General features: G+C 46.7%; 1 protein-coding gene and 1 long non-coding RNA gene across 2 annotated transcripts; both read left to right on the forward strand.

Annotated features, from left to right (window-relative positions):
* The first annotated feature begins 46,770 nt into the window (after positions 1-46,770).
* Positions 46,771-50,426, forward strand: LOC119342096. The gene is made up of 2 exons (XR_005165380.1): positions 46,771-47,516; positions 50,117-50,426. It is a non-coding gene; the product is annotated as an uncharacterized LOC119342096 (long non-coding RNA).
* Positions 50,427-68,614: 18,188 nt separating this feature from the next.
* LOC119340350 (peptidyl-prolyl cis-trans isomerase FKBP13, chloroplastic-like) lies at positions 68,615-69,878 on the forward strand. Its single transcript, XM_037612259.1, has 3 exons — positions 68,615-68,995; positions 69,130-69,283; positions 69,372-69,878. The coding sequence occupies exons 1-3, from the start codon at positions 68,687-68,689 to the stop codon at positions 69,518-69,520; spliced, it is 612 nt and encodes a 203-aa protein (XP_037468156.1). The 5' UTR covers positions 68,615-68,686; the 3' UTR covers positions 69,521-69,878.
* Positions 69,879-70,823: the final 945 nt, after the last annotated feature.

The raw sequence follows: 70,823 nt of genomic DNA on the forward strand, positions 1-70,823 counted from the left end.
ATCTAAATGAATACTAGAAAGTTCAAGGGTTTACATATATCAATGCAAAACAATCTAAGAATTTCAATATTGCCTTCATGCATGTTCCGTGGCAAGAAAAATACACATTTATCTTTTTTCATTTCAAATGTTGATGAACTTTATCATCATCAATTATTCTTGAGGCTTATGCACATTTGGATGGCAATAGTTTAGTCCTTACTCAGTTGTGTATAATGTTTATAGTTTCACAAACATTTTCACAATGTTACTATAATTCAATGGTTCTAGTAGTACTATGTGAATGAAAATAGTATTCATATTATATATATTTAACTGGAGTCCATTGCTATAATTTTCATCCCTAAATTGATGATCTCTAATGCATAATTTGAAGTTGATACTATTGAAAACATCGATAGGAGCTCCAACCCCCCATCTCCATGCAACATGTCATCTTTGGACCCCCCAAGGCTAGGCGGACCTACCATATGGGTTGTTCTACTCCATTATTGTCCTGTCAGGTGCAATCGTGACCACCTTGCATTCATAGCCATTCAACTCGATCAAATCTACCTTAGACATGCCCTTTGCACCTACTCCCTCCATTCAAGAACGTACTGCATATGGATTTTTTTGGTAAGTCAAACCTCACAAATATCCACAAAGTTTGCGAAGAAAAACATTTTAAGTCTAGAATGCCAAACATATATCATTAGATTCATCATAAGATATAGTTTCATATTTTATATTTTTGGTATTATAGATATAAATAGTTTTCTCTATAAATTTGGTCAAAGTTTGACTTTTGAAAAAAAAATCTCTATTCACTACATTATGGAAAGGAGGGTGTGTTATTAGTAGGAAGTGTGACCGGTCATGCTCAGCCGACTCAAACAATGGAAACATATCGGAGGTCATTGATCTCGCTTATCCTAATAGTCATTTATGTTTCTTGGGCCCTCCAAGTATTTTAGACAAAATGGTTATTGTAAAATGTATTTATGGTCATGCTACCATCTCCACTAACAGATCCCTAGTCACTATGGATGTTCTCACTCGCACAATGGTTGTAGATCCACCTTGACAATTGTTTCATCTCTACAATAGAACCTTCATATCTCGATAAGCATTGCAGGGTTCGTATCTATTTGTCAGCAGCCCACACTACATGTACGCTTTGTGATTTGGGAGCACCTATTCGCCGCACTATTATTTTCCAAACTCACATTTGATCAAATGGTGGCCTTCAAAGGCTGGGTCATTACGGGGATACATCAAAAGTTGTATGACATGCATTTGGTATAATTAAAGTGTAAAATTGGTCATTGTACCGATAGGACAAGCATGACAAAGTGTATTGCCACATAACACTAACCATGCCTTGTCACACAAGCTAACAACAATTTCCTCTATACAGAAATCTTATACGTTGTGCATGTTGAACTGAGGTGCTAGTTGTATGATGTGGAACCTTCAGAAAAATCAGGGAAAAAATATGACCATTGAAAAGCACAATCTGCATAATGCATTTACCACCGAGCCCATGAGCGTGCTCATGATGAGGAGTTTCTTCCATCTACCACTAGACACATGATAATTTTCGAGAAATTGAGGGGGCACGAATTGGGTGCATTGGGTGTAGCCATAAGTATTCCATACTAGATTCCGAGCTCATGTTGGATTTGATGTTAGGAGACTTCTACTTAGTACAAGTGTACAAATTAGTTGGGACGCGGTTCTCCCGATAGGAGAAGATAATATGCCCATATGAGCATCTCAAATATAATTGGCAATTTGGTCTATTTTGAGACACCGAATATTGAAGAGATAATTTTCTCTCAGCGTGATCACTAAGCATCAATTGAAATTCCTTAAAAGGATGACACAACATGGTTGCTCCACCGACGGATATAGCAGAATCTGTTTTGAGCCAATGACATCAACATTTTGGTGAAATCAGGTTGTCCGTAAGGTGCGGACAATGTTGAGGACGTACAGTCCATGCCATCGAGCATTTTGATCCGCATGCACACACACACAAAAGGCAAATCGGCAGAAAGAACTAAAAAATGAGGTAGGTTGTTAATGCAAGCCTACACAATAAGCAGAAGTACAATCAGATCAATGAGAATGTCAATGTATTTCAAGAAACTAGTATGTAAGAGCAACATGTTGCACGACTATCTTTTCCTGTGCTCCATGCAAGTGGCAGCGGCGGCTATAGATCTAATCGCTTCCAGCTCCGTCGACCAGCCCACGGATTCTCTGCCCTTTTTCTTGCCACCACGGCGGTCGATGGTGGAAGGGGAAACCTGATGGTGCTTTTCTGGGCTCCGATTCTCCTCAAGTTCGTATATTAGAATGTATTTGATGGAGCTCGGACGTAGATTTCTGCCGCGTCCTTGGGGTGACAAAGGAAGGATTTCTCACCGATGTTCGCGATGGAGACAAATGGCGTCAAATGCTTCTGATTGATTCAAGGAATCAATGGCGGTGACTGCAGTCCTAGCATGTTGGTCCTTAAGGGCACGTGCACAAAGACTTCCTAGTTGTCATTGATAAGATTACTAGATCACTGAAGGCGCGCGTTGCTGCGCCCGTCCCTTTTTACAATGGAAAGGTAGGTTTTATAAATGTCTGAAAGCATGATTACTAGCCAGATCCAAGCCATGGATCTTCTGGTGGACGGCTCACACCGATGTGATATTTACTTCCAAACATACCCACGCTTATTGTAGATCTTTGAAGCTTTTATTTTTCACCTTTTTTCACTTTCAGTTGGACCATTTAAGCTCGAATCCTCTTGTGAAGAGGGGCATCATAGTTCTAATCGGGTTGTGCCCTTAAGCCGCCGTGTTCCGGCAGGACAAACCCTAGCCTGTTCTTTCCTAGATCTGGAATGAAACCCGCTCAAATTCGCCCCTGAAACCGAGTGTTTTTCTCTGAAGATGATCGACGGTAGTGACTAGATCCTATCAACTTCACAAGGGAAGTATAGACTTTGCAAGTACGGAACATCATCCACAAGCTTTTAAAATGTGTATTGAATTCTCAGTTATAAATGGTAGATTCCGTATAATCTCATTGTTGGAATTGCTGCCTCGGAAAATGTACTCTGTGTGTCTTAGGATTTTGGATTTAAATCAGAAGAAGCATAAGACACATCATCTTGACTGCAATAAGTTTGGCTAATTTTCGCGTAGAAGGTGGGGTCCCTCCTTTTGATCCAGCCAACATTGCTCAATGTTTTCTAATGTCTTGCCTGATACCCCCTCCGTCCGAAAATACTTGTCATCAAAATGGATAAAATGAGATGTATCTAGAATTAAAATACGTCTAGGTACATCCTCTTTTACCTATTTTGATGACAAGTATTTCTGGACGGAGAGAGTATGTGTTTTTTAATTAGGTTACTTGAATCTTGTTTGCCCTGGTAGTTTGGAGTAATTCTCTCTTGGTTATGAGGAGCCTTGGCGAAGGTTCCTGGTACTTTTGGAGAAATAGAGGAAGCAAGTGTCAAATAGGAGGGGAATACATTTTTTTTCGATTTCGTCGACATAACTGGCTATTGGAAACGACATGTTAAAATTTCAAATGAAGTATTTCTTCTGCCAAATAAGCCACCTTAACCGAAAAAAGCTTTCGCTCCGCTTTATATATAAAGCACCGAACCACAAATACCACGATACAAACTCGCGGCACCACTGCACACTACACACACCCAAAGTAAGATACAAAGATGCCGAGCACCGTCACATCATCCCAACGACTACCAAGCCACTACATATATGCAACGACGAACGCTTGGAGCCACCGAAGACCTCCAATCCTCCGTGGAGAGGTGAGACGAAAACGACGGAACAAGGACTCCAAGATGGTGTATCCAAGAAGGGAACGACCACTGATAGCCGCCACCATCCGATCCCAAAGATCGGGTTTTCACCCGGAGCAACTCGAAGGAGAAAGGCCACTGCGACGGAGCCTACATGAAGGATACGGTGTCCACGGACGCCGACGTCGTCGGCCAATACAAGATTGGGCAAGTGATGTACCCCAACACGCCCACACCTCTGATGCAACCTAGCTCCGCCACCCACCAGTGACCACCCACCCGCGTGGCCATGGTCGCTCGCCCGCACTCGAGGCCAAGTTCCGCGCGCGAACGCCATCCCTCATGCCGCCAGGGCGGCCGCCCTGCATCCAGACACCCCAAAGACCGACCAAAGAGAACGACTTTGGGCCAAAGGACACACCCGGCCAAAGAGATCGCAGCATACGTCCCGCCTCAAACAATGTTGGAGCTGCGTGAGCCCACACACGGTCGGGGTGTTGGGGAACGTAGCAGAAATTCAAAATTTTCTACGCATCACCAAGATCAATCTATGGAGATACTAGCAACGAGAGAGAGGGGAGTGCATCTTCATATCCTTGAAGATCGCGATGCGGAAGCGTTACAAGAACGCGGATGGGGGAGTCGTACTCGCGGCGATTCAGATCGTGGTTGATTTCGATCTAAGCGCCGAACAACGGCGCCTCCACGTTCAACACACGTACAACCCGGGGATGTCTCCTCCTTCTTGATCCAGCAAGGAGAGAAGAGAAGTTGAGGGAGAGCTCCGGCAGCACGACGGCGTGGTGGTGGAGCTTGCAGTTCTCCGGTAGGGCTTCGCTAAGCACTACTACTACGGAGGAGGTGTTGGGGAGGGAGAGGGCTGCGCCAGGGGCAAGGGTGAAGCTCCCATGCGCCTCCCCACTATATATAGGGGTGGAGGGGGCTGGTTTCTTGCCCTCCAAGTCCATTGGAGCATTGTCAAAGGTGGGAGGAAAGAAATCCCATCATTTCCTTCCCCACCGATTATTATCCCTCCTTTTTTAGGGATCTTGATCTTATCCCTTTGGGATATGATCTTATTCCTTCTAAGGGGGGATCTTGGTGCGCCTTGACCAGGGATGTGGGGCCTTGCCCCCACTACCCACGTTCATGTGGGTCCCCCCATGCAGGTGGGCCCCACTCCGGAACCTTCTAGAACCTTTCCGGTACAATACCGAAAAATCCCGAACATTTTCCGGTGGCCAAAATAGGACTTCCCATATATAAATCTGTACCTCCGGACCATTTCGGAACTCCTCGTGATGTCTGGGATCTCATCTGGGACTCCGAACAACATTCGATAACTGCACACTAATTCCCATAACAACTCTAGCGTCACCGAACCTTAAGTGTGTAGACCCTACGGGTTCGGGAATCATGCAGACATGACCGAGACAGCTCTCTGGCCAATAACCAACAGCGGGATCTGGATACCCATGTTGACTCCCACATGTTCCACGATGATCTCATCGGATGAACCACGATGTCAAGGATTCAAGCAATCCCGTATACAATTCCCTTTGTCAATCGGTACGTTACTTGCCCGAGATTCGATCGCCGGTATCCCAATACCTCGTTCAATCTCGTTACCGGCAAGTCACTTTACTCGTTCCGTAATGCATGATCCCGTGACTAACTACTTAGTCACATCGAGCTCATTATGATGATGCATTACTGAGTGGGCCCAGAGATACCTCTCCATCATCGGAGTGACAAATCCCAGTCTCGATTCGTGCCAACCCAACAGACACTTTCGGAGATACCCGTAGTGCACCTTTATAGCCACCCAGTTACGTTGTGATGTTTGGCACACCCAAAGCATTCCTACGGTATCCGGGAGTTGCACAATCTCATGGTCTAAGGAAAAGATACTTGACATTTAGAAAAGCTTTAGCATACGAACTACACGATCTTGTGCTAGGCTTAGGATTGGGTCTTGTCCATCACATCATTCTCCTAATGATGTGATCCCGCTATCAATGACATCCAATGTCCATGGCCAGGAAACCATGACCATCTGTTGATCAACGAGCTAGTCAACTAGAGGCTCACTAGGGACATGTTATGGTCTATGTATTCACACATGTATTGCGGTTTCCGGTCAATACAATTATAGCATGAATAATAGACAATTATCATGAACAAGGAAATACAATAATAACCATTTTATTATTGTCTCTAGGGCATATTTCCAACAGTCTCCCACTTGCACTAGAGTCAATAATCTAGTTCACATCACTATGTGATTGTAATGAATCGACACCCATGGGGTTTGATCATATCTCGCTTGTGAGAGAGGTTATTAGTCAACGGATCTGAACCTTTCAGATCCGTGTGTGCTTTGCAAATCTCTATGTCATCTCCTAGATGCAGCTACCACACTCTATTTGGAGCTATTCCAAATAACTGTTCTACTATACGAATCCGGTTTACTACTCAGAATAATCCGGATTAGTGTCAAAGTTTGCATCGGCGTAACCCTTTACGACGAACTCTTTTACCACCTCCATAATCGAGGAAATTCCTTAGTCCACTAGTTACTAAGGACAAGTTTGACCGTTGTCCTGTGATCCATTCCTGGATCACTCTTGTACCCCTTGACTGACTCATGGCAAGGCACACTTCCGGTGCGGTACACAGCATAGCATACTATAGAGCCTACGTCTGAAGCATAGGGGACGACCTTCGTCCTTTCTCTCTCTTCTGCCGTGGTCATGTCTTGAGTCTTACTCAATACTCACACCATATAACACAGCCAATAACTCCTTCTTTGCTGATCTATTTTGAACTCCTTCAAAATCTTGTCACGGTATATATTCATTTGAAAGTACTATTAAGCATTTTGATCTATCCTTATAGATCTTGATGCTCAATGTTCAAGTAGCTTAATCCAGGTTTTTCATTAAAAACACTTTTCAAATAACCCTATATGCTTTCCAGAAATTCTACATCATTTCCGATCAACAACATATACTCATCAGAAATGCTATAGTGCTCCCACTCACTTCTTTGGAAATACAAGTTTCTCATAAACTTTGTATGAACCCAAAATCTTTGATCATCTCATCAAAGCGTATATTCCAACTCCGAGATGCTTACTCCAGTCCTTGGAAGGATTGCTGGAGCTTTGCACACTTGTTAGCATCTATCAGGATTGACAAAACCTTATGGTTGTATCACATACAACCTTTCCTCAAGAATATCGTCGAGGAAACAATGTTTTGACATCCTATCTGCAAGATTTCATAAATCATGCAGTAATTGCTAATATAATTCCAACAGACTCTTAGCATCGCTACGAGTGAGAAAGTCTCATCGTAGTCAACTCCTTGAACTTGTCGGAAAACATCTTAACGACAAGTCGAGCTTTCTTAATGGTGATACTTACCATCATTGGCCGTCTTCCTTTTAAAATCCACCTGTACCCAACAGCCTTTACGACCATCAAGTAGTTCTTCCAAAGTCTATACTTTGTTTTCATACATGGATCCTCTCTCGGATTTTATAGCCTCGAGCCATTCGTCGGAATTCGGGCCCACCATCGCTTCTTCATAGCTCATAGGTTCATTGTTGTCTAGCAAGATGACCTCCAAGACAGGATTACCGTACCATTCTGAAGTAGTACGCATCCTTGTCGACCTACGAGGTTTAGCAGTGACTTGATCCGAAGTTTCATGATCACTATCATAAGCTTCTACTTCAATTAGTGTAGGTGCCACAGGAACAACTTCCTTTTTCCTGCTACACACTAGTTGAAGTGATGGTTCAATAACCTTATCAACTCTCTAACATCCTCCCACTCAATTCTTTTGAGAGAAACTTTTCCTCGAGAAAAGACCCATTTCTAGAAACAATTAATTTTGCTTCCGGATCTGAATTAGGTGGTATACCCAACTGTTTTGGATGTCCTACGAAGATGCATTTATTCGCTTGGGGTTCGAGCTTATCAACATGAAACTTTTTCACATAAGCATCGCAGCCCCAAACTTTCAAGAAACGACAGCTTAGGTTCCTCTAAACCATAATTCACACGGTGTCATCTCAACGGAATTATGTGGTGCCTTATTTAAAGTGAATGCGGTTGTCTCTAATGCGTAACCCATGAACGATAGTGGTAATTCGATAAGAGACATCATGGTATGCCCCATATCCAATAGGGTGCATCTATGATGCTCGGACACACCATCACACTATGGTGTTCCAGGCGGTATTAGTTGTGAAACAATTTCCACAATGTCTTAATTTTGTACCAAACACGTAACTCAGATATTCATCTCTATGATCATATCATAGACATTTTATCCTCTTATCACGACGATCTTCAACTTCACTCTGAAATTACTTGAACCTTTCAATAATTCAGACTTGTGTTTTATCAAGTAAATACACTTAGCATCTACTCAAATCATCTGTGAAGTAAGAACATAATGATATCCACTGCGTGCCTCGGCACTCATTGGACAGCACACATCAAAATGTATTACTTCCAACAAGTTGCTATGTTGTTCCATCTTACTGAAAACGAGGCTTTTCAGTCATCTTGCCCATGTGGTATGATTTGCATATCTCAAGTGATTCAAAATCAAGTGAGTCCAAACGATCTATCTGCATGAAGTTTCTTCATGCGTATACAACAATAGACATGGTTCGCATGTCTCAAACTTTTCAAAAACGAGTGAGTCCAAAGATCCATCAACATGGAGCTTCTTCATGCGTTTTACACCAATATGACTTACATGGCAGTGCCACAAGTAAGTGGTATTATCATTACTTTCTTATATCTTTTGGCATGAAAGTATGTATCACTACGATCGAGATTCAATAAACCATTCTTTTTAGGTGCAAGACCATTGAAGGTATTATTCAAATAAACAGAGTAACCATTATTCTCCTTAAATGAATAACCGTATTGCGATAGACATAATCCAATCATGTCTATGCTCAACGCAAACACCAAATAACAATTATTTAGGTTTAACACCAATCTCGATGGTAGAGGGAGCGTGCGATGCTTGATCACATCAACCTTGGAAACACTTCTAACACATATCGTCAGTAAAGGAAAAAGAATTGCCGACGGTGGCTCTCGGCAAAATATTTTCACGGCTTTTAGGAGAAGTGACGTGGCCCTCCCCTATTGGCTGAGTTTACCGGGAGTCACACTCGGCAAACATAGCGTTTGCCGACAGAGGCGCTCGGCAAAGTTGGCTCTCTTTGCCGAGAGTGGCGCTAGGCAAAGATGGCCCTCGGCCTGTCGGCCTGGCCCCACGTGTCAGGAGCTGACATGTGTTAGCCACCTACTGGTTGTCTTTGCTGAGCGTGGCTCTCGGCAAAGATGGCCCTCGGCCTGCTCCCCCTGGTCCCACGTGTCAGGAGCTGACACGTGTGAGCCACCTATTGGCTGTCTTTGCCGAATGTGGCTCTCGGCAAAGATAGCCCTCGGCCTGCTCCGCCTGGTCCCACGTGTCAGGAGCTGACACGTGTCAGCCATCTACTGGTTGTCTTTGCCGAGCGTGGCGCTCGACAAAGATGGCCCTTGGCCTGCTCCCCCTGGTCCCACGTGTCAGGAGCTGACACGTGGCAGCCACCTACTGGCTGTCTTTGTCGAGCGTGGCACTCGGCGAAGATGGCCCTCGGCCTGCTCCCCTTGGGCCCACATGTCAGGAATCGCCGTCACCGTCTGCTATCCGTTAGCTACTTTATTTTGCCGAGTGATACTGTTTGACTCTCGGCAAAGTCTTCGGCAAAGTCTTTGCCGAGTGCCCGTGTTCTGCCTCTCGGCGAACTCCTGTTTGCCGAAGAGGTGTACGCCGGGTGGCTTTTGCTAAGGGTGACACTCGGCAAAGGCTTTGCCGGCGGTTTTCGGCCCTTTGCCGAGTGTCCATGGCACTCGGCGTACCACAGGATTCCCGTAGTGAGAGGGACGCCTACGAGGGGTGCATGAACGACTACGCACCGGCGGACAGCTCCATTGACCGCAGCGCTGACGAGACGCTCCCCAGCTGCCGCTTCACGGGCCTCGCCGACGAGTACACGCGTGTGATAACCAGTGTGGAGAAGTGTAGGGACCGGCTGTTGTCGCCGACTCTGTACCCCATGGTGTTGGCCGACCGGAACAAAGCAGTGCTAGCGAACATGCTTGGCAAACTGCTAGGCATATGAGTGTGTGATGCATGGTAAACACCAGGGAGCAAACAATAAATACCGGCATTGAGTACACCGCTACATAGTGTTACATGCATGATCAGTGGCGGTGCCAGGATTTTAATCATGCGTAGTCAACTCAATCTTGTGTAGTCAAGATATATGTACTTCTACAAATTTTGTATTATTTTTTGCATGATTCGTGCTTATATATGATACTTTTTCCACAAAGCTATGTAGTCATTTGACTACACAGTCTATACACTGGCTTTGCCACTGTGCATGATGTATTGTCAGGGGTGGATTTAGGATTTCGTGCCAAGTTAGGCTAATCTGTTGAGTTATTAAGCTTCTATGAATTACAGGCTCCTGATGTGTCATGGTGTTAGAAGTCGGTTGTTGGCTCGATTATAACGGTTTGCTTCGCTGGTTTACTGTGTCTGAGACTACAACCCAGTTTTCATGTGCACGGATCATATTGGAACATTTCTCGAGTCCGAGAATGATTGTGTTAAGCGCCAACTGGCTACTATACGACCAAAGTTGTAATCTACTCCCATTTTGTAATTTATTTGCGCGCTGACCCGCATGCACGCGAGCATGGTGAGCGCGATCGATCATGCGAGATGCACGCCGTTGGCCTCGCCCTCACCCCATGTTCCCGGGAGCACTCGAAAGCACATGCTCGTACCTGGTGGCCTTGGGGTCGGGCCGGGCCGGCCGGGAGGAACAAGATAGCAGGACTTGACCACATTTTTAGTCCTCTATCAAAAAGTAAAGCACTTCTAAGCTGGAGATTTCTTAAGAGAAATAGCAAATGAATTGGAGATGCAACGATCGTAGAGTACAACTTGCGGCCATGATATTTCTTTTCGCAGTCTATATATCTGTGCTAGATAGATTAATTAGGAGCGTTGGATAGTCAGGAGAGCATGCAGAGTAGTCCAAGTAAATAAACAATTTGATAACGAGGTGCTCGTTTGATGATTGCATATGACGGACATTCATAAAGAACACACAAATATAGTTGGAAAATCTCTCCCATTTTTTAAAAGAGACACGGTGGAGGGCGACAGGGAGGACATGGAGGGCGACAGGAAGGGCGACGCGGGGCGCCGTCCGGCGATCGCTGGGCCTGTGCTTTCGGGGGCGGTGGTTCGTCCACGGGTTGGCGGCCGGTTTTGGGCGCTAGCCGGATCCGATGAGGACGAGGCGGACGGAGACGGCGACGATCCGGCGGCTTCTCCGCCAACGCCGACCTCTTCAGATCTTTTTTGTGATTTTTTCAATTCGGGTTATGATGAGGATGAGGTGGCCTCAACGGTGGACAGGATTTTGCCGGTGGACGATCCGGCGAGGGTTCGGCTACACGCGGGCAAGAGGAAGGAGATGGTGCGGTGCGTCGTGCACCGGAGAACGGCGGCGACGACTGTCAGGCCATGGAAGGGACCGCTTCTGAAGGTTAGTCTTCCAAACCTCACCCTATTCGATTTGATCCGGCCGGATTCGTGGAGTAAAGTTCAGAGGAAGAAGAAGCCGATCCGTTCTGGTGGTGAATCCCGGCGGCCGGCGGCGGTCATGGCGTTGTCGCCGGCGAGGCGCCCGATCGGGATCGCGCAGGTGCGGGAGATGCGTTTGAATGCTCTCCTGGGCCGCGGGCACGGTGTGCCTGGAGTTGGGCCGGCTCTGAGTGAGCCGGGCCTGGTCCTGTGTGGGCCTGTGTTAACTGGGTATGAGGCCCAGTATGACCAGGTTCGTTCGTCTGGTTCGTTGTCTACACCCCCATGCACGATCGTTTGTCCTTCAGAGGGTTTTCGATCGCAACGATCTAGGGTTCGTCGAGCTACGCGCCGATTGAGCTTCTCAGACCGTGGTGCAGGGCGTGCTAGGCGGATTCCTCCTCTCCGCGGCATGGCTGGTCGTGGTCAGCCCCCTGCCAAGTCCGGCGCCCCGGGCGGAGCGGGACGTGGTGGGCAGCAGCCGCCGGCGGGAGGCGAGCGTGGCGGGGATGCATTGCCGCAGGGCCCGGGTCGTGGCGGCGCTGGTCTGCCGCTCGGGGCTGGCCGCGGTGGTGCTACCCCGGCCACGAGTGCTGGGTCTGGCCGGGCGACTCAGGAGTCCGGTGGCACTAGACCGCCGCAGCATGGTGGTTCGCACGGGTCCGGCGCGGTTGGCCGCGGGTCGCTGCCTGCGGGCACCAGGCCTCCTACATCGGCTGGGGGAAGGGATGGCCCTCGGCCACCGGTGCCGACCCCTGTGGCAGTTGCAGGCCGCGGGACCCCGGCTCTTAGGCCGCCCCCTCCGGCCTCTGGTGGCCAGCTCCGACCCGTGGAGTTGCAGACCGGGTCCAGGCCGCCGCTTTTCGTGGCCCGGCAGATGCAGAGTTCGACGGCACCGGTGTTGGAGCAGGCTCAGTTGCAGCAGGTTCCGGCTAGGGGGGGAGTTTCGTCGGTGCCTCGTGGTCGGTGGGGTGATGATGGGCTTAACGCCTATGGAGATGGACAGCACCGGGGCTCCTCGTCCACAGGTGGTGGGCAGGGGTATGCCTGGCAGAGTGATGGCTCGACCTAGAGGCCTTTCTTGGGGCCAACGGGCGGCTTCGTCGAAGGGGCGTCTGGACCGGCTAATCGTAACCGCGGTGGTTTCCGTGGTAACCGTGGTGGACGAGGTGGCCGAGGTGGCCGCTTTCGTCCAAGACAGCATCCTGTTGTCGTTGACCAAACGGCGGCTGGCGAGGCTTCTGAGGAGACTGGATTGTCTTGCCAGGCTATGGAGGTGGTGACGGCACTGGCGGACGCGGTTGTTCCTGGTAATGGTGAGGTCGAGGTAAGGTCGATGGAGGGCTCTGACAGGGCTGAGCTGGACAAGGCGACCAAGTATGCGCGCAAGAAGGAAAGAATGTTATGCTACCGATGTGGCAATAAGGGCCACTTCATTGCTGAGTGTGTGGCAGTTTTATGCGATACGTGTGGTAAGCCGGCCCATGAGTCTGGGGAATGTCCGCTTTTGAGAGAGCAGTTACCGAATCTTATGATGTACGGCGTGTACTGTCCGGAGCTCACGTTTTTTGAGTCTCCAACCGAGAGGGAGGTTCCTGATGAGGTGCGCAGTATGACAATTGGGGTTGTTAAAGTGACTAAAGGTGAAGTCTCTGAGACCCAGATTGTGCAGCGGCTCCGGGAGCTCGCCCCAGGAGACTTCCGCTGGGAGCTTGTCAGTCTAGAGCCAAACGTGTTCAGGGTTGAGTTCCCGACGGTGGAGGATTTACAGAGGTTGCTGAGCTTTAGGATGTGTAAGGTGCCAGGTACTGAGGGCATTCTTGAGTTCCACGAGTGGATGCTGATTGAGCCTCAGGGCAAACCTCTTACCCAGGCTTGGTTGTGTTTTTTGGGAGCTCCTTCCAAGCCTTTGCAGGATGCGAGGGTCGTTGCTAGTCTGGGTATCTTGGTGGGTAAGCCCGAGCGAGTGGACATGGCCTTCACTAGAGCTCATGGGGTTGCTCGCTTACTGGTCAGTATTTTGGACATTGAGTTTGTGCCTAATATGGTTAAGTGGGCTTATCGAGGCCAGGTTTATAACCTTCAGATATAGTTTGAGGATGACAGCCTGTTTGTTGAGGCACCTGCTGCCACGGATGTTGATATGCACGAGGGCGATGATAGCATGGGAGGCACAGAGAATCCGGTCGCTGATCCTGGACGCGAGATGGTCGAGGGACCAGGGTTAGTTGCTCTGACGATAGGAGGTGGGATGACGCCTCCCTCTTCTGTGCCGTCGACCACTCTGAGATCTGGATCCATTGAGCCTGCTACTGCGCCTCCGAGACTATGGAGCGAGCGGGTGGAGTCTCTGGAGGTCTGTGAGCTCTCTTTACCTGCGTTGGACTTTGAGGGCCCGGGCGTGGAGTATTCTGGTGCGGAGGGGGGTCCGGAGATAGTGGTCTCGCCTCCCTCGGATAATGTTGAGACGTCTGAGCTGCAGGTGGTGGTTCCGAGCTTGGCTGGGGGTTCGAGGCAGGTGGCCTCGGCGCCCCCTTATCTTCTTGCTCCGATCGGGACTTCCGGGACGGAGGAGGTACCTTCGGGAGGGGGGTCGGGGCAGGTGGCCTCGGCGCCCTCCTCACCTACCACTGGGCTGATACTGCAGGTGGCAGGTCCGGTCGTTGGAGGGGGCTTGGGGCAGGTGGCCTCGAGGCCCTCTTCGCCTTCTGCGCCTAGAGGGATCACCCCACCCTTGGCGAGGGTGGGATCTCCTGGCCTGCGGTTTGGGGTGGATGGGGAGCGGGGGCAGGTGGCCCTTGGTTCCCCATCATTTGTCTCGGCGCCATCTCCTTGTCATGGAGACCAGCTGAGTGCTCGGAGGGTGACATGCGGTCACTCCCCGGGCATCTTCACGCGGGAGGAGGTTATTCAGTTCGGCGGGATTCCGGACCAGGTGTCTGAGGGTCGACGGTTGAGCAGTCATCTTCAGGGCCGTCCGGAGGTGGACGACATGCAGCAGCGCTGCGCCGAGAGGGCGGCCAAGCTTCGTGACGTCCAGGTCACTACTGGTATGTCGGTGAATACTTCGAATTCTATCTTGCATTTTTCGAATGATGAGATTGTTGATAATGCAAACCAATTAGGAATTTCACTAGGTAGTAATGAGGGTGAAGTTTCTAATTCCATCAATGATTTGCTTGATCTGGAAGCCGATAGGGCTCTAGAATTGATTCATAACTTAGCCGCCGTAAAACCCATGAATCATTCCGAGATTGATGCTTTGGGAGTCCGGGTGCTTGATGACTTTTGTGCTGATCTCGCGCCTCCCCTTCAGGAGCCAGAGGAGGAGGATGAGAATGTCGAGATGGTTGTAGTTAGCCACCCAGAAACGGGGAGAGAGGATCAGGGGGGGGGGGCACGAGGACCAGCCCTAAGCACAAATGGAAGCGCAAGATATACCCGATGTTCGCGGTACGTAGGAGTGCTAGGATCCGCACGACTAAAAAATTCCATGATGAGATATGAAAGGAATCTTTTGGAATAGCAGAGGTCTTAAGGACTTGGCTAAAAGGAGGTTCCTTGCAGAAGCATCCATTGAGCATAGATTGGACTTTATTGCGTTATCGGAAACTGGTAGGGCCAATTTCTCACCACAATTTCTCAACACTTTATCGGGGGGTATTGATTATGACTGGCATTGTCTGCCACCGAGAGGAAGATCGGGAGGGATCTTACTTGGTGTTAGATGCGACTCTCTCGAAGTTAGAAGTGTGAGCATGGGTGATTTTGTTGTTAAGTTCAGGGTGCGGTCCAAGGTTGATGGATTTGACTGGGCTCTGGTGGCGGTGCATGGTGCTACGCAGGCAGAATTCAAACCTGACTTTTTGGTCGACCTTGTCAGATTTTGCGGGTCAGAGCAACTCCCCATTCTGGTTGGGGGAGACTTTAATATTATTCAGAGACGTGATGAGAAGAACAATGATAATTTCGATGGGAGATGGTCGTTCATGTTCAACACTATTATTGAAAGCTTGGATTTGAGAGAGATTGAGCTTTTAGGTAGGAAGTTCACATGGGCTAACGCTTTGCCAAATCCAACGTTTGAGAAGTTGGATCGGGTACTTGCTAGTGTCGATTGGGAACATAAGTTTCCCTTTGTAACAGTTCAGGCTCTCTCTCGCGGGATTTCTGATCACACGCCTCTTCTGCTCGACTCTGGTGGGGCTACTTACTCGGGCAATAAGAATTTGTTCTCGTTCGAGCTTGCGTGGTTCGAGAGAGAAGGTTTCCTGGATCTCGTAGCCAGAGAGTGGGCTAAGGATGCAGGCGGTAGGAATGTGCTTGAGCGCTGGCAGAATAAGATCAGGCATTTGAGAAGTTTCCTACGTGGGTGGGCTAAACATCTTAGTGGGGTTTATAAGGCTGAAAAGGAACGGCTCCTTGCCCTGATTCAAGCATTAGACATAAAGGCAGAATCCACGGTTCTGCCAGCCACCGAGCTTCATACCAAGCTTGACGCTGAGATGAGGTTGAAAGAGCTTCTTCGTGAGGAAGAATTAAAGTGGGCGCTGCGAGCCAAGGTTCGCCGAGTGGTCCAGGGGGACGCGAACACTCAATTCTTCCACTTGATTGCCAATGGTAAACATAGGAAGAAGAGAATCTTCCAGCTAGAACAAGATGAGGGTACAATTATCGGTCAGGATAACCTGAAACTTTACATTACTGAGTATTACAAACGATTGTTTGGACCACCAGAGGACAACTGTGTGTCGTTGGATGAGTCTAGGATCCAAGATGTACCTCAACTTTCTGCTGTGGAGAACGATATCTTAACCACCCCTTTCTCAGAAAAGGAGGTTTTCGAGGCCGTTTCCAAGATGGAAAGTAATAAGGCACCTGGGCTGGATGGTTTCCCGGCTGAGTTCTATAAGAAGTGCTGGCGTATTATTAAAGGGGACCTATTGCCGATGTTCCATGATTTGTTCTCGGGACATTTGCAGCTTTTCCAACTTAATTTTGGAACAATAACCCTTCTCCCTAAGAAAACAGAGGCCGTGAGAATTGAGCAATTTCGGCCTATCTGTCTTCTGAATGTCAGTTTCAAAATTTTCACCAAGGTTGGGACAATTAGGCTCACTCAGATTGCGCATGCTGTGGTGCAACCTTCTCAAACGGCTTTCATGCCGGACAGGAACATCCTGGAAGGGGTTGTGGTCCTTCATGAAACGCTCCATGAGATTCACATGAAAAAAATGGATGGAGTTATTTTCAAAGTGGATTTCGAGAAGGCATATGATAAAGTCAAATGGCCGTTCCTTCAACAAGCTTTGCGCATGAAGGGCTTTGATGAAGCTTGGCGGTGCTAGGTGGAGGCATTCATGCAAAAAGGGAGCGTTGGAATTAAAGTGAATGACGACATAGGTCACTATTTCCAAACACACAAGGGTCTGAGGCAGGGTGATCCTATGTCTCCAATTTTGTTCAATATTGTGGTTGATATGTTAGCGATACTGATTGGGAGGGCAAAGGAGGCTGGTCAGGTGGGTGGCTTGGTGCCTCATCTGGTAGATGGTGGTTTGTCCATTCTGCAATATGCTGATGATACAATCATTTTTATGGAACACGACTTGGCAAAAGCGAGAAACATGAAGTTAGTGTTATGCTTATTTGAACAATTGTCGGGGCTGAAAATTAATTTCCATAAAAGCGAGCTGTTCTGCTTTGGTAGAGCCAAAGATGAACAAGAGGCTTATAGACAATTGTTTGGTTGTGAAGTAGGGGCTTTACCTTTCACGTATCTCGGTATTCCCATTCACCATCGTAAGCTAACAAATAGCGAGTGGAAGTGTATCGAGGATCGGTTCGAGAAGAAACTGAGTTGCTGGAAAGGAAAACTCATGTCTTATGGAGGCCGGTTGATTCTTATTAACTCGGTGCTCACGAGTTTACCTATGTTCCTCTTATCCTTCTTTGAGGTCCCAATTGGAGTTAGGAAAAGACTGGACTTCTATCGATCCCGATTCTTTTGGCAAAGTGACGAGCTTAAGAGAAAATACAGACTGACCAAATGGGATATTATCTGTCGACCAAAGGACCAGGGGGGCCTTGGTATTGAAAATCTTGAAGTTAAGAACAGATGCCTGCTTAGTAAGTGGCTGTTTAAGTTATTGTAACGCCCCGGATACAACTTTCCATATTCGTAACTCCAACTCTTGCCTTTTCCGGAGATGCGATATGTTATTCCCTCCGTGGTTGGGTTTTCGTTTTTTGTTTTGCATTTTGTTCATGTCTTGCTTTTCATCCCATGTCATCAGTTGCATTGCATCGGTACTCGTTGCCGTCATTGTTTTCATAAAACTTGCATTCACATGTTTTTTTTCATAAAACTCGTTACTGTTCGTAGTTGCCGATTCTCTCTTTGTCTCTATTGATCAATTGTCAGACCGCTTGTCTTCGTTGACCGTTCTGAGACCAACCACCCACTTGCACACGATCGCTTTGTTCCTCTGCACAGCGCATAGACCCCCTCTTGTCCGCATCCGAAATCCCCCGAACCCAGCCCGCTCAGTCATCACCGTTGCATTCGGATCATCCTTGAACGTCCGTAAGATATCTTCGTTTTATTTATTGGACTTCCTAACCTATTTTCCCGGAGCCGTTCGATCGTGATCGGATGACCCAAAAACTCCCCTCTTTCCCTATATATATAGACCCCTAGTCTATTTGGACTAAACCCTAAAATCTAGGAGGTTTGTCCTCCCGCGCCGCCACCCACCTACCTCTCTTCCTTGGGATTGCTCCCGATCCAAAAATCCACCGGGCCAACCACCTCCTCCCCTCGATCCTCCCAGATCCATCTCTCCAACCAGCGCCTCCTCTGGATCCCCTCGTTCACCAACAGAGCAGCGCCCGAACCCCGCGCCCGTCCTCGCGACCAGCTGCGTCGCCGCCGACCACCAGCCCCAGACCCGTGCTCGACAGCCCTGCTCCTTTTTCCCCTCCTGCTTCCGTTTTCTCTCTCTCACGCTGCTCTCTCTCTCTCTCTCTCTGTTGTCTTTGCAGCGCCACCATGGATGGCCTCCCGTAGCTCCCGCTCGTTGCGCCGGCGTGGTTCCCGGCTGATCTGCGCCGAAGAGCCTCGGACCCGTCCAGCCCCTTCATCCCTCGACGCCTAGTCCCTCTTTTCGCACGCGCCAAGGCCAGCGAGCAGCCGCCCGCGTTCCGCGCCCGAAGCCCACCTCCTCTCCCCTCGATTCCGAATGGGTCGTGAAGCTACCTGAGGCGCCGAGCAGGAGCGCTCGGCCTCATCCCCTCGCGCCGCCTCGCTGCTCCAGTGCCGCAGGTCGTCGCCATCGTGCCTCCTCCTCCCATCCTTCTCCTGCTCGTCTTCCCCTCTGTCCCTCATCCCTTTCGTTTTCTCTCTGTCTAGGAGCACCAACTGCCGCCACCATCGCCTGAGATGGGCTCCTGACGCCCAGATTCGCTCGCCTCCACTGCCTCGGCGCCATCCCTGTCGCCGGAGGATGCAACCCCACCGCCTCGAAATCCTCTGCTTCGACCGTGGTCGAACAAGACGACCAGCGCTGCCCCCCTCGTTGACTTGGTCGAGCGCCAGCGTGGACGAGTGCCGCGTCGCCCGCAGGAGCCCTTTGCTGCTTTGCCTACGCCGTGGGCCGCCAGATCCCCCGACCTGTCTCCACCTCTCCACCAAACCCGGGCCGAAGCCCACTGGGTGAGGCCACACCCCAGCGCCCCTCCTCTATTTTTTTCCTCCTGTTGGGCCAGCTTGATTTAGCCCGTTGCATATTTTTTTTCCTGCGAACGAATTTGCTAATAAATCAGAGAACTGCAGTTTTTCAGATTACCCCTCCATGTTCATGCATTTAATATCTCACAAACCGTGCATCGGATTAAAATATTTCAAACATGTAAAATGCTTAGAATTTTGTGTAGATTAATAATATCCCACTTTCATCCATGTTTGAAATGTTTAAAATGTTGTTTGTTTAAATTTGTATAAATGCCATGTTAAAATGATTTATTTCGCAACTAATTAACCGTAGCTCCGATTTTAATAAACTTTATATGTAAATGGGGTGGAAAAATGCCTAGTTTAACATGGTGCACTTTATTTTCCTGTTTAACAACAATAAAATATGATTTAGGGCAGAACAGTACCAAACTCAAAATATGCACATGGGGATTTTCCGGAACTGTTGGTTGTTGTTTCCGACCTCATTTAAACTTGCCTAAATAGTTAGTTTACTTTTGCTTCACCTCTTGCCATGTTTAACAACATTTAATATTGTTGGGTATATAAACCGGAGAGAACTAAATAAATGAATGTGGTGTTTTGTCAATATGCAACTCGTTGCATATTGATCTCCACTTAACTTGTAGTACTGCTTGTTGCACTTTACCATGCCATGCCTCATTAAACCGGACATGCATCATACTTGATTGTGCATCATGCCATGTTTATGCTTGTGCATTTACCATGTTGTTTGTTTCTTTCCGGTGTTGCTTCTTAGTTCCGGTAATGTTGCGATTGTGAGGATTCGTTCGACTGCTCCCGTTCGTCTTCGTCATGGACTCGTTCTGCTTCCTTGCGGGATTTCAGGCAAGATGACCGCTACCCTGGATCTCACTACTATCATTGCTATGCTAGTTGCCTCGTTCTATCGCTTTGCTGTGCTACCTATCTTTTGCTCATCAAGCCTCCCAAATTGCCATGAACCTCTAACCTTTGACACCCTTTCTAGCAAACCGTTGTTCGGCTATGTTACCGCTTTTGCTCAGCCCCTCTTATAGCGTTGTTAGTTGCAGGTGAAGTTGAAGATTGCTCCATGGTGGACAGGATTATGTTGGGATATCACAATATCTCTTATATTATTAATGCATCTATATACTTGGTAAAGGGTGGAAGACTCGGCCTTATGCCTGGTGTTTTGTTCCACTCTTGCCGCCCTAGTTTCTGTCATACCGGTGTTATGTTCCCGAATTTTGCGTTCCTTACGCGGTTGGGTGATTTATGGGACCCCCTTGACAGTTCGCTTTGAATAAAACTCCTCCAGCAAGGCCCAACATTGGTTTTACCATTTGCCTCACCACCACCTACTTTTCCCTTGGGAGTCGCCCTTTCGAGGGTCATCTTTATTTTAGCCCCCCCCGGGCCAATGCTTGTCTAAGTGTTGGTCCAAACCGAGCGATGTTCGGCGCCCCCTGGGCAATCAGGGTCTATGCCAACCCGACGTCTGGCTCATCCGGTGTGCCCTGAGAACGAGATATGTGCAGCTCCTATCGGGATTTGTCGACACAACGGGAGGCTTTGCTGGTCTTGTTTTACCATTGTCGAAATGTCTTGTAAACCGGGATTCCGAGTCTGATCGGGTCTTCCTGGGAGAAGGTATATCCTTCGTTGATCGCGAGAGCTTATCATGGGCTAAGTTGGGACACCCCTGCAGGGTATAAACTTTCAAAAGCCGTGCCTGCGGTTATAGGCATATGGGAATTTGTTAATGTCCGGTTGTAGATAACTTGACACCAGATACGGATTAAAACGCATCAACCGCGTGTGTAGCCGTGATGGTCTCTTTTCGGCGGAGTCCGGGAAGTGAACACGGTTTCTGGGCTATGATTTACGTAAGTAGGAGTTCAGGATCACTTCTTGATCATTGCTAGCTTCACGACCGTTCCGCTTGCTCTCTTCTCGCTCTTATTTGCGTATGTTAGCCACCATATATGCTTAGTCGCTGCTGCAACCTCACCACTTTACCCCTTCCTTTCCCTTTAAGCTTTGCTAGTCTTGATACCCATGGTAATGGGATTGCTGAGTCCTCATGGCTCACAGATTACTACAACAACAGTTGCAGGTACAGGTTATGCGATGATCATGACGCGAGAGCGATGCTTGCTTGCGTTGAGTCCTTCTTCTGCTTCTTCGATCAGGGATAGGTTCCAGGTCGGCAGCCTGGCCTAGCAGGGTGGATGTTGTTTGAGCTTCTGTTTGTGTTTAATCCGTAGTCGGATGATGCTCTTATGTATTGTGATGTTGTATTCATGTGGCATTGTATGCCTTATGTATGTATCCCCATCTATTATGTAATGTTGATGTAATGATATCCACCTTGCAAAAGCGTTTCAATATGCGGGTCTATCCTTGGTGGGACCTTTGAGTCCCTTTTGGATAGGGTCGCATATTGGGCGTGACAGTTATCTTCTGAGACAGAGGCAACGTGGGCGCAGATTTTATATAGTAAATATCTGCATTCGAAGACCCTATCCCAGGTCACTCTGCGACCAACTGATTCGCCGTTCTGGAAGGGGCTAATGAGAATCAAAACTACCTTCTTTAACAGAACGAGGTGTATTGTCGGTAATGGCAGCAACACTCGATTCTGGGTGGATACGTGGCTTGGTGACACGCCTTTGGCGACCCAGTATCCGTCTCTTTATCGTATTGTTCAGCGTCGTGAGGCTCTTGTTGCCACGGTTATGCAGTCCATTCCACTCAACATTCAGTTTAGGAGGGTGCTCGTGGGTGATCGATGGGAAGCATGGCTTCACCTAGTCCGTAGAATGATGGAGGTTCAGTTAACTCCTCAGCCCGATAAGTTGTGTTGGAAGCTTACTAGATCTGGGGAGTTCACGGTTAAATCGATGTATATTGATATCATTAACACTAGTGTGATTCCTAGTTCCAAAGCTGTTTGGAAAGTTAAAGTCCCCTTGAATATTAAAGTGTTTACGTGGTTTGTGCATAAACAAGTAATCTTAACAAAGGACAATTTAGTTAAGCGCATCTGGACAGGTTCTACTAGGTGTAGTTTCTGTGATCGGGACGAGACTATCAAGCATCTCTTTTTTGACTGTCCGTTGGCACGAGGGTTTTGGCGCTCTGTGCAAATTGCCTTTAACATTACTCCTCCCACTTCGGTCAACACGTTATTCGGGGCGTGGCTTGCTGGGATAGAGTCCGAAACAGCTAGACACATTCGTGTAGGAGTATGTGCGTTGTTATGGGCAATTTGGAATTGCAGAAATGATTTGGCATTTAACAGAACAACAACTATTCATTTTTTGCAAGTTCTATTCCGGGCTACAGCGTTGATCCGTATGTGGTCCTTACTCACTCAGACAGAGGCCAGGGAGCATTTGGTTACTGGATCTGTCAGGTGGGAGATGGTAGCGCGGGATATCTTCAACCGGTTTGGATGGCGGTCATGTAATAGGATAGGAAATTAGTTTACCTATCTTCTATTTTGCCTGCCGGTTGTGGCTTATTGGGCTGTTTATTTTGGCTTTGAGGCTCTATGTGAGCTAGCCTTTGCGGTTGTTTGCAGACTTTGAGACCTTGTTGAACCTTTTTTACTATCTAATAAATGTGGCAGTATGCATCGTGCTGATGCAGAGGCCGGGGAGTCCCCCATTTTCGAAAAAAAACCCACAAATATAGTTGACAATCATAACGACCAAATTTGCTAAAGACCACCCAGAGATTGACAAAAATGAAGCTACATGTCCTTCCTAATCGAAATAAAAAATCGCACCTATATCTTATAAGAATGATACTAACAAATCTCGATGTACGGCATCTTTAACTTCCATCTTGTCTCTGTAATGGTACTGGCGATGGCTCTGCAAAACGGACATAAACACAAGTTAAATTACAATACATAAATACGTGCTTGTTCATGCAGCCATGAAATGGATCTAGCACCCACAAAAAATATGATTCAGTTTATCCAGAAACAAACCAGTTACCGATATTGAGCCGATTATGGAGCAGCTTTAGGGGTAGGTGCGGCCCTCATCGGTGGCACATCTGCTCTCCGATCCATGAAAAAAGATTCACATGGTTCATAATTGGAGATGGGCACAACATATATCTTAAAAACCGAGCACAATAATACACTGAACAATTTGTACACAACAAGAGCAATAACTAACCGTAGCAGGGTACAAAGTCACTCGGACTGGTGTTACAGGCAGGCAGATGAGAGACCAAAGAATTGGCCTCCATCCGTAGGTGCCGACATGAGTTTGTCGAGGTCGCCATCATTGAACACGTGGCAAAGGCAGATGGGAAAGTTTTGGAAGAGTGACAGGGCGCCGTCACAACACTTGCCTTGGCGTGGAGGCTTGGGCGCGCTGTTGTTAGTGAGGAAATCCTTGCATGGCATCAGCCCCATCAGCGATGGTAGGCACTCCTTGGGGTGTGGCTTGAAAGGGGACGGCGACGGTGGCGCGGTAGGCGTTGGCGGACAGAATATCAGTGGTAAACACAATATGGGGGGTAGGATCGGAAGGCAAGGAATCATACACCATGCCAATGGTTTTGCTACCGCATCGCTATTGGCGCAGGGAGCAGGGGCCTTGGCAGGGACGGAGGCCGACGAGGGCCGCAGCGTGGCGGCGGTCAGGACGATGGCGAGGAACAAGGCGAGATGCTGGGACTTGAATGGCGTCATGGAACTAGTTTATGCTTGCCAGATGTGAATGGTACTGCGAACATTCGGTTGGGTATCAACTTATATATAGGAGGCACAAGCAACATGACACTAGTAGGAGAAAGCCTACTAGTAGCGCTTGAAATACCTATAGCAGTAGCGCTACAACTAAGTTTTAGCAGTAGCGCTGCCTGGACCAGCGCTAACGGTAAGTATGGTTAGCAGTAGCGCTGCCCAGACCAGTGCTACTACTAACTGTCTGTAGCGCTGTGCCAAAGCAAGCGCTGCTGCTAATCCAGTGCTGCCTCTAGATGCCTACCAACGCTACTGCTAATATTTCTGCTTTCACAGATTTATTTCCCCTCTACGTATTTGTGATGTATTTGTGCATGCTCTATACAATAGTTTCATCAGATCATAATAAACATACACTATTCTCATCATATCATACACATACAGTAGTATCCTGTGAGGATCGCATGAAGGGAGACTTTTTGCATTCTGCCTTAGGACGTTCCGCCTCCGGCAAATCAGGCAACATCAAGTCATCATCTCCACGCTCATAGCCTGAGTCATAGTCCCAAGCCATCAATCCTCCATCATCATAGACGGTATTGATATAGTTGAGAGGGTCATCGTCATCCTCCTCCATGATCATCAGCATTTGCTTCTTCGACGGGGTTGACGTCATCTAGCACTAATGGAGTCTCTCCCTGGCGTCGTCCACTATCACCTGCCATGACGAGTGCATGAAATTTGGTAGGTGGGGTGGTGTTCATACCTTCTTGAGAAGCTGTCCTTGGTGTGATATTGGGCGCCTCGACACGAAGAAGAGTCTTTCTCTTAGGCAAGAACCAGCTCTTGCATGCGCCAATCCGTTTAGGGGTCTCCTCCTCACTGACTGGTACCGGAGGAGGCAAATCCTGGAAGCCCTCTAAGACACTGGCCACGTTAACCTTGAAGACGCCATGGGGCATCTCTCAGTTGTGGAACATGTGGTCCTTCAGCTTCACGATCGTTTCCTTTCCCACGGCCACCTTCTGGCCGTTGATGTCGTACAGTAGGGTGCACGGGGTATCGTAGGCCTACGAAGACATGTCTGCGATGTCAAACATCCGAAAGGCAACTGAAATAGAAGACTATAGACATGCTGGTGAAAAGGGTATGGCGCATAATTACCGTGAGGGCGTCGAGCTCAGCCATAGACGGAGCCCCACCGAGCATGCCAGAGACGGAGGTCGGGCTGCTATGAACATGAGCGGGACCTTTTGCAGTTGCTTCAGCAGGTGTTGTTGGTGTGATGTTCACCAAATTGCTCCCGACGTAGCTGCGAAGGGGAAAGTCTGTTGGCCCTTTATCTAGATTGCTCTTCGACCAATCGATAATTGCCGGAATCAATCTGATAATAATTGAAGATTGGAAGTGAGCCGTGACGCCAGCCACCCTTCATTGACAGCTGCATTGAATACCCCGAGCAACTCTTCTTTGGTCTCAGATATGGTCTTATTGACCGCAATCTCGCCCTTCTCATTGATGGTCTGTTGAGTAAGCAAGCACCCCTTCCTTCTTTCCTCTGGCTGCTCGTGGTAGCACGTCTTCCCCGAGGCGCCATCTCCGACGCCGTGCACACGTTCATAGTATGGCGGTTTGTCCTCTGGGACCTTTTTCAGTATGTTCAGGGCCCGGTTGAAAGGGGTGTCCCACTTGGGCCTGACTGATTGATAATCCACAAGTGTAGGGGATTGCAACAGCTTTCGAGGGTAGAGTATTCAACCCAAATTTATTGATTCGACACAAGGGGAGCCAAAGAATATTCTCAATATTAGCAGTTGAGTTGTCTATTCAACCACACCTGGATAACTTAGTATCTACAGCAAAGTATTTAGTAGCAAAGTAGTATGATAGTAATGGTAACAACGGCAAAAGTAAAGATAGCAGTTTTGTAGTGATTGTAACAGTAACAATGGAAAAGTAAATAAGCGAAGCACAATATGTAAAAAGCTCGTATGCATTGGATCAGTGATGGATAATTATGTCGGATGCGATTCCTCATGTAATAGATATAACATAGGGTGACACAGAACTAGCTCCAGTTCATCAATGTAATGTAGGCATGTATTCCGAATATAGTCATACGTGCTTATGGAAAAGAACTTGCATGACATCTTTTGTCCTACCCTCCCGTGGCAGCGGGGTCCTAGTGGAAACTAAGGGATATTAAGGCCTCCTTTTAATAGAGAACCGGAACAAAGCATTAACACATAGTGAATACATGAAATCCTCAAACTACGGTCATCACCGAGAAGTATCCCGATTATTGTCACTTCGGGGTTGTCGGATCATAACACATAATAGGTGACTATAGACTTGCAAGATAGGATCAAGAACTCACATATATTCATGAAAACATACAGGTTCAGATCTGAAATCATGGCACTCGGGCACTAGTGACAAGCATTAATCATAGCAAAGTCATAGCAACATCAATCTCAGATCATAGTGGATACTAGGGATCAAACCCTAACAAACTAACTTGATTACATGGTAAATCTTATCCATCTCATCACCGTCTAGCAAGCCTACGATGGAATTGCTCACGCACGGCGGTCAGCATCATGAAATTGGTGATGGAGGATGGTTGACGATGACGACGGTGACGAATCCCCCTCTCCGGAGCCCCGAACGGACTCTAGATAAAACCTCCCGAGAGAGATTAGGGCTTGGCGGCGGCTCCGTATTGTAAAACGCGATGAAACTTTCTCTCTGATTTTTTTCTCCGCAAAACGGAATATATAGCATTGGAGTTGAGGTCGGTGGAGCATCAGGGGGCCCACGAGACAGGGGGCGCGCCCAGGGGGGAGGGCACGCCCCCACCATCGTGGACAGGGTGTGGGCCCCCTGGCCTTGATTCTTTCGCCGGTATTTTTTATATTTTCTAAAAGTTATGTCCGTGGATTTTCAGGTCATTCCGAGAACTTTTGTTTTCTGCACAATAAACAACACCATGGCAGTTCTGCTGAAAACAGCGTCAGTCCTGGTTAGTTTCATTCAAATCATGCAAGTTAGAGTCCAAAACAAGGGAAAAGTGTTTGGAAAAGTAGATACGTTGGAGACGTATCAACTCCCCCAAGCTTAAACCTTTGCTTGTCCTCAAGCAATTCAGTTGATAAACTAAAAGTGATAAAGAAAAACTTTTACAAACTCTATTTGCTCTTGTTGTTATAAATATGTAAAGCCAGCATTCATGTTTTCAGCAAAGATTATGAATTAACCATACTCACAATAACACTTAGGTCTCACATTTACTCATTCAATGGCATAATCAACTAGCGAGCAATAATAATAAAACTCGGATGACAACTCTTTCTCAAAACAATCATAATATGATATAACAAGATGGTATCTCACTAGCCCTTTCTGAGACCGCAAAACATAAATGCAGAGCACCTTTAAAGATCAAGGACTGACTAAACATTGTAATTCATGGTAAAAGAGATCCAGTCAAGTCATACCCAATATAAACTAATAGTAATGAATGCAAATGACAGTGTGCTCTCCAGCGGGTGCTTTTTAATAAGAAGGTGATGACTCAACATAGAAGTAAATAGATAGGCCCTTCGCAGAGGGAAGCAGGGATTTGTAGAGGTGCCAGAGCTCGATCTTAAAATAGAGATGAATACGGCATACTTTCACTGTCAATGCAACAACTATGAGATGGCGATATCTTCCATGCTACATACATTATAGGCGGTCCCAAACAGAATGGTAAAAGTTTATACTCCCCCACCACCAACAAGAATCAATCCATGGCTTGCTCAAAACAACAAGTGCCTCCAACTAACAACAACCCTGGGGCAGTTTCATTTAATTACATTGATTTGCTTTGATCTTTTGATCGTGGGACTGGGCATCCCGGTTACCGGCCATTTTCTCGTCAATGAGGAGCAGAGTCCACTCCTCTTGAGAATAACCCACCTAGCATGGAAGATACAGACAACCCTAGTTGAAACATGAGCTGCTCGAGCATACAAAACAGAATTTCATTTGAAGGTTTGGAGTTTGGCACATACAAGTTTACTTGGAACGACAGGTAGATACCGCATATAGAAAGGTATGATGGACTCATATGGGATAACTTTGGGGTTCATGGAGTTTGGATGCACAAGCAGTATTCCCGCTTAGTACAGGTGAAGTCTAGCAAAAGACTGGGAAGCGACCAACTGAGAGAGCGACAACATTCATGAACATGCATTAAAATTAATTTACACCAAGTACGAGCATGAGTAGGATATAATCCACCATGAACATAAATATCGTGAAGGCTAAGTTGATTTGTTTTCAACTACATGCGTGAACATGTGCCAAGTCGAGTCACTCAATTCATTCAAAGGAGGATACCATCCCATCATACCACATCATAATCATTTTAATAGCATGTTGGCACGCAAGGTAAACCATTATAACTCATAGCAAATTAAGCATGGCACAAGCAACTATAATCTCTCAATGTCATTGCAAATATGTTTACTTCATAATAGGCTGAATCAGGAACGATGAACTCATCATATTTACAAAAACAAAAGAGGTCGAGTTCATACCAGCTTTTTTATCTCAATCAGTCCATCATATATCGTCATTATTACCTTTCACTTGCACGACAGAACGGTGTGTATAATAATAATAGTGCACGTGTATTGGACTAAGCTAGAATCTGCAAGAATTCAATTCAAGAGAGAAGACAAAGTAATAGGCTCTAAATTAAATCAACAACCATGCATATGAGAGACACTAGACATTTTCAATATGGTCTTCTACTCTCGACCCCAAAGAAAAGAAAAGAAATAAAACTATTTACACGAAAAGCTCCCAACAAGTAAAAGAAGAATGAGAAATCTTCTTGGGTTTTCATTTTAATTACTACTACAGGCATGGAAAGTAAACTAACTAATTTTTTTGATTTTTCTTAAGATTTATCAAACACACAAGAAGAAAGCTAGAAAAAGAAAATTAAACTAGCATGGATAATACAATGAAAAAGTATGAGCACCGACGACTAGAATAAGTGTGTGAACATGAAAGTAAAGTTGGTGAGAAATACGTACTCCCCCAAGCTTAGGCTTTTGGCCTAAGTTGGTCTAATGCCAAGGATAGCCTGGCTGATATCCGAAGTTATAACTGGGGTCGTACTGAGATGCAGCAGCAAATGCATCCTGAGCCGCGGCATGTTGGCGAGCCGCCTCAGCTCTCCCCTCGTTCAGCTGCCTCCTCCCTAGTAACAACATATCTTTGTTTTGCCTGGTAATCAAAAAGGGAAGGAGAAGGGAGAGTAACATGGACAGAGCTACGTCTGTCAAAGATTAGTCGATATTGGAAGAATTGTTCATTCTTCAAAAGAAAATGACGTTTGACCATCGCGTCATAATCTAAATAAGCAGGAAGCAACTCCATATCCTCCTCTTGTGGGGCTATACCAAGATAATTAGCAACACGGGTCGCATAAATCCCTCCAAATAAATATCCAGATATACCATTATTATGCAACCTACATGCAACTATTGCCCCCAAGTTGTAATCTTTATTACCTAACACAACACTCTTGAGGACACAAAGATCAGGGACACACATGTGACATGCTTCATCTTTACCGTTAATGCACCTACCAATGAAGAGAGCAAAATAATATATAGCAGGAAAATGAATACTCCCTATAGTAGCTTGTGCTATATCCCTAGATTCTCCCACGGTAATGCTAGCAAGAAAGTCTTTATATTCATATCCGTGGGGTTCGTGAACATTGCCCCACTGCGGGAGTTTACAAGCAGTTGTAAAATCTTCTAAGTCCATGGTATAAGATTTATCATAAATATCAAACAGGACACTCTAAGAATTACGCGAAGATGTATATTTAAACCTTCTCACAAATGAATCAGTCAATTGGTAGTACTGAGGACACTTATCTTGTACGAAGGCCTCAAGATCAGCATTACGCACATATGCGCGAAATTCATCCTTGATGCCTGCATTGACCATAAACTCGTCTGATGGCCACTCACAAGCTCGCACTTCAGCATCCCTTGGTGGTTCATCGTCTTGCTCATGCATAGCACGTCTAGGTCCTCTCTTTGTTGAGGAACCACCTTGGTACATTCTCCTAGACATAATTCTTTCTTTGAAAAATTTCTGAAATTTTTAGTAACTTCAAAATAAAAGTGAATAAAACTAAACTAGATTGGTAGCAACTACTCCTACAAGTTCCTAGAGCCTATATCATGCATTAGAATTACTTGGGACCTCACAAATTTAACATGCAAGCTCAAGAACAGGGTCACCTATGCAGCAAAAATTTGCAATGAATAAAGCACTAGAACAAAAACTAATTGGACCAATAGAGGAGTCACATACCAAGCAACAATCTCCTAAAGCAGTTTTGTGAATGGAGCTTTGAGCAAGGAGATCGAAAATCGCAGCAAAAGGAGCTAGAACTCGTGCTTGAGCTGGATGGGAATTTTTTTGGGAGGAAGATGGAGTGTGTGGGTGCAGGAATAAGTGGAGGGGGCCACCATGGGCCCACGAGACAGGGGGCGTGCCGAGGGGGTGTGGGCGCGCCCTCCACCCTCGTGGCCAGGTGCTTGCCCCCCTGCAGTGTTTTCAGTGCCTAAAATCCTCAAATAATCCATAAAAAATCATACTAAATTTGCAAGGCATTTGGAGCACTTTTATTTTTGAGATATTTTTTTATTGCACGGATAATTCAGAAAACAGACAAATAATACTATTTTTTCTTTATTTATTCTCAATAATAGAAAGTAAAAAGAGGTTACAGAAGGTTGTGCCTTCTAGTTTCATCCATCTCGTGATCCTCAAAATGAATCCACTAACAAGGTTGATCAAGTCTTGTTAACAAACTCATTCCGAATAACACGGAACCGGAGAAATTTCGAATAACACTAGGTTACCTCAAAGGGGATATGAACATCCCCAACAATAAGAATATCATATTTTTTCTTGATAGTAGGAAGAGGAAATTCAAAACCTCCAATAATGATAGTTGGAACTTTTCCAATAGAATTGATGCTATGAACTTGAGGTTGTTTCCTCGGAAAGTGTACCGTATGCTCATTACCATTAACATGAAAAGTGACATTGCCTTTGTTGCAATCAATAATAGCCCCTACAGTATTCAAAAAGGGTCTATCGAGGATAATCTACATACTATCGTCCTCGGGAATATCAAGAATAACAAAGTCCGTTAAGATAGTGACATTTGCAACCACAATAGGCACATCCTCACAAATACCGACAGGTATAGCAGTTGATTTATCAGCCATTTGCAAAGATATTTCAGTAGGTGTCAACTTATTCAATTCAAGTCTATGATATAAAGAGAGAGGCATAACACTAACACCGGCTCCAAGATCACATAAAGCAGTTTTAACATAATTTCTTTTAATGGAGCATGGTATAGTTGGTACCCATGGATCTCCAAGTTTCTTTGGTATTCCACCCTTAAAAGTATAATTAGCAAGCATGGTGGAAATTCAGCTTCCGGTATCTTTCTTTTATTTGTAATTATATCCTTCATATACTTAGCATAAGGATTTACTTTAAGCATATCAATTAAGCGCATACGTAAGAATATAGGTCTAATCGTTTCAGCAAAGTGCTCAAAATCCTCATCATCCTTTGTATTGGATGGTTTAGGAGGAAAGGGCATGGGTTTCTGAACCCATGGTTCTCTTTCTTTACCGTGCTTCCTAGCAACAAAATCTCTCTTATCATAACGTTGATTCTTTGATTGTGGGTTATCAAGATCAACAACAGGTTCAACCTCTACTTCATTATTATTGCTAGGTTGAGCATCAACATGAACATTATCATTAACATTGTCACTAGGTTCATGTTCATCACCTGATTGTGTTTTAGCATCAGAAATAGAAATATCATTGGGATTCTCAGGTGTGTCTACAACAGGTTCACTAGAAGCATGCAAAGTCCTATCATTTTTCTTTTTCTTCTTTTTAGAAGAACTAGGTGCCTTTAAATTATTTCTCTAAGAATCCTGCTCGATTCTCTTAGGGTGGCCTTTAGGATACAAAGGTTCCTGAGTCATTCTACCGGTTCTAGTAGCCACTCTAACAGCAAAGTCATGTTTATTATTTAATTCATCGAGCAAATCACTTTGAGCTTTAAGTACTTGCTCAGCTTGAGTGGTAACCATAGAAGCATATTTGCTAATGAGTTTAAGTTCACCTTTAACTCTAGCCATATAATCGCTCAAGCGTCCTATTTCGAAAGCATTACTCTTTAATTCTCTACTAAAACATAAGCATTAAAACTTTCTTGTGTAGCCATAAAGTCATCAAATTAATCTAAGCATGGGCAATGAAATTTAGTAGACGGGATTTCAACTTTATCATATCTATAGAGAGAATTTAGCTTTACTACCTGTGTCGGGTTATCAAGACAATGTGTTTCTTCAACATGCTATATATTAAGACCATGTATTTCTTCAATAGATGGTAAATTCTTAACATCTTCAGCTTTAATACCTTTTTCTTTCTTTGATTTCTTTGGCTCTTGCATATCTTCAGGACTGAGAAATAGAACACCCCTCTTTTTCGGAGTTGGTTTAGGAATAGGCTCAGGAGTTGGCTCAATTGGCTCAGGAAGAGTCCAATTATTTTCATTAGTCAACATATTATTCAATAGTAATTCAGCTTCGTCGATTGTTCTTTCCCTGAAAACACAACCAACACAACTATCCAAGTGGTCCTTGTAAGCATCGACTAGTCCATTAGAAAAGATATCAAGTATTTAATTTTTCTTCAGAGGATGATCATGCAAAGCATTAAGTAATCGGAGAAGCCTCCCCCAAGCTTGTGGGAGACTCTCTTCTTTGATTTGCACAAAATTACATATTTCCCGCAAGGCAGCTTGTTTCTTATGAGCAGGGAAATATTTAGCAGAGAAGTAATAAATAATATCCTGGGGACTACGAACACAACCAGGATCAAGAGAATTAAACCAAGTCTTAGCATCACGCTTTAATGAGAACGGAAATATCTTAAGGATATAATAATAGCGAGACTTCTCATCATTAGTAAATAGGGTGGCTATATCATTTAACTTGGTAAGATGTGCCACAACAGTTTCAAATTCATAGCCATAAAAAGGATCAGATTCAACCAAAGTAATTATTTCAGGATTAACAGAGAATTCATAATCCTTATCAGTAACACAGATAGGTGAAGTAGCAAAAGCGGGGTCAGTTTCATTCTAGCATTAAGAGATTGTTGCTTCCATTTAGCTAATAACTTCTTAAGATCATATCTATCTTTGCAAGCAAAAATAGCTCTAGCAGCTTCCTCATCCATAACATAACCCTCAGGAACAACAAGCAATTCATAATCAGGGGGAGAACTTTCATCATCACTATCATCAATAATATCATCATTAATAATTTCATTCTCTCTAACCCTAGCAAGTTGTTCATCAAGGAATTCTCCTAATGGCAAAGTAGTATCACACACAGAAGTAGTTTCATCATAAGTATCATGCATAGCAGAAGTGGCATCATCAATAACATGCGACATATCAAAATTCATAGCAGTAGCAGGTTTAGGTGTCGCAAGCTTACTCAAAACAGAAGGAGAATCTAGTGCAGATCTAGATGGCAGTTCCTTACCTCCCCTCGTAGTTGAGGGAAAAATCTTTGTTCTTTCGTCTTTCAAGTTCCTCATAGTGATCAATAGATATAAATCCCAAATGACTCAAAGAATAGAGCTATGCTCCCCGGCAATGGCGCCAGGAATTAGTCTTGATAACCCACAAGTGTAGGGGATCGCAACAACTTTTGAGGGTAGAGTATTCAACCCAAATTTATTGTTTCGACACAAGGGGAGCCAAAGAATATTCTCAAGTATTAGCAGTTGAGTTGTCAATTCAACCACACTTGGATAACTTAGTATCTACAACAAAGTATTTAGTAGCAAAGTAGTATGATAGTAATGGTAACAACAACAAAAGTAAAGATAGCAGTTTTGTAGTGATTGTAACAGTACCAACGGAAAAGTAAATAAGCGAAGCACAATATGTGAAAAGCTCATAGGGATTGGATCAGTGATGGATAATTATGTTGGATGCGATTCCTCATGTAATAACTATAACATAGGGTGACACAGAACTAGCTCCAGTTCATCAATGTAATGTAGGCATGTATTCCAAATATAGTCATATGTGCTTATGGAAAAGAACTTGCATGACATCTTTTGTCCTACCCTCCCGTGGCAGCGGGGTCCTATGGAAACTAAGGGATATTAAGGCCTCCTTTTAATAGAGAACCGGAACAAAGAATTAACACATAATGAATACATGAACTCCTCAAACTACGTCCATCACCGAGAAGTATCCCGATTATTGTCACTTCGGGGTTGTCGGATCATAACACATAATAGGTGACTATAGACTTTCAAGATAGGATCAAGAACTCACATATATTCATGAAAACATAATAGGTTCAGATATGAAATCATGGCACAAGCATTAATCATAGCAAAGTCATAGCAACATCAATCTCATAACATAGTGGATACTAGGGATGAAACCCTAACAAAACTAACTTGATTACATTGTAAATCTCATCCAACCCATCACCGTCCAGCAAGCCTACAATGGAATTACTCACGCACGGCGGTGAGCATCATGAAATTGGTGATGGAGGATGGTTGATGATGACGACGACGATGAATCCCCCTCTTCGGAGCCCCGAACGAACTCCAAATTAGCCCTCCCGAGAGATATTAGGGCTTGGCGGCGGTTCTGTATCGTAAAACGTGATGAAACTTTCTCTCTAATTTTTTTCTCCGCGAAACGGAATATATAGAGTTGGAGTTGAGGTCGGTGGAGCATCAGGGGGCCCACGAGACAGGGGGCGCGCCCAGGGTGGAGGGCGCGCCCCCACCCTCGTGGACAGGGTGTGGGCCCCCTGGCCTTGATTCTTTCGCCAGTATTTTTTATATTTTCAAAAAGTTGTCTCTGTGGATTTTCATGTCATTCCGAGAACTTTGTTTTCTGCACAATAAACAACACCATGGCAGTTCTGCTGAAAACAACGTCAGTCCGGGTTAGTTTCATTCAAATCATGCAAGTTAGAGTCCAAAACAAGGGCAAAAGTGTTTGGAAAAGTAGATACATTGGAGACATATCACCGATGACTGTGACGACTCGTCGGTTTTGGCTGCCTTTTGGTGCTGCTGTTTCTGCAAAAGGAACGTGGATGGTTTACTAATGTAATAAAACTTATAATCGAATTGATTGGAAGCTAATATAATAAGGTGGTAATATAACAATTACCAGAAGTCTCATAAACTCCCTCATGTTCGGGTCCGTGAAAAAGATCTTATTGACACGGTCTGATACATCTCCAATGTATCTATTATTTTGTTATTCCATGCTATTATATTATCTGTTTTGGATGTTTTATATGCATTAATATGTTATTTATATTATTCTTGGGACTAACCTATTAACCTAGAGCCCAGTGCAAGTTCCTGTTTTTTCCTTGGTTTTGAGTTTCTTAGAAAATGAATGCCAAACAGAGTGCAAACGGAATGAGACCTTCGCGATGATTTTTCTTAGACCAGAAGACAACCAGGAGACTTGGAGATGAAGCCGGAGGATCCACGAGGCGACCACAAGGACGGAGGGCACGCCCCCCACCCTTGTGCCCCCCGCCGTGACCCTCCCGACCTAATTCTTTTGCCCATATATTCTCATATATCGCCAAACCACCAGAGGCATACACGAAAACACTTTTCCGCCGCTGCAACCTTCTGTACCCATGAGATCCCATCTAGGGACCTTTTCCGGCACCATGCTGAAGGGGGATTCGATCACGGAGGGCTTCTCAATCAACTCTATTGGCCTTTCGATGTAGCGTGAGTAGTTTATCATAGACCTACGGGTCCATAGCTAGTAGCTAGATGGCTTCTTCTCTCTCTTTGATTATCAATACTATGTTCTCCTCGATGTTCTTGGAGATCTATCCGATGTAATACTTTTTTGCGGTGTGTTTGCCAAGATCGGATGAATTATGGATTTATGATCAGCTTATCTATGAATATTATGTGAATCTTATCTGAATTGTTATATGCATGATTTGATATCTTTGTAATTCTCTTCGAACTATCGGTTTGGTTTAGCCAACTAGATTCGTTTTTCTTGCAATGGAAGAAGTGCTTAACTTTGGGTTCAATCTTGCGGTGTACTTTCCCAGTGACAGTAGGGGCAGCAAGGCACGTATTGTATTGTTTCCATCGAGGATAAGAAGATGGTGTTTTCATCATATTGCTTGGGTAAATTCCTCTACATCATGTCATCTTACTTAATGCGTTACTCTGTTCTTCATGAACTTAATACTCTTGATGCAGGCAAGAGTTGGTTGATGTGCGGAGTAATAGTAGTAGATGCAGAATCATACCGGTCTACTTGACACGGACGTGATGCCTATATTCATGATCATTGCCTTAGATATCGTCATAACTTTGCGCTTTTCTATCAATTGCTCGGCAGCAATTTATTCACCCACCGTATTATTTGCTATCTTGAGAGAAGCCTCTAGTAAAACCTATGACCCCTGGGTCTATTTTCCATCATATTAGTTTCCGATCTACTATTTAGCAATCTTTTACTTTCCAATCTATAAACCAAAAATACAAAAATGTTTACTTTATCATTTATCTATCTCTATCAGATCTCACTTTTGCAAGTAATCATGAAGGGATTGACAGCCCCTTTATCGTGTTGGGTGCAAGTTATTTGATTATTTGTGCAGGTATTCGGTGATTTGTGCGTTGTCTCCTACTGGACTGATACCTTCGTTCTCAAACTGAGGGAAATACTTATCTCTACTTTGCTGCATCAACCTTTCCTCTTTAAGAAAAAAAACCAACGCAAGCTTAAGAAGTAGCAGGAAGAATTTCTGGCGCCGTAGCAATGTCAACCTAACCTTTAGGATTCGGCAAACTTACCAAAGATTAGCTAAACATAGCATTTCGCGGAAGGATATGCCTAGATTGTGCGCTATTTCACATCCATCTTTCCTTGACCAGAGTTCATTTGATAGTTTCAAAGGCATTCTTTTAAGCATTGGTGAAAATTGGAGTATGAGTTTCAAGAAATCAAACTCATGATCTTCTCCTTGAAAGTCATTGCTAGGGCATATCTCTCTCTAATGGTTTTGGTGATTAATGACTATGCTATTTATGGACTAACTGTGTGCATAGAGCATTTTATATATTCTTACACATGGCACAAAATAGTTTTATTCCCCTCGTTCAAAGAAAGAGCGAATATTGTTTTCTGGCATTTCTTTTCGGTTGTTTTGAGTTGTTGGAAATGCATACTATTAAGAGGGGGTCCTCTTTGAAAAGTTATGGGTGGAATCAACACATATACAACCCCATATGCACCCACTTACCCTTCCCTCAACATGGACGATCCAACTACTTTTGCTTGGGCAAGTTTGTAGCACCCAGGCGGTAATACAGCTCAGGTCCAAGGTAGTGCGGTACTTCCGCAAACTGGTGCCGCTCCTACTTCCGCCTGGGCTGGAGCTTCTGTTGCTCTTTGGTCTATTAACGGAAGTGTCATGGTAGTACCGCTTCTGTGGTACTTCCACTGTGAGCTACCGCGCGTACTACCACTTGGGAAATGCCTTCTCTTGCCCTCTAGATAATTAGCAGTAGTGACACGGTAGTACCTCTTGTGCGCTACTTCCGCTCCTTACTACAGCCGCTACTTCCACTTATTTTTGAGGAATGGGCAACCCTCTATTACCCACTCAGCTCTCGCGGTAGTTGAACGGTTGTTACACGGTAGTAGCGCATTACGCGGTACTTCCGCTTTGGCGCCGCCCCAATACTATTGTTCCTCTGTGTCCTGTGATCTGTTGCGGAAGTACCGCTTCGATGTATGGCAGTACTTCTCTTGTGGCACTACCGCTCCAGTACTGGCATTACTTACATGCTACGGCAGGAACTACCGCTCTATGCGGTAGTACCGCGCGAGTGGGGCTATGAGCATAACTGTTGGATTTATTGCCCACACTATATATAGTGGGGTCTTCTTCCCCAAGAAGACATCCTCGTATCCCCTTTGCTCCATTGTTTTCCTCAAGCTCATTTTCGCCCGATCTCTCTGCCTAGCCATCAAAACTTATTGATACTCTAGGGTTTGGAGGAGAAGGCCTCGATTTACACTTCCACCGAGAGAAATTTGATTCTCCCACTAATCCCTTGCGGATCTTGTTACTCTTGCATGTTTGGGCACCCTAGATGGAAGAGGTTACCTAGGAGCCACATTTCATTGTGGTGAAACTTCATGGTGGTGTTGGGAGCCTCCAATTAAGTTGTGGAGAGATCCCCAACCTTGTTTGTAAAGGTTCGGTCGCCGCCTTCAAGGGCATCACTAGTGGAATCACAACATCTTGCATTGTGCCAGGGCGTGAAGAGAATACGGTGGCCCTAGTGGCTTCTTGGGGAGCATTGTGCCTCTACACAGCTCCAACGGATACGTACCTCCCTAGAAAGGGAGGGAACTTCGGTAACACAAATGAATTAAATGATAAGAATTTCATGTACGACAAGCTTGACATTAAGCTATTTGATCCATGACTAATCGATCACGGCAAAATAAATATAAGTGTATTACATTGTCAATACATTAGCCTGGCAGTCATTCCACTCTTGGCATATGTAGGTTTGTATGAAAAAGAATAAGAGATGAACCACTAATCTGGCAAACAACCAAGCAAGGAAGGAAGCGGCGTGCTACTCAAACACACAGTACAACAGCATCACAAAAACAAAGGCAGTCAGGGAGAGGAAGCAGGACTCATCTGCCTGACAGAGATGAGAACGAGCCGAGGAGGAGGGGATTGGATGACGGTGGATGGACGATGGCGCGAGAGTAGGACGGAGCTGGCCTTCTCAGCGTCCCCTACTCCTACTGCCGAGGATGACGGCGACAGCGATGTGGACCATCACGCCAGCGCTTGTAGCCCCGTCTGTCCTTCTCGCTCCAGATCGAGAACCTGGGAGGAGACGAGGAGAGGTGTCCGCCGCGAACGATGCTCCGGAAGCCATGGATTGAGGGGATGTGAGCGAGAGGGCAAGCCGGAAGTGGTGGGATGAGCGGCGGGAGAGGTTGTGGCGGGGGGCGGGGGAGAGGGCGCGGGGAAGGAGGCAGAGATGAGCCACGCGGGAGGGGAGAGGAGTGGCGGCGATGTTTTTAACCCGCCTAGCCTCTAGGTTTTCAATCGTTGTGGGCATCCATTCCGTACACAGAATCGTAGGAATAAGCTATTGATTCCCTGGACCCAAGAGTAACAAGGGCCACCAGTCATCTATCATCAAAACAGCCACCAACGTAAAGAACAACCAACGGTTGACTAGCTGCCAGCAGGTAAAATCGCTCAACAGTAAAAACATCATTTGGTCCACGGCGCTTAGCGCGCGCGGGTCCTGATAACTGCCACATGTGTGGTGTATCGGGTAGTTGTGCCACACGCCTCGTGTGGCATGAACAGGAACCCGCCCGCACGACCGCGTCCAGGTGCACAAAGGCACGACTCGCACGTCCGGTGTGTGGCATCCCCTCCTGCACATCCGGGCCAGAGGACCCCGCAGCCCGCACGACCCAGCCGTCCCGGCCTCTGATCCCTCCCCAATCCCGACTGCCACCATCTTCTCCCACCTCTCGAACCCCTACCTCCATCGCCGGCCATCTCTGGTTGCCATGGCAACCAGAGCAGATCCGCAGGGCCTTCCCATTGCAAAACCACACCCCAACCCTCCCCCACCCCCCGCCCCCCACTCCAACCCCGCCCTCCAAAGATGACCAGCTAAAAGCAGGTGAATCTCCCGATCTCCCTACTGCTTCTCATCCTTCTTCTGGGCAGAAAATTGCAAATTTACCGATGAAGTTGGCAACTAGATCCATGCTATAGGGGTAAAACACTACATGGTTTGTGTGTCTTCGCAGTTGCCAAGAAGAATACACTATATCTGCCATGTACTACGCTAGAGATAAGCTTACATTCTCAGTCGATTGATGCAAGTAGTTGGTAAATGAATGGATGCGTAGGAATCCATAAAAAAGGAGAGAAAATGAGAAATTTGGAATAATGGGGGAGGGGTGCGAAAATTAATTGCCATTGGTTTCTAACGTCAGTTGCCACCTATCGTTGTCGTTAACTGCCACCATGTTAACCTATTGCTTGCCATCCTATTGTAGTGGCTTATGCCATCGAATCGAACGGATAGCTAGCACCCAGATTTTAGAAAAGAGAGTGGATGTGCATGTCCTACTAGCCATGATATGTTGGTTGCCTACGCATGAAAATGTGATAACACTGACGTGTTAACTTGTACGTGCAAGTAGCAGAAGGATGCATTTTTTGTGGATTGTTGATGCGTTCTTGTTCATGCAGTGATTGAGAGCACATTGGCAGAAAAGAGATGCGGGAAAGAATGAATCACGCAGATGGCGCTGATCTTTGGGGTTCTCAAAGACCAGAAATGCCCCCTTGGGATGCAGTAGAATACAGTCAACTCATTTCTACAGGGCCGTTGCTGCCACTACTAGAACAGTACACAGACATTGGTATGATGCAAGATAACAAAAAGAAAAGAACATTTGCCGTGTTCGCAACTATGATGATGACATTCTACTTATGTCCTACACTGTCATTTTAGCAGGTTCTTATGACCAAAAGACACTCAGGGGGCACCATGGCAAGTTCAGTCACAGGGCGCTAACACTGACAAATGTATGGGCAGCCAACTTCAACTAGATAATGTGGGAAATCAAGGTAACGCATACGAAAAAGAGACATACTGGCGTGGGCATGTAAAATAAACTTGCAAAGGATGGCAAAAGACTCACAAGTTGTGTCAGGAAAAATTGCAGAACCTTCATGCAGCACGTGGCATCAGGCGACACCCATGTACCTGCCATCGACGTCATACACAGGTGAGTCCATAAAAAGTGAAGCTGCGGACGGTGAATTAGCAGAAGGAGCATAGTTGACAACTGCAGTTGCCATCCATGAACAACTGCAGTTGCCATGACTGAACAACTGCAGTTGCCATCCCTGGACAACTGCAGTTGCCATCCCTGGACAACTGCAGTTGCCATGGATGAACAAATGCAGTTGCCATCCCTGGACAACTGCAGTTGCCATCCCTGGACAACTTGTAGTTGCCATGACTGAACAACTTGCAGTTGCCATGCATTACCCATCTACTACCATGCTTACAGGTTATTACGATGCTTCTACCCCGGCAAACGTCTCATGGCAAGCTTCACACATTGCAGATAGAGCACGTCAATTTGGTGTTACAGACTGAGGGAGTCCTGGATAAGGGGGTATCCAGACAGCCGGACTATATACATCGTCCGAACTATAGAAGCGTCAAGATACAAGACTCAAGACTTCGGCTCGTGTCTGGATGGGACTCTCCTTTGCGTGGAAGACAAGCTTGGCAATCCGGATATTATGTTTCCTTCCTTGTAAACCGACTCCATGTAAACCCTAGCTCTCCGGTGTCTATATAAACCGGAGAGCATGGTCCTTAGAAGGCCGATCACAATTACAATCATACCATCATAGGCTAGATCTTAGGGTTTAGCCTCCACGATCTCGTGGTAGATCTACTCTTGTATTCCACATATATTCAATGTTAATCAAGCAGGAAGTAGGGTTTTACCTCCATCGAGAGGGCCCGAACTTGGGTAAACATTGTGTCTCTTGCTTCCTGTTACCATCAGCCTAAGACGCACAGATCGGGACCCCCTACCCGAGATCCGCCGGTTTTGGCACCGACATTGGTGCTTTCATTGAGAGTTCCTCTGTATCGTCGCTTCGAGGCTTGATGGCGTCTTCAATCGTCAACGACACGGTCCAGGGTGAGACTTTTCTCCCCGGACAGATCTTTGTGTTCGGCGGCTTCGCACTACGGGCCAATTCGCTTGGCCAGTTGGAGCAAATCGACAGCTTCGCCCCTGGCCACCAGATCAGGTTCAGAAACTTGAAATACACGACGGATATCCGCGGAGACTTGATCTTTGACGGATTCGAGCCTGCGGCAGGAACACCGGACAGCCACGACGAGTACGGCCTAGACCTGCTGTCGGATAGTGCCCGGGACATCATCCCCGAAGCAGCCTTGGATCTAAATCCAGGGCAGGTTGAGTTGCCTATGGACGAAGGGCTGGACCCCGCTTTGCAGGCCGCACACTTATCGGCAGTAGAGCCAAACACGGGTCCCACCGCTATGGAGGCCTGTAATCCCGGACCCCCGAACTCATATCCGGCTGTTGGTCCTGGTCCGCTCACTCTTGAGCCAGCCGAGCCAGGTTGGGCTCCGGTAATGGAGTTTACCGCTGCGAACATCTTTCAGCACTCACCCTTTGGCGACATGCTAAACTCATTGAAGTCTCTCTCTTTGTCAGGAGACTCTGGGCCGAACTATGTACGGCTGGAGTGGGAAGCAGGCGACGAAGGAATTTGCTGCCCACCCACCACCCACTTTGTCGCCACGATCGATGATTTAACCGACGTGCCCGACTTTGACTTCGAAGACATCGACGGTATGGACGACGATGCAGGAGACATACAGGAGCCACCGCTCACAGGGCGGTGGACAGCCACCTCTTCAAACGAGATATACATGGTGGCACTCCGAAAGAAACCAACGGCGACGAGGCAGTGGAGGACAACTCCTCGGGAGGAAAAGCAAAACATGGGCGTCTCTGACGCCACTCCAAGCCCCGCCACATCAATACCGGTCCCGGAGATGATCCGGATAGTACCGAAGAGGAATACAGTCCTGATCAGCCGACCATCAAGCAGGCCGTACAGGCCACGGTGGGATACTTGGAGAGGAACAACAATACACCCCCCTCCGAAGACGAGGTAAGCCTCGACAATGACGAATTCGGCGTGCCTGAAGACCCAGTGGAACAAGTTCGCTTTAGGCGACGACTCATAGCCACTGCAAAGAGTCTGCAAAGGAAGCAAGAGCAGCTTAAGGCTGAACAGGATTTGCTAATAGAACGGTGGACCAAGATCCTGGCCGCCAAGAAGTACGGACTTGACCGCCCTAACAAAGGGCACACGCGGCACAACTGGCTACCCCAACCTAAGCAGGAAAATCAAAGGCACACAACCCGACGTCCGCACACCACTACGGTCCAAACCAGCAAGAAGGATACACGAAGAAGCAGCCTCAAGCCCCGACGCAACGGTCATAAACAAAAAATCAGGGAAGCTGGTATTAAGTTTAGCAAATCCCAGCCCGGTCAACGGACAAGGAACAGCTCAAGCCTATTCGGCCCAAGCCACAAACTCGATCAGCCATGCGAAATTCACGGTACTCCCAAAAGAACCACAAAACATACCAATAGAGAATGCCGGATCTCCAAAGTAAAGCAACCGAGCGTGTGCCGGAAACATTGAGGGGAGGCGCTTAGTCAAAAGCCCCCCCCCCCAGCACAACAGTACGGCCGATCGCCCCCTACAATACAAACCACATCAATTCAATTGCATACCCCCAGACCTAACAGTCCAGGGGCTCCTCAAACAATAAAAGCCCGCCCAAGCGGGCGTACAAATAAACACCTTCTACAAGGTGCCAGGCACAAAAGCCAGGATCATTGGCCCGTCGCCCTAACGGTTGTTTTCAGATAACCAAATGAGGCCGCACCATCGGCGCATTCCCCCTATATGGTATCACACGGTATGATAACAAGATGAACCACGTTGGCTAGATTCCACGTGGTAAATCATCAGGCCAGCACCGGTAATACACTCACGCCTGCATGCAGAGCCAAACCCCGCCCTCAGAAGAGGGGATCATACAGCTGCAAGAGTAGCAAGTCGCACATGCCTGTCAATATTTTGATATGACAGCCAACTATCCGGACACCAACCGAGGAGTCCGGCTGCTTCTCGAATAGCGGCTGGGGTCACCAGGGTCCGATCAGGAACCTTTGGACCAACCACAGGAGGACGTTCGGCGCCCTCCGCTCACTTACCTTCACAAACTAACTCTTATGCAGAACAGGTTTGGCGGCGTGAAGTCGGCCCGGACACACAAGGACAGGACCATGCAGGTAGACGACAGTTCAGATTCACTTCCGATCCATTCACAGCCCCCTCCAGTCCGTCCACCACAGGTTCCGCCAGAAAACCATCTCTTTTTCATAATCATAAATCGCATTCATCTGCATGGACATATCATATTACTGCAATGCGTAGACTTAACTAAATATGCACCGGTCGTCGTTTATCATCGACGCCTCTTTGCCATAAAAGTGGCAGCCACAGTTCGCGTTACGCCTGGTTATGCCAGGGGCTCCACAGTACGACAATAAAGTCCGACCACCTTCTCGGTCGCTCGGCACCCCGAACTTATAGCACTATATGCATCAGCTCCGAATCATGTCTTGGGTCATTGGTTGGGTTTGCCTGGCTCCCATGTTTTGGTACCTTACGTTCCGTTCTGTCGGCTAAGGTAGCACTGGGAGAACTACTGCAATTGTGTCTCGGATCTGCCGGACGAGCACCTCAGTAGAGAAAGCCGAAAAGCGACTGTCGTGATGCGGTGAGAGCTGGCCAGCTGTTCGAGAGGTTGCAAAATCCTTAAAGATTCATTCCGCATAACGCCACTATAAAATGTAGATTGCGACGGATCGGTCTACCGATCAGGCGCCAATAGAGCCTCTAGTCCGGTCTTCCGGACACTAGGGGCTGCGCCGACCATATTCGTATTCCTATGGCTAAGTGAGAGTAGTAAAGCCCTATAGTCAGATTTCCTGGTTCGTGGTGAGAAACGCCTCCTTATAAAGACCCAACAATGGGATAAAGAGTGTTCATAAATACTCCGAACACCCCCGTACTTCTCTCGTGGGGGCTGAAGCCGACGACTGACCAACTCTCAGAATTTATATACAATAAATAGCCGCAAAGGAAGAACACATGTTCAAACCAAATAGGCAACATATAATAAAAGTGCCATTATCCCATATTACAAACGATGGCAAAAATGCCCTCAGGGAAATATAATGTCTTTGGTGCACTTGTCCGCCGCCAGGCGGGCACCCTTCATTACACCTTCATAATATAGTTTGGGCTTGCGATGCTCCTTACCCTCTGGTAGCCCCTCAGTTATCAGCTTTTCTGCGTCAAGCTTCCCCCAATGCATTTTTGCATGGGCAAGCGCCATTCGCGCACCTTCTATACAGACTGATCGCTTGATAATATCAAGACGAGGACAGGCGCCCACAATCCGCCTGATGAGTCCGAAGAAACTGCTGGGAATTGGCTCTGCACGCCACAGTTGGATGACCAAGTCCTTCATGGCTAGTTCGGTCGCCTGGAGCAGTTCGACCAGCTGCTTCAGTTGATCGATAAAAGGCATCGGATAGTTCGGCGCTAGATACTGCGACCAGAAGTTCCTCCCCACAGATTCCCTCTCCTCGGACCGGTAAAATTGGGCCGCATTTGATATGCTACGAGGCAGATCCGCAAACGCCCCTGCAAAATCAAGAATTCAGCTTGCCGCCTAGAGTTCTCCATATTATAACATCATAACGGCCATAGATACGACAGGCCTTACCAGCCGCAACTTTCCGGGCCTCCTGAAAGGCCCATACAACACCTCGGGCTTCTTCCCGAGCATCTTCCGTGGCTTGGAGAGCTTGGGCGAGTTCGGATTCTTTGCCTACTAAACTTTGCTCCAAGCTCTCGCTTTTCGTCACAGCATCCTGAAGCTCCCGCTCAGCTATGACGACCCTGTCCTCGTGTTTTTCACGCAGAGCCTGTTCGACGGCAACCTTCTCTTGTGCATCAGCCGCAGCTTTCTTCAGCGCCTCATATTCGGCACTCGCTCCTAGGGCGCATAACATAAATACTTTTCAAATAGGCACACTTATCGATTTGTGCCCAACGCAACACAATGTCCAAACATACCTTGCCTCTCCTCCAATTGCTTCTTCACACGGCCAAGTTCTTCTTCGGCCTGTCTCAGGCTCTCTTTCAGCTCGGACACTTCCGCATCATGAGCGGCCGTCCTCTCCACAGACGTCTGTTTTCAAAAACATGGGTATACATCATTAAGAAGTTCCCATTACAACTGAGGATTTGATCCCCTGCCCGGTTTTCTTTTTCCGGACAGTGCATCAGGGGCTACTCCTCATATCATACTAATTCTTTAAATGTTCCTTAGAGACCATACCTCAAAGGCCTTTATAAGGCCAAGACAGGACTCATTCAGCCCGTTTTCGGCAGCGTGAATCTTTTCAACCACCGCACCCATAAGCGCCCGATGTTCATCAACGACGGACGCGTTCCTTAACGCTGTCAATAGACCGCCTGACAGCTCGGCATATATTGAGGTGGCCGGCTGAGTAGGCAAACCTCCCTCCATGGAGGATGGCCGCTGGCCCGATCCAGGAGCCCACTACACCACAACACTTAATTAGGGGCAGATAACTGCCGGGAGAAGTTGCTGAATAAGGGCAAACTATCTGCCGGGACATTCGTTACTACTGGTACATATACTTCAGGGCACGCAAACTGCCGGTAGAACTTGAGCCGCAGGGGCATTTACGCTGCCCGGTACGCCTTTCAGGCGCGTATTCTACCGGGACAACACAACCACGGCACATTTTCTGCCGGGCCCCTTTATTTGGCGCCAAACTGAAATAGTATCGGGCCTAGCGCGGGATACACCCAAAAGTCCGCCCCTTTGCTTCAAAAAAAAAAAGAAAAAACCTCTCTTCCCCAAATCCCTCTGTATCGACCCAGCCACTCCCGTCCCTTCCTAACCCTACTTCCCCAAATCACAGACCCGCCGCCGCCGCCGCCCCCCACTCCACCGCCGCCCCTTCCTAACCCTACTTCTGGCCGGCCCGTTCTCCCCTTCCCTGTGCGCCGCCGCCCTACCTCTCTTCCTCCGCTGAGCTGCCATTTCCATGGAAGCGGCCCGGCCTGGTCATTGCTGGATCTGGCGGTCTGGCCGCACCGGTGGTCGATGCTGCCGGATCTGGCCCGGACCTCATCAACGCCGCCCCGGTTGTTCACCTCCCCATCACCACTTCCTCCATCGTCATCTTGTCCGCCTTGCCCAGATCCGCTGATAGGGTGAGACCGTGAGAGTAGCCGCCTGTCTCCTGAGGAGTTCGTCCCCGACGGCCTCTCCAAGGACTCCCTCCTCCTCACTCCCAACGCCACTGCCTTCGGAACACGCTGCTCTTCTTCGTGGCATTGAGTTCAAGCAGGGTCAACCGCGAGCTGTATCGTCATCGAGCGTTCCTCTTCTTCGTCGGGCCTGCACCTTCTCGGGGTGCAGCCGTGCAGCACCTGCTGCTGTGGAAGATAGATGGCCCGGTGCTGGTAGAGCTGCTCCACGTCGGCCCTGTCGAGCTCAACCACTAATTGTTCAACCACGCGCTGCACCACCACTTCCTCTACACTCGCTACCAGTGAGCACCACAACGCCTCTATCATCATCGAGCTCATCACCTGTATGTATGGATCAAGATGCTATCACTTGTTTGTTTCCCTGTATGTCTTTTCTCTCCTTAACAAGGACACTCACGGTCACAATGCACCAACTAAATCTCTTGTAGCAAATAACCATTATTGTAAAAGAATTCTCAAGTGATTTTCTTTTATAATCTTCTCTAGTAGTCTGATAGCCTAGTGGAACTTTTACCTTTAAGGCTCCGCTTGGATTATTGTTTGGCCTCTGAATACCCCCGTAAAAACGATACGGACCTCTAGGCGTCGTTTTTTCTCCAGGCGGAAGTTACGCTGTGGCCGGTATAATACACGTGTATTCTAAATCCGGATGTAAAATCTTACACTGATTCCAAACGGGCCCTAATTAACCAATATACACCACAGCACACATGGTTTATGCCTTGAGCATTAGTTCAGTTATGCGTACATTTTGTGAAGGTTTGTCGCTCCAACTTGTGAAGCCATATAGTTGAGTTTGTACCTATCAGCTGTAATAGCAAAAGTATATGGTCCTATTTCAGGTGTAAGAGTCATTTCCTATTTCAGGTCTAAGAGTCAGTTTAGAAAACAAAACAAGTAAAGGCTCAGGTATACGAGGTCATACGGAAGATTCTTAAAATGTAGGCCATGTTTCGTATAAAAAAAGAAGGGCATGTTACTGGCTTTCGCTTTCATTTCTGATCCATCTGTCAAAGATAAATATTGCGAGCAAGATCACCGCCCAAATATGAACAGTTTAGAATCTTCAAACTTATGCAAAGTTCTTCTCCTAACAAAATCTTGAGAATTGGAAATTTTCATCAGTTGTTTCGATTATGTTTTCTTATTTCCCATGCCTTAATATTTCTATTGGTTGATTACATTCCTCCAGCTAGAACTTATTTTTAAGCTCAGAACCATACAGAAGTGGTAGCACTGAATGTAGGGCCTGTTTGGATACAGTGGCTATGCAAGCAGTGACAGTGGATTGGGTTGTTAATTCTTCGGGTTTAGGATTTATTCTGACTCTATTAGGATTTCAGTTATATTTGTTCCAATGTGGGTTAAAACTCCTTACTATTTCAGTAAAGTTCATGCCCTTGGTTTTCCCCATTGACCTTTGTTGCTCTGAATTTGGCCACCTGGGTAGTGTAGCAGTACTTGTTACATGCAGAGTGTTAGAAATCAGCACTAATTCCGAATTTTTTCCATTATTGCTGCTTAGCACTCACATTTCTTCGCTGAAGGATAGAATATGGAATAGTAGAAGCTTTGGGAAAGGGCTGGAGCTCTAGGGCTTATGGTGGTTCTGCCAAATTGTTACAAACAATCTTGTCCCAGAATTTAAGCATAATTAAATCTAGGCTCTTCTCAAAAGCCTCTCACTATTGATATATATTGACATTGTAGTTAACCTGTATCCTGCTTCGAGTAGTACACCTTATATTGTTAGTATATATAATCACTCAATGGTTTTGAATTAAGTTATGCATTTTTTCTATTACACTCTAGCCGAATCTGATAAAAGAGAACGCTACAACAGCCATATCGAATAACTCTGACAAGGTGTAATGTAAGTTCCTTCTTGGAAGATGTTCTTTTGAGATTGATGTCTGGCAGGCATTATCTGTCTCTACATGTTGCAGACTCCAATGTATATCTTGAGAAAGAAATTTGCTTGAGTAACAAAGAAGTTTCCCATATGATGTTTATGGATTACTTCTAGCAAGGAATCAGAGCTTGGAACCACATGCTTATTCATTGTTATTGTTGGCCTAAAGCTTAATATATAACTGCTACTCTGCTTCTGCACTTTTGAAAGCTTAGATTTGTTAATATGATTCAGTTTCTTAAACTAAAGCCGATTGTGGACATCTTTAGTGTCTTTGTCTTATTAGGAGTGTCATTTGATGATAACGTACTTGCATTCAAGTTTTTTCGATGGTAGCACCTTCGTAATATTGCGAAGTTTTATATTATTATTCTTAAGATATTTGCAAGCCTGTCAAACTGTTTTCTCAAAATTCCTGCCATCTTGCAGTGACAATCCTCAAGCTGATAAGGATTCAAATTAGTTTTCCTTTTTTTGCTGGCTAGTACAGTAACTTTGTGCATGTAACATGATTATACCACTTTCTGCTGTACAAGATAAGTACACGTAATATTTACTGTTAATATTTGTACTTTGCACACTATTTGGATGAGAAGTAAGATAAACTTGCTACTATCCGTATGATAAAAATGGACATGTTCTCTACTAAAGTAGAGATTACTCTAGAGATGTTACTAGTTGCTCTAGGTTTCAGAACATATTCAGCTGTTGTATGTGGCCATGCGGCTGCTGTATATACATATTCCTGTTAATATTTGTACAGACTTTGCACACTGTTGATGAGAAGATAAGCTTGTTACTTGTTAACAGGAATATAAGCTTGTTACTTGTTAAGATAATAAAAATGGACTTGTTCTCTACAATAGTAGAGATGTACAGATTACTCTAGAGATGTTACTGGTTGCTCTATATTTCAGAATGCTATGCAGCTGTTGCATGTGATTGTTGTAACTCTTCTTCCTTAAGTGTTGAATACAATTGTTGTATGTAACATCTTCCGATTTGTTGCAGGTTTCCCAAAGGTACAAGTTCACTAAGGTTTGGAAGATCTTCAAGCTGCTGGAGATTTGGAAGATCTACAACTAAGATGGAGTGATAATGTTGTATGTCTTGTTTGTTGAACCTAGAGATTTGCTCTGCCCATTTTGGTGCTTGTTAAGCTCATTTTGGTTTTGTGGCACACATTTAGAAACATATGTACATCTCCTCTTGTGGCGGTGCTTTATTCTGGTTGTGGCAAACATATATGTACTCCTTTTGTGAACAACCTCCTTATATATGGTCGTTTTGTTTATGGAATGAAGTTTAAGATTTCAATGAAGCCTGTATGTTACTTTGATTGAATTACATGTATAAATTGTGTGATATGTCCTGGTTGTCTAGACATATATAGTGGATGGATATTACATAATACGAATGCCTAGAAAATTTTGCTAGTGAAATCAACTTGGTGGCGTAATATCTGCCGGGTAAATGTGCTTGTGCAGGCAGTTGAACTGCCGGCAATTGTAGTTTCCCTTGCCCCGACCAATCTGCCGGGAGAAAATAGACTGCCGACAAATGCATGGGCCAGGGCAGAGGAACTGTCAGGAGAAGTTTATCTGCCGGGACAAGTAATCCCTGGCAGCCATTCTCGTGGCGGTTCTATCTGCCGGGAGAACCACTGTCTCGGCAGTTTATTTTCCCTTTAAAGAGCCTTTTCCCGACAGTTTATTTGTCCTTACATCAGTGTTGTGTAGTGAGCCTTAGGGGCCTCCAGAACTTTATCCGGCCCCGAGTCTCTTTGAGACGACACCTCGGTGTCGCGCCCGGACTTCAGAAAAGGAATCCCCGGAGGCGTCTCGCTCGCCACAGCATCCGAGCTCAACGAATCCTCCGATGAGGATTGTCCGGCAGGAGACCTTGCCGGGCTGTGTGAGATGTGGCGACAATTAAAACTACAATACCCGGACAACCCCAGATACATAGGCGTATTCGGATTTTGGTTACTTACAATTTTCCCAGGGGCTGGGCCTCGGGATCCCACTCCGGGCTGTTATCGGCAGCCGAGGTGGATGCCTCTGGAGGGGAACCTCGCCTTCTCTTGGGCGACTCGGCCTCCAGGGACGGGGAAGTTGCACGCTTCTTCCCGCCGGCAGAGGAGGCTCGTCCTCCTCTGCCTCCTCCTCTTCGTCTTCGGAAGAAGGAGCGTCGCTAGAGCCTTCGGACCGGGTGTCCGGAGCCTCGTGACAACGGAAGCCACTCCGGGTCTTCTTGACCTGCTTGGGGGCCTCCTTCTTGGGCGCCTTGTAAGGTGCAGGGACCAGCATCTTCGCCAGAAGAGGTCCGGCCGGTTCTTCCGGCAGTGGGGCCGAACATTGTATCCGCTCCACTCTCTTTACCCATCCCTAAAGACATGACAAAGCACGATTAAAACGCCCCCCTCATGATATGCAGGCTAAAGCCTGGACGGAGGGGGCGTGGCTATAACTTACCGGGCTTGCAGAATGGGATAATTGATACCCCCGGTCCTCAGAAGAGTCCGACCATGATTTGCTGGACTTAAAGAGCACCTTCCAGATATCCTCGTGGGAGGAATCATGGAGCTCCCGGAGGGTTTGGTGCTCGGATGGGTCGAATTCCCATAAAGTACAGGCTCGACGCTGGCAAGGGAGAACCAGGCGAACTAACATCACCTGGACCACATCAACAAGCTTGACGTCCTTGTCGACCATATTCCGAACATGCGTTAGGAGCAATGACAGCTCATCGGACGAGCACCAGTTCGGGCCCTTCTTGGGCCAGGACGCAAGCCGCAGCGGAGCTCCGGATCTGAACTCAGGAGCTGCTGCCCATTCTTCGCCGCGTGGTTCAGTGATATAAAACCACTGCTGCTGTCATTCCTTGACGGAGTCGTTAAAAGTGCCCTTCGGCCAAACGACCTTGGGCATCTTGCTCACCATGGCGCTGCCGCACTCGGCGTGTTCGCCACTCACCACCTTGGGCTTCACATTGAAAATCTTCAACCACAGGTCGAAGTGAGGCGGAATCCGGAGGAAGGCCTCGCATGCGACGATGAACGTCGAGATATTGAGAAAGGAGTTGGGGGAAAGATCATGAAAATCAACCCCATAGTAATACATGACTCCACGTACAAATGGGTGGAGGGGAAACCCGAGCGCGCGGACAAAATGGGGAAGGAACACGACTCTCTCGTGGGGCTCCGGAGTAGGGACAACCTGTCCCGCCGGTGGGAGCCGGTGGCCAATCTCCTTGACCAGATACCCGGCTTCCCGGAGCTTCTTGATGTCCTTCTCCCAGACGGTAGAGGCCATCCATTTGCCTCCTGCTCCGGATCCGGACATCTTTGGAAACCCTCTCTTCGATGGAAAAGAAAGGCGCTTGGGCGTTAGGGCTCGAGCAGAGGGAAGTGAGTTTGCGGAAGGAGAAGGCGTGGGTAAAAGAGGAAGATGCCCTATCTCTTTATAAGAGAAGGTAAGAGCTTTTTGCACCTCCCCACTTGCCTGGTGGAACCCGCTCGCCTCCCGCTCGCCGCGATTAGCGGTACGGTTGGATTACCCATACCCGTATTGATGAAATCCCGTGAGAAGGGGACACGATTTTTGCTTCGACAAGACGTGCTCAGGTAACCGCCTCGCAGTATACGCTATGGCTGGTTGTGGGAAAAACGGTTCGAATAATAACCCGACCGTAATGACATATCCCGTTGTCTAAAAAGTTGTCAGCTGAAGTATCATTCTCTCGACGGTGGTATGTGAAGATCATTTTGCGGATCCGGACACGGTCTACGTGTTCGATGATAATCTTGGAGTATTCGGAGGAGGAACCCGCCTTGCACATTGGTTAGTACAATTGTTGTCACCCCCTTGATCAAACTCTGGAAGTAGAAGAATTTCTTTTCGAAGAAGGGTGAGGGAGTCCTGGATAAGGGGGTATCCGGACAGCCGGACTATATACATCGTCCGGACTATAGAAGCGTCAAGATACAAGACTCAAGACTTCGGCTCGTGTCCGGATGGGACTCTCCTTTGCGTGGAAGACAAGCTTGGCGATCCCGATATTATGTTTCCTTCCTTGTAAACCGACTCCATGTAAACCCTAGCTCTCCGGTGTCTATATAAACCGGAGAGCATGGTCCTTAGAAGGCCGATCACAATTACAATCATACCATCATAGGCTACCTCTTAGGGTTTAGCCTCTACGATCTCGTGGTAAATCTACTCTTGTATTCCACATATCTTCAATATTAATCAAGCAGGAAGTAGGGTTTTACCTCCATCGAGAGGGCCCGAACCTGGGTAAACATTGTGTCCCTTGCTTCCTGTTACCATCAGCCTAAGACGCACAGATCGGGACCCCCTACCCAAGATCCGCCGGTTTTGACACCGACACAGACCACACAAGATGGGCACATGCAACACAGCAAGGTAATGAAAAATTGAACAACAGAAAGAGCATTGCATTTCTTTTTGCGGGAATAGCATGTGAGGAAAAGAAGATTTGTATCAGTGATGGTGGAAAAAAATCAAACAGAAAACGCGAACATAAGTGGTTGTGTGCAAATGAGTGATATTTTGTCTTCGGGGTTTGCAAGTTGCTAAAAGCATGTGTGCAACACTAAATGGTTGATCGCATTTGCATAGTGAGCTCGAGACTAGAATATAAAAAGTTTTGATGCTAGAACACACTGGTTTGCCATGTGTTGGTAGTAGTATTTGCCATGTATGCAGCACTCCAGCTGCCATGCACATAGAATCCAAGTTTTCGTACTGAAAAATGAGCTGGTTGCCATGCATTGGCAACAGTAGTTGCCATGTTTGTTGGACAGTAGCTTTCATGACTGGACAACTACATTTGCCATGCATGTCCACATGCAGACTAACGGCTTGCTGTTTGAATGATGTCATGCCAAATCACTTGAAGTTGATGTACTCCGTTATGATAAACATGTCATTCAAGCAAAAATCTTACGCTTGTACCTGTTTTTTCTATTACAGGGCCTACAACTAAAGTGAATAGCGGCGCAGGGACATCTACTGCGGGGAGCTCTGAGCGCATGGAAGACGCGTTCCATCAGCCAGCCACCAATCATGCCGCAAACAATACCGAGTTAGAGTCGAAAATGGCAATCATTCCTGCAATGCCGACAAGCACCCCTTTGAACACAAGCACTGGCAACACTCAAGTAGATCAAACTGCCGCCGATACTGAAGTGAATAATGAAACTGATGACGAAGCACAAGGGGATGAAGATGTTGGGCAATCAGAGATCATGGTACCTCAGCCACCGTACGTTGGGCAGAGATTTGAATTGTTCGCAGAAGCAAAGTAATTCTACCAGATGTATGCAAAGTTCCATGGGTTTGCGGTCAACACCGAATACCATAGGAAGATTAAGGAAACAAACGAGTACAGCAGAGGTGAGATGAGGTGCCACAAGGCACGAAGGAACAAGAAGGGGAAAGGTGTTGCGCTTGTCATTCCGGAACGAAAGAGAGGAATCATTCTCAAGACGGAATGCCCTGTCTGGTGTAAGCTAAATGTAGATGGAGCACAGTGGGTGGTCACTGAATATTTTGACGAGCACAACCACCAACTCATAAAGAAGTTCGACCTGGTGAAGTTTCTGACCGCCCACAGAGGATTCACCCCCCTCGAGAAGAAATTCATAAAGTTGTTACATGATTGTAACATCGGTCCATCAAGAATGGTGCAGATACTATCACTCATCCACAACAAAAATGGGACTCTGAGTAGCATGCCCTACATACCAACTGACATGACAAACCTAAAGGCAAAATACTGTAGAGAGAGCAAGTTGGCTGACATAGAAGCCACGATGGCCTACTTCGATGAGAAAGCGAAGGAAGATCCAGATTTCTTCTACAGGATAAGATTGGACGATGAGGACCGTGTCAGGAACATGTATTGGGTGGATGGTGCTGCAAGAAGAGCCTACAAACATTTCCGAGATTGCATTTCATTCGACGCGATGTATCTCACTAATATGTACAAGATGCCGTACACTCCATTCATAGGAATAAATAACCACAATTAGTCGTTGCAATTCGGATGCGGGCTCGTTCGGAACAAAGACACGGATGGGTACGTTTGGCTGTTCAAGACCTTCTTGGAGTGCATGGATGGACTTGCTCTGATGAACATAATAACAGACCAGGATTTTAGCAAGCGTGCAGGCATAGAGGGGGTCTTTCCATTGGCAGTGCACAGGCACTGCAGGTGGCACATTATAAAGAAGGTTGAGGAGACGCTAGGACCGTTCTTTGCTGACCGTCCAGAGCTGCACAAGGCATTCGAGCTGTGCGTGGACCACACCTTGACGGTGGAGGAGTTTGATGTTGGGGAACGTTGCAGAAAATAAAAATTTTCCTACGGTTTCACCAAGATCCATCTATGAGTTCATCTAAGCAACGAGTGAAAGCAGAGATGTATCTACATACCACTTTGTAGATCGCGAGCGGAAGCGTTCAAAAGAATGGGGTTGAGGTAGTCGTTCTCGTCGTGATCCTATCACCGGAGATCCTAGCGCCGAACGGACGGCACCTCCGCGTTCAACACACGTACGGTCAGCGTGACGTCTCCTCCGTCTTGATCCAGCAAGGGGGAAGGAGAGGTTGATGATGATCCAGCAGCACGACGGCGTGGTGGTGGATGCAGCAGAACTCCGGCAGGGCTTCGCCAAGCTGCTGCGGGAGGAGGACGAGGTGTAGCAGGGGAGGGAGGCGCCAAGACACAGGGTGCAGCTGCCCTCCCCCTTGCCCTCCTTTATATAGGCCCCCAGGGGAGGGGGCGCCGGCCCTGGGAGATGCAATCTCCCAAGGGGGCGGCGGCCAGGGGGGGGTGGAGTGCCCCCCAAGGCAAGTGGTGCCCCCCCACCTAGGGTTTCCAACCCTAGGCGCAAGGGGGGGCGCACCAGCCCACTAGGGGCTGGTTCCCCTCCCACTTCAGCCCACGGGGCCCTCCGGGATAGGTGGCCCCACCCGGTGGACCCCCGGGACCCTTCCAGTGGTCCCGGTACAATACCGGGTGACCCCGAAACTTTCCCGATGGCCAAAACAGCACTTCCTATATAGTTTTCTTTACCTCCGCACCATTCCGAAACTCCTCGTGACGTCCAGGATCTCATCCGGGACTCCGAACAACATTAGGTTTGCTGCATACTCATATTCATACAACCCTAGCGTCACCGAACCTTAAGTGTGTAGACCCTACGGGTTCGGGAGACATGTAGACATGACCGAGACAGCTCTCCGTTCAATAACCAACAGCGGGATCTGGATACCCATGTTGGCTCCCACATACTCCTTTATGATCTCATAGGATGAACCACGATGTCGAGGGTTCAAGCAACCTCGTATACTATTCCCTTTGTCAGACGGTATGTTACTTGCCTGAGACTCAATCGTCGGTATCCCAATACCTCGTTCAGTCTCGTTACCGGCAAGTCACTTTACTCGTACCGTAATGCATGATCCCGTGACCAGACACTTGGTCACTTTGAGCTCATTTTGATGATGCACTACCGAGTGGGCCCAGTGATACCTCTCCGTAACACGGAGTGACAAATCCCAGTCTCGATCCATGTCAACCCAACAGACACTTTCGGAGATACCTGTAGTGCACCTTTATAGTCACCCAGTTACGTTGTGACGTTTGGTACACCCAAAGCACTCCTACGGTATCCGGGAGTTACACGATCTCATGGTCTAAGGAAGAGATACTTGACATTGGAAAAGCTCTAGCAAAACAAACTACACGATCTTGTGCTATGCTTAGGAATGGGTCTTGTCCATCACATCATTCTTCTAATGATGTGATCCCATTGTCAACGACATCTAATGTCCATAGTCAGGAAACCATGACTATCTGTTGACCAACGAGCTAGTCAACTAGAGGCTTACTAGGGACGTATTGTGGTCTATGTATTCACACATGTATTACAATTTTCGGATAATACAATTATAGAATGAATAAAAGACAATTATCATGAACAAGGAAATATAATAATAATCCTTTTATTATTGCCTCTAGGGCATATTTCCAACATTTGAAAGGAGCTGGATGACCATGATTGAAACATATCAAGTCCAAGACAACTATACTCTTGCTAGCCTATGGGAGAAGCGAATGTACTGGGTGCCGACCTACTTCATGCAGTGCTTCTTCCCTTTTCTGCAGACTACGCAACACAGCGAGGGGTTCAAAGCTGTTTTGAAGCGGTACATGAGCCCTGGCAACTCATTGCTACAGTTTGCCAAGCAGTACACAACATTGCAACAAAAAATACTGGGATCTGAGCTACAGCAAGAAGCGAACACCGCCCTAAAGCAGTCAAAATTGCTAACGTATTTACCGATGGAGAGGCAAATGAGCAAGATATATACCAACAAGATCTTTAACAAGTAAGTCAGTTGTGTTGCAATCTTATTTGCACAAGTATGAAGGCACAGTAGAGGCCATATTGAATGCAATGCAGTTGCCATGATTTGAGGATGCCATGTTTAATGAACTACTGTTTGACATGTTTACTCAACTGCAGTTGCCATGTTTAGTGAACTACTGTTTTGCCATGCTTAATCAGCTGCAGTTGCCATGTTCAATGAAATGTAGTTGCCATGTGTAATACACTATACTTCCAGTGGGCATGATGGTATGCAAATGGCAATGCCAAATGAAAATGTTATGCAGTTGCCATGTTTACTCAACTGCATTTGCCATGTTTGCTGAAATGCAATTGCCATTTTTACTAAAATGCAAATGCCATGTTTACTCAACTGAGGTTGCCATGTTTAATAAATGTAGTTGCCATGTTTTATGCACTGTGCTTCTAGTGGGAATGTTTGTATGGAAATGACAATGACCAGTTGAAAATGTACTTTAGTTGCCATGTCTAATGCACTACAGTTGCCATGTCTAATATACTACAGTTGCCATGTCTAATGTACTACAGTTGCATTGTGTAATGCACTACATTTGCCATGTGTAATGTACTCTATTTGTCATGTTCAAACGAAACGTACTTCTATTGGACACGACAACATAAGGTGCTACAAAAAACAGCACACGGTAGTTTAACAAAAAACACACAAAACTTGCAGATTCCAGGAAGAAATAAAGCGTGCCAGCATGTTCACGGCTTTCCAGGTGGGCGAACATACGTTCAAGGTGTGTTCTATTTTGGGCATGTCAGAATCAGAACCTGAGGACCCGGACAAAGGAAGGAACTACTTCATGAAAGCCTCGATAGGCCAAGACAATACTACTGCCAATGCTGCAAGTTTGAATGGGACAACATTGTGTGCTGTCACATACTAAAAGTAATGGACATGAACGCGGTGACACAGATGCTCCACCATTTCATAAGGCGGCGATGGACTTGGGACGCTGACGACGCGTTGGCGCTGCAGACAACAAACGTAGTTCTAGCTGTGCACGACGAGAGATCGGAGTCAACCAAGGAAGTCGTGAGGCACATTATGCTGACAAAGAACTATGCTGAGCTAATTGATGAAGCGTGCAAGAGTGATGAGACATCGAGAGTCACAGAAAAACACAGGAAGGCCCTGAAAAGAGAGCTTGATGAGATCAAGAAGAGGAAAGCCGAGGAAGCCTTACATAGGTTCCCCCGCACATCAAGTGTGCCTTCGTCCACGGGGCCATCATCTGAAAACTCCGAGATAGGATCTCGGAACAGCAAGCACACAAACTCAGGTCAGGAACCCGCCCTGTTCCATCACAAAAGGGCGTCCAAAAGAGATAAGATACAAATCGGGATTTGAGATTCAAGCAAAACACAAGAAAACAAAGAAAGGGACAGGCAACCCGTAAGCAACATTGGGGCACTGTGACATGGTCCTTGGGGACATTTCGTTTTGTAATCTAGATGTTCTGTATTTTTAAAAAAATGGGAGAATGACTCTTGAGGGGCATCAGAAGTTGAAGGAAAATGCATTGAATGGGTAACTGCAGTTGCCATGCTATGTGTACTTAATCTGCCATGTTATATGTGTTTAATCTGCCATGCTATTTTGTACTAAATATGCCATGATATTTATACTGAATCTATTATGGTAAGTATACTGGGTCTACCATGTTAATTATACTCAATCTGCCATGTCAAGTATACTGGATCTGCCATGTTGTTTATGATGAATCTGTCGTGTTCTTTGTACTGAATCTGCCATGTTAGCTGTACTGAAAAATGCCATGTTATTTTTAATGACTCTACATCGCGTATATTTCCATGATAATTCGACGTGCTTCAGTCACACATGCTGTGTTGTGTGCAATCTATGAGAAACAAGTTAAAAAAAGCATAACGGGCATGAACCGCAGAAAAAGGTTACAGCTACATGATCAAAACTACCATGGTAGCCGACGCAGTTAGCAATGAAAAAGAAGAAGCAAACAGCCAAATGAAAAACGACGATGACTTTTACTAACCATGTCTGATGAACTACAGTTGCCATGTTTTAAAACATAGTAGACGCATTCGAAGCAGCAACCTGGTGGTGCAAACGATGAAACCATAATAATAATGATAAACATAAAACGTATCTGCTCTCACGCCTAAATAGGTTCACATCCACACAAATATTACAAAAAAATATTTAAATGTCGCTCACAAACCACCAATACATACTAGGATACTCGGGGTTGCAGTCATAACATAGCACACGGACATAGTTTTTTGAGAAGAACAAAGGTAGTACCTTACATTCCTCGGCAACAGAATGTAAGGTATGCGTCTGATGTGGAGCGCCACATGATCACTTGTACTTCTTGATGACTTTCTTGACAGCTTCCTCCATGAACTCACGTGCTCCGGACCGCTTGTTAAAATCTTCATTCGTCAACCAGTTCCACGTGTAAATTTTCCGGAGCTCAACGACCGTTGCAGCTGTGACGACGAGAACAAGTCTACCTTCCCACTTTGCAAAGTATTCCAACGTGTGAAAGCCACAATTTGTCCTGCACAAGAAAAAGAATCAGGTGAACTCGCAAAAAGGACAGACCTAGCAATGATAAACTTCAATTCAGATGTAACAAAAAGAGGGGTGGGATTGGTGTAAAGGGCACATGAAGGAAGAGATAGGAAATTACGTGTTCCCTTGCTTCGTAGTCGCCACGTACTCAATCAGAAAATGTCTGATCTGGACCTTTGAGTTTTTGTAGTGACGGTTCCATGTCTCTTTGAGGTTGTTGATGAAGAATTCAGCATGCATAGTAAGGTCTGCATCAGCTGCCGAACGCATTGAATCAAGCACCTCAAAGCGTTGGTTCTTCAGGTCAAGACAGATCGCGTAGTGGTGACCACACTTGTCGCGTGGGTCATGTGGTGCAAGCTCCTGGAACATGGGGAACAGGACCTACAAGTAAAAATGAAGGAAATGAGAAGCAGAGTTCACATGAAGAACAACAAAGGGACAAAAAAGTAGAATGACGTAGAATGTTTAGTTATATTGGGTAGTTAAAAGAAAGTTGCCGTCCATGTATGAACAAAAGTTGCCATGTATTTTACTTTGAAGTTGCCACATAGTTTGCACGGGGATGCAAATCAAAAAGTTAGTTTACATTGCAGCTGATGCCACATGAAACATCTGCCACATAAAAAGAGTGCAGATAATGGCAAAAAACCATATCATGTGAAAAAAAGTGCAAACAGGGAAGGAGTACTCACATATTTCTTCAGTGTGAGCTTGAATTCACCGTGCGCAGCAAAATTCTTCCTCGGGATTTTGTGGTGGAAGTCACCATCTCATATTTTGCAGGTCACACTGTAATGCATGATTGTTTTGTCGGGAGACATATCCATATGCTTGTTGATGTAGTCAATCCCGCATGCAACTACATTCGTCGACATTTTACCGTGTGGCCTCACGGACTCGGCAAGATCACCCAGGTTGACGTACGTCGCTTCGCATTGAATGACCATGGTTCTGTCCAAACATGAGCTGTATGAAAATGATATAACATGAAAGAATCATGTCTACTAACTAAAAAAAAGAAAGAACTAAAATGTAAGCGGATCATTTCTGGAAAGTACGAAGAAGATGAATGGTAAAAAAGAGCAAAGCAAAATGAGAGATTATGTGGTGTGGTCATTTACGCTTTCAGCTCCTTCATGTGCTTGCTGCCGGCCCTCGCATTTCCAAAATGCTTGACAATATCATACAGCTGGTTCTGCTCCTTTGTGGCCTTGACCTCGGGCTCGTAGTCTTCCGCGGGAGGTGGGTGAACTACCCTCTGCTGCCTCACAGAACCAGGGGTGGCACTCCTAATGATATGGACCTCGTGTGGACCTCCTCTGCAATGCTGCCTCCTCAATTTTGCGGTAAGCTTGATCAAGAGACGGCAAAATCTCCTCAGGGGTGCCTGCAAGGATCAAAATGTGGTTTAGGATACCTGGAAAAACAAAACAAAAGTAGTGCGAAGAGAAAAGGTGCATAATATAAAATTTAGGTACAAAAAGTGGGGAGTTGCCATGTGGAGGCAAATCCAGTCGCCAGGTGTATTGCACTATAATTGCCATGTGAAACCAACTGCAGTTGCCATGTTGTGCCAACTCCAGTTGCCATGTGGTTGCCGGATGAGAAAGGCAGCATGGAAACAAAAATGCAGGTGACATGCTGCAGCAAATCCAATTGCAATGTATAGAGCATTGTAGTTGCCATGTGAGAACAAATACAGTTGCCATGTTTTATCAACATCAGTTGCCATGTGGTTGCCCCGAATGGAAAGTAGAGCATGGCAACAAAAATGTAGGTGAGATGGTGTAGCAAATTTGGTTGCCATGTCATCACATAGCAGTTGCCATCACAGGTGAGAAACCAAAAAACAAAAAAAATTGCTTGGGATAAAAGTCATACTGCACAGGTGTATACAAGAAAAAGATAAACGCAGAAGAAATGTACCTTGGACGATCGGCTCTGCGAACTTGACAGCCTTCCTGCCCTCAACCATTGGCTGCGCCATCATTGCGGGCATGCCTCCCAGAAAAGCAAAGACAACTGGCATAGGATCTTGAACCACTGGTTGATCTTGACTGACGCCAAGGCTAAAGCTCAGTGGGGTGAAGGCCATTGGGTGCCTCTCATGCCTACTAGCCGGACCGCGAACAACTTGCAGGGCAGAATCCAACGGTGAAAGATCAACAAACATATCTGAATCCGCCGCTGTAGAATAGTCAGGCTTGTTCGTAGGGCGGGGCGTGCTGTCAGCGGTGACGGTCGTAGATTTGTTGACAATCCTCTTGTTGGGGCTGTAGGAGACACCGATGTTGACTGGGAGCTTGGAAGTGCGCAGATTTAAGCTGGGGATTTCCACTGCGGGTAAAGGCGCAGTCTGCTCCGGACGTTCACCTTCATCACTCGTGCCCGGCTTGGCACCTGCATTAGTTGTACTCCGGTCTTCTAGTTTCTCCATAACATTGCTTTTGACAGGTGGCGGGAACAATGTGGATGCAGGGACGTAACCAGACTCATCTGTGCTGCTCCTAGCTGCAGCTGGTGCGTTGGATATGTCTGTTGATTGCTTGCGGGGGCTACGACGCCTAGATGGAAGACCAGCACGTGAAACAGTGGCCTTAGAAATATCTGCACCGCCAGGAGCTGGAGCTATTGTGCCAAGACTCTCACCTGTAGATGGCATATCATTATGAACTGCCGCCTCAGCCACTTCTGTCGTGGACAGAAGAGTGGCACCACGCACGCGCTTGGATTCAGTGTCAGATGAGCGGGATCTTCCTTGCTTAGGTTGGACTCGGGGGGCATCCACTTCAATGCTTGCTGATGGGGTGGCATGGCTGACAGCAGCATCCTTTATTGCCAGAAGAGTGGGCAATATTTCAGCTGTCCTGGCAGATACTGACTCGTCACTCCCTGATGTATGGATGCCTGTTGTTCTAGCCTGCACATCTGCAACAGACGGATATGGTCGGCCGCTTGCATCAGAGTTTGTGGGAACAGTTGACAGTGCAGCAGCAGTTTTGTCGACTGGTGCCTCATGAACATCTGAGTTGCCACCTGTTGACAACTTTGAATGAAGACGTTCGAGTGGGTCCCTAATGTTATGCTGACCGCGCGTGCAGTAGTCTTCTTCACCCTGCAAAAAAAGGAAAGCACATGAAAAAGGTATTAAGAAACAAATAAAAAAATATTTGCCATGGTAGAAATGCAAGAAAAAAAATGAAAAGTAGGTGGAAAAAGCTGGTAGTTGCCATGCAGGTGGAATAAGAGTTGCCATGCGGCATAGTTATCAGTTGCCATGCAAATCCACCAAGAGTTGCCATGCAAATCCACCAAGAGTTGCCATGCTAGAAAACTTGAAGAACGATAAAAAATGTCTGGTCTGCCAATAGTACAATTTTAAAACTAGGTATGTGGTGAGCACACAAGCCAATGCAAAGATGGAAGTTGCCATGCATGTACAAAAAGAGTTGCCGTTTGGCCTAGATAGCAGTTGCCATGCAAAAACAAGCAGGAGTTGCCATGGAGTTAAAAAAGGAGTTGGATCATTTTAAAACAGTAGTTGCCGTGTGGGACTGATGACAGAAACCATGTGGCAACCTGCACAGATGCATTGAAAAATAAAAAATATAGCAATATGGCAAAGAGAGAACATGGAAAACGTACTTCTTGATTGGCTTTCTCAGTTCTGACAACACGACAGGATCCCCAATGTTGGACGTCGTCGTACGAGGAGATGACCTGGTGGAATGGGTGTCACCAACAATGGGGGCACCTTTGTTCAACCGAGCAGAAGCACATGTAGCCGTTGGTGCCTGTTTATTCGTAACTGCTCGTCCACCAGCTGTCACCTCACTATACGTGTAAGATGGAGGCAAAAAAAAGGTGGCAATTGTCAGATAGCAATATCATTGTCGCACTTAGCAAAAACAAAATGCAAAAAAGGGGACAGTCTGTTTCAAAAAATATAGACAACACAATACACTGAACAAAAAGTCGAACCTCCTCCTAGCAGCTACGGGATCGGTCCTAGACCTCTTGCCAAGGGAACCCTGCCCATCATCCTGTGGATCCCTCCCCCTCTTTGAGGGCAACACCCGCTCGCCTCTCGCGGCCGTATATTCTTTGACTTTGTCCGGTGGGGGGACATCTGGTGCATCCTTGCCCTTCTTACCACCTGCACGAACTTCAACATGTTCGTCATCATCGCTGTCGTGTTGCACGTTCTCCATGTCATCTTTGTCCTCCTTGTTGAGACCAGTGTCTCCATCTAGTTCATATTGTGTGTCAGCAGGCTCTTGGGAACCGTTGTAGTCGTACCGGCCACGTCAACCAGTTGGCTGATGTGACCGTTCTGGGACAAATGTAGTGAACTGCCTCGCGACCGCGTCGCTGTCAGAGCCGTTAAGGTACGTCCAACCCTCAACCAACTTCCCGAGCAAGCCAGTCATTCCGGATGCAAACTGCCTAATTAGATGCTCAACAGGTGCCCTCGCCTGTGAACGAAACAAAGAAGCAACAATAACCAACCATATTATGGTCACTTGCACGAGATCAAAAAATAATCCAAGGCAGCCATAGGTATATATCTTTGATTACCTCAGTAGGGCAAGATGGAGCTGAGTGCACGTCCATCCACTTTCCAAAGTTTTGAGGCCCCCCAAACACGCTGTAGTCTATAGCATGCTTGGCCATCACCTGGAAATAACCAAAAAAATAGTTAGGATGTAAGAGAGAGAATGATTAACACTGACTAACAGTTCATGTATTGCAAAAACAACAAAAAAAAGAAGACGAGAATATAAGTTTCAGTGCGGATGACAGAGTTGTCGTGTGGAGTGAGACATGGATACCATGCGCAGACAGCCATGGCTAACAAAAGGTAGTCATCTCTTGTTAACCACAGACGGTTGCCACTTGATAATTTTTTCATATGTTATGCCGCAAAAAAATGTAAGAATGTCGTGTAGAGAAAAAAACCAGAACTAACCTGCAGTTTTTCATACTTGGTATCAATGACCTTGTCTACTGTAAGCACAGCCTTGACAGCGTCGTAAGTCCATGCAGAAACAGCAAACTTGTGCGTAGGCGGCGGGCCTCCTGTCCCAGTGAAATCCACAGTGGACAGATCCAGACAGTCGACGTACATGAGCTGATGTACAACAATTTAAAAAAAAGAAATATTAGTTTCCATCATGGTGTTTTGCAACAAAAAAAGCAGGCTAATGTATGCTCCTACAATCAACAAGTTGAAGTGCGTGAAAAAGGGAAAACAAAGAAGTTGCCATCTCTCTGTGCTAGTTGCCATGTGTATGTGCTAGTTGCCATCATACCATGATGGCAGTTGCCATATATTCATGATGGCAGTTGCCATGTTGTCATGTTGGCAGTTGCCATGCATGAAAAAAGGTGTTAATAAGGAGTGTTGACAGAAAGGACTGGTAAAAAATACCATTAAATGCAGTCGACAACCCTTCTAGTACATCTTGCTTGAGAATGCATCATGCAGGAAGTCGGCAATGAACTTACACCAATTCATGTTCTTCACATCTTTCAGTTTCGCCTACACTGCACAATTTTCAGGACAATGAGTTGCCACATCAGAAATCAAATGGAATAAACATAAAAAAATGTCAGTGGCTAGCTTGCACATGACATCAGAGCCAAGAGATTAAAGGAAAATAATGGAGTAAAGATAGATCATTCACCAGTATGGGGAAGCATTTGTTGCTTGGGCGAAGAGAAGTGGTCGGCGCGAAAACAACAGAGACGAGGTACATGAGTAGTTTCATCTTAAAGACCTCGCCATGGGTTGTCATGGCCTGCATCGAATCTGCCAGGAAAGTCGTGTTCGGCATGGATTCCAACCCAGGAAACAAACGGGGGAACAACGCTTCCTCGATCTTATTATTGACCTCATACGGGACTTTGATCTCTCCACGTGGCACATCCAGAGTGCAGAACACGGATTCCTCATCCAACAGCAATATTCCAAGTCCCAGAATCACAAATTCCCTCGTGGCAGGGTCGTAGATCTCACCAAGCCAGTCGCATAAAGGGTTGACTAGATTCGTGCACCAGACATCCATCAGAGCCTGCATACCCATCTCAGCAGCAGCTCCCTTCTGATCGTCGGTAAATCTGTCAGTCAATGAAGTCAGTCGTTCCTGAGAGGCCCTGTTGCGAGTATGTTTCTTCTTCTGCAAAAACAGACAAATGACCATTTGTTGCCATGTTTTCACTGTCATGAAGTTGTAGTTCATAACAGACGACTGCAAGATCGAGGTGACAACCAATAACATGTGCAGGAGGAGGAGGGTGTGTGGACAGTTACCTCGTCGCCGTCTTTTGTCCGTCCAGTTGCCCGATTATGGTGTGGTGGATCCATGAAATCATCATCGTCATTTTGATGATCCCTGCGATCTATTCTGCTGAGGTAAGAACAGACCAAATCGTCAAGGTGGAAATGAAATGTAGGGAGTAAGCAGTTGCCACCTAACACAATGTACTTGCCGCATGGGCTCGATTGAAAATGGCAACTAGTGAATGCAAATATGACATGAACGCGCACGCACCCAACCCCCACCCCCCTATGATTGTCGAAAACATAAATGTGGCAATTAAGCATGTTGGTTTCATTTGAAAAAATGTACAGATCGTAATGCACTTAAAAACAGAGTGTTGAAGTTGCCATGTTAGCACAATATATTAAGAAAGAAAGCCACAAATCTCCCACTGCACAAACATAAGATGTGGCAACTCACACCCTCTTCTCATACAAAAATGACTTGCCATGTGTTCAATGGAAAACATGTGCTAGGTTGAAATTGCCATGTTAAAAATGCAACATAGAATTCAAAAAAGCGATGAAAAACATGTACTGAACAACCTGAACTTGCAACGCACACACTGACCTTATATCAAAAATAAGTTGCCATTTAGTACGGACAAAAAATGTTCAGATATCACAGGTCATCATGGCAAAAACATGAAACTGGGTCTGTCTTACAAAGAAATTGCCACATTATCCTACCTATAACATGGCAACAGACATGCTGTGTTCAGACAAAATACTTGTCACATGAAAAGCATATATATGGCATCTGACACAGTTGATGTGCAAATTAGTTGCCATCCAGTACACATAGTTGCTGAAACTGACATGAATACCTAGTTACTATACTTTGCCATGCATACACTGTGGCAACTATCACAGTCTATCAGAAAAATTAGTTGCCACATGGAAAAACATGTTTATGGCAACTATCACAGTCAATCATGAAATTAGTTGCCACATGGAAAAACATGTTTGTGGCAACTATCACAATCGATCAGGAAATTAGTTGCCACATGGAAAGCATGTTTGTGGCAACTATCGCAGTCAATTAGTAAATTAGTTGCCACATAGTCATGACAGATACTCAAACTACCATGTTTGCCTTCAAACTGCACTTTGAAAAATAACTACCTAGATCTAGGGTTCAATGACAACTATCGTGACATGAAATTCATCGCCAAAATTCTCCCCGAACTGATCGCAAATAGCAATTCGAAGCAATGCGTAACTATCAGACAGAAAAAACAACAACCCAATCCCAAGGCACAACCAGTATGTGGCTCCGGGCAGGCCGAATCACACCGGCGTGACCGCCACCGCGGCGGCGACGAAACTGCCCAGTGCGACGGAAACAGCAAGCACAGGACTCCGCCGCCGGCAGGAACGCCGGCACATCGCGAACCCGCCTGAATCTTTATGAATCTCGAGCGAAGCATCGAACACGAAGGGCAGGGGAGAAAATGCAGGCATGGATATTGAGAGTTGGAGGGAGCATTACCTTCAATCTGTAGTCGCTCCGGCGAAGCCGCTCCGGTCCGGCAAGCACCACCGATGGCCGCGAATGTCGTCGTGCACCTCCGCCTCCGCCGTCGCCTTCTCCCCACGTCTTCTCCTCCAATCGACTGAAATGCGAAGTGGGTTGAGTGAGTAACTATGGGCAGGGGGTAAATGGAACCGTGAGGGGGAGGGGGGAGAAGTGCACGACGCGTTTGACGTCAACTACGGTCCGACGCGTGGCGTGTGGGCGCAGAGCAGTTCCACCGCATGCCCCCAGGTGACAACCGCTAACCGCGAAGGGGCACCCGGCGTGTGGGCGAACTAAGTCACGCACCACACATGCGCCTTATCCTACGTGGCACTGAAAATCGTCCAGATCATGCCAAGATTCGTGCATAAGATGTTGGACGGTGATGGATGCGTGTGATTGAGGTGGCTAACGCCCACACGTGTGGGCGTTAACATTTCCGTTTACTAATGTTTTGTTTTTGCTACACAACACACACAGTCTGGTGTATATTTCGCCCGCTAGATTCTGAGGATGTCCTTGAAACAACCGAATGACGCTTACATTTGGTAGCTCTTCCCAACCATTGGATCCGGAACCGACGGCCCCGGTGAGCATCGTCTGAAAATCGCACGGCAGAGTGCAGTTGAGAAACACGTGACCCTCCTTATCCATTAGTGACGCGGCGCCTTCTGGTTCGAGTGAGCTGCCGTGACCGAGAGGAACCAAGGAGGCAAGGAGCCACAGCAGCCATGGCTCCTGCCGCTTCCACCTCGCCGCTCTCCCGCCTCCTGCTCAGCCTCCCGAAGCCCAACGCCCAGCCGCCCCTCTGCGCCCAGGCGCCGAGCGCGGACTCCGGTGCGGGCGCCACCAGCAAGAACCTCGTCCTCCGCCGGCGCGAGGCCGCGGCCGCCGTCCTGTCCGCCGCTCTCCTCTCACGCGTCCTCCCGGCAGCGGCCGCCGCAGATGAGTGCGCTCTCGAGGCGACCCCCTCCGGCCTCGCCTTCTGCGACCGCGTCGTCGGCACCGGCGCCGAGGCCGTCAAAGGCCAGCTCATCAAGGTCAGTCGAATTCGCCCCCGACCTCCGTCACAGTAATTAATTAGGTTCTTGATGCACGAGCAGGATTAGCGTAGTACAGGTAGTAGTCGCGGCTGCACGCTGACCGGTTTCGTGGTTTGGCCATGGCACTGCAGGCGCACTACCGGGGGATGCTGGAGGACGGCACGGTGTTCGACAGCAGCTACGGCCGCGGGAGGCCGCTGACCATCATGGTGGGCGTGGGGGAGGTGATCAAGGGGTGGGACCTGTGCATCGCCGGCGGCGAGGGGATCCCGCCGATGAGAGTCGGTACGCGACGCCTCAGCCGAGCTCACGTCGTTCTGCTCTGAACTGTGAATTCCCCGGTGTGAGTCGGTGCTCTGGTGTGGTTTTTCAGGTGGGAAGCGGAGCCTGAGGCTGCCGCCGGAGCTGGCCTACGGGGAGAAGGGGGCCGGGTGCAGGGGGTGGGAGCCCACCTCCTGCGTCATCCCGCCCAACTCCACGCTCCTCTTCGACGTCGAGTATGTCGGCAGGGCATCCTCCTGATCGACCTATCCATCTATATATGTATCCATGATCAGGCCTTGCGTATGCCATCAGTTCCTCGTAGAGGATTCATCGATCGATCGACATTATATGTGGAGCTAGCAAAGACGGTGAATCCTGAGATCAATATGTACAAGTTGTTTATTTCTATGATCCACTAGTGTATGCATATACGAAACACTTTACCAGGTTCTCGCCGCGTAGTGCACGAGCCGATTGCGGGTGCGCGCAGTGGGCTTTTTGGTAATACTGGAAGGTTCTCTTTCCCTTTCCCGCACCCTGTATGTATGTTTTGCATAATTGTTGTATTTCCATTATGATAAGTAATGAAAAGTAGGGAAGCCTTGTTCGACCAAAAGATTATGGGAAATGTTTGTGGCCGGTGTGCCGGCCGAAGATTGGGCCGGTCACACGCGGCACGTACGATGAAAGAGAGATCGAGTGGTCCCTGGTACTCTTGCGACGACGTGTTCTGTGGGACCCGTGCACCGCTCGCTCTCCCTTTCTTATCCATCCACGCTCTGCCTCGACTGTTTCTCTCCCCCTCAATCTCCCCTCTTCCTCTCTGTCTCTTCTCCCGTGCAGCAGCCATGAACTTGTCTGCTCCATCCCGTGTGAGTTCGCTGCCGCGGAACAGCTCGGAGGCCGTTGCCACGAGCACCTCCACAGCGACCACAAGAAACCGAGGCGGCTGCAACTCCGACGACCCTCCTCCTCTCCCCCTCCCCCGGTACCCCGCACAGCAGCCATGGCGGAAGAAGATCTGCCCGATTTTTTGCGCCAACCGGTTGTAGCTTTTTGAATAGCCGGTTGTAGCTTCTGCTAAACTGGTTGCATTCTTTTGGAATCATTTCGTACAAACTTTTTTCTTCAACTCCAGATTTTTGCTTCCATGTTTGTTTTTGCTGGAACCAGTGTACTAATTTGTTACCACCGTCTTCGTTTTTTGCTGGAACTAACCAAAATTTGCTGCCATCTTTTTTTGCTGGAATCATTTTGCTACAACCATTTTGTGGTTTGATGCAACCAGTGTCAATTTTTGCTACCATCGGCTTCTTGATTTTTCTGGAACCAGTGCTTGATTTTTTCATTTTTGCTGCCATTAGCGTTTCGATTTGCTGGAACAAGCTTTAATTTTTGCTACCATCAGATTTTTGGTTTGTTGGAACGGCGTCGATTTTTTCCAATTTTGCTGCCAATGTTTTATTGGTTTTTGCTGGAACCGTCAAGAATTTTTGCTACGACCGGTGGAATTTTTTGCTTCGACCGGCAAATTAAGGACGAGGAACAACATGAGCTCCAC

Source organism: Triticum dicoccoides, chromosome 7B, assembly GCF_002162155.2.
Source record: "Triticum dicoccoides isolate Atlit2015 ecotype Zavitan chromosome 7B, WEW_v2.0, whole genome shotgun sequence".
Lineage (NCBI taxonomy): Eukaryota > Viridiplantae > Streptophyta > Magnoliopsida > Poales > Poaceae > Triticum > Triticum dicoccoides.

Excerpts from the sequence above, each read along its gene's own strand:
- LOC119340350 (XM_037612259.1), top strand. The coding sequence starts at position 68,687 with ATGGCTCCTGCCGCTTCCACCTCGCCGCTCTCCCGCCTCCTGCTCAGC. Across the intron at positions 68,996-69,129 it reads TCAAAGGCCAGCTCATCAAG|GCGCACTACCGGGGGATGCT; the intron begins GTCAGTCGAATT and ends ATGGCACTGCAG. Across the intron at positions 69,284-69,371 it reads GATCCCGCCGATGAGAGTCG|GTGGGAAGCGGAGCCTGAGG; the intron begins GTACGCGACGCC and ends GTGGTTTTTCAG.